This window comes from Elaeis guineensis, chromosome 2 (assembly GCF_000442705.2).
Source record: "Elaeis guineensis isolate ETL-2024a chromosome 2, EG11, whole genome shotgun sequence".
Taxonomy (NCBI): Eukaryota; Viridiplantae; Streptophyta; class Magnoliopsida; order Arecales; family Arecaceae; genus Elaeis; species Elaeis guineensis.
This window is the reverse complement of record NC_025994.2, coordinates 105,195,335-105,267,423: the sequence shown is the minus strand read 5'-3', so window position 1 is coordinate 105,267,423 and position 72,089 is coordinate 105,195,335. Positions and strand designations below refer to the sequence as shown.

The 72,089-nt window shown below is 36.5% G+C and overlaps 3 protein-coding genes across 7 annotated transcripts; 2 read left to right on the top strand and 1 right to left on the bottom strand.

The window, feature by feature from the left end:
- Positions 1-4,605: 4,605 nt before the first annotated feature.
- LOC105046020 (mitogen-activated protein kinase 3) lies at positions 4,606-10,872 on the bottom strand. Of its 3 annotated transcripts, none has more exons than XM_073252519.1 (3): positions 10,716-10,872; positions 9,379-9,806; positions 4,606-5,509 (listed from the first exon to the last, which is right to left on the bottom strand). In XM_073252519.1, the coding sequence occupies exons 2-3, from the start codon at positions 9,799-9,801 to the stop codon at positions 4,826-4,828; spliced, it is 1,107 nt and encodes a 368-aa protein (XP_073108620.1). In that variant the 5' UTR covers positions 9,802-9,806; positions 10,716-10,872; the 3' UTR covers positions 4,606-4,825. The 3 variants fall into 3 exon arrangements, with proteins under 3 accessions (XP_073108620.1, XP_073108619.1, XP_073108618.1); XM_073252518.1 differs by having other exon boundaries at positions 10,712-10,869; XM_073252517.1 differs by having other exon boundaries at positions 10,207-10,864.
- A 17,137-nt stretch (positions 10,873-28,009) lies between these two features.
- Positions 28,010-52,606, top strand: LOC105046011 (lysine--tRNA ligase, chloroplastic/mitochondrial). 2 transcript variants are annotated; one of them, XM_010924489.4, is made up of 15 exons: positions 28,043-28,189; positions 28,386-28,635; positions 29,662-29,874; positions 32,620-32,731; positions 33,100-33,208; positions 36,372-36,429; positions 37,523-37,591; positions 40,356-40,463; positions 43,048-43,140; positions 43,336-43,440; positions 46,144-46,350; positions 47,841-47,935; positions 49,916-50,006; positions 51,480-51,653; positions 52,319-52,606. In XM_010924489.4, the coding sequence occupies exons 2-15, from the start codon at positions 28,399-28,401 to the stop codon at positions 52,421-52,423; spliced, it is 1,776 nt and encodes a 591-aa protein (XP_010922791.1). In that variant the 5' UTR covers positions 28,043-28,189; positions 28,386-28,398; the 3' UTR covers positions 52,424-52,606. The 2 variants fall into 2 exon arrangements, with proteins under 2 accessions (XP_073108617.1, XP_010922791.1); XM_073252516.1 differs by having other exon boundaries at positions 28,010-28,635.
- A 6,096-nt stretch (positions 52,607-58,702) lies between these two features.
- On the top strand, positions 58,703-67,668 carry LOC105045999 (bifunctional nuclease 2). Of its 2 annotated transcripts, none has more exons than XM_073252514.1 (12): positions 58,703-58,807; positions 58,930-58,981; positions 61,702-62,018; positions 62,933-63,103; positions 63,196-63,245; positions 63,331-63,387; positions 63,690-63,755; positions 63,846-63,920; positions 66,232-66,350; positions 66,890-66,981; positions 67,291-67,349; positions 67,449-67,668. In XM_073252514.1, the coding sequence occupies exons 3-11, from the start codon at positions 61,712-61,714 to the stop codon at positions 67,344-67,346; spliced, it is 993 nt and encodes a 330-aa protein (XP_073108615.1). In that variant the 5' UTR covers positions 58,703-58,807; positions 58,930-58,981; positions 61,702-61,711; the 3' UTR covers positions 67,347-67,349; positions 67,449-67,668. The 2 variants fall into 2 exon arrangements, with proteins under 2 accessions (XP_073108615.1, XP_073108616.1); XM_073252515.1 differs by having other exon boundaries at positions 67,430-67,668.
- Positions 67,669-72,089: the final 4,421 nt, after the last annotated feature.

The following is a 72,089-nucleotide window of genomic DNA, read 5'->3' as shown; positions in this document are numbered from 1 at the left end:
TTCGTTAGAGGTCCGACAGCAGGTGGAGGCAGCGGTGGAGCAAGGGATGGCCGGCAGCAACGTTCGGCCGGCAAAAAATCAAGAAGAGATCGAAAAAATAGGGGATCGCTACTTTTTCTTTTGTTTTCCAGTCATTGACCGATCACCGGCGGCCAATACCTTCAGAAAAGAGAGATAAAGGGATGAGGATCCTATCCTAGGGATGAGACGCCGCAACCAACGGCGTCGGTGGTCGAAAAAGAAAGAAAAAGGTCCGGTCGAAACAGAGCAAAACAGGAGTTCACCTTGTTCATGGATTTTTCGGCGATTCCGACGGTAGGTGAGGGTCTAAAGCCATGGGGAGAAAGGAAAGAGGGAGAGGAAGAAAATTTGGAGCCTTACCTGAGCTCCAGTGGCCTCTTCGACCTTCGATTTTCAATGAACACGAGAAGAGGCTGCCGCAGCTTCCACGGAGGAAAGAGGAGGAATCGGGCTCAACGATCGCCGGTGGAGGCTCATGAGGGAGAGGGGAGTCTTATTTATAGAGGGCCCTAGAGTTTTAAGGATCGCAGAACTCTTCTCCGTCCGGAATTCATTGGAGAAGAAAACTCCCAGACTCCCATCGGGAGTCTTCTTTCCGTTCTGTTTTTTTTTTTTTTTTTGTATGAGCTGTGGGCTGATTCTGGGCCCAATTGGGCCGGGGTGTTACACATCTCAAACCATAGTTCATTGTTGATGCCAGTGATTACTTATTTATGGTCTGTCAAGTTGATGTGGTGACTATGAAAACATGGTTCAACATAAAATAATAATGCATTTCCTTGGCATTATTAACCACCTGTCATCCCTCATCAGCCTTGGACCACGGAAGGTGGAATAACAGGAACTAAAATATATTAAGGTCTCAACAATTAATTTCAGAAATAATTTGTGTTAAGAATATATAACCATGTTTCTTACACAACATTGACCATTTTGATTAAATATGTCAAAAGATTCACGCCTCCTGTCTATCTCAATCAATTCCTATTAAACCCAACGTCTCAATTATTATCCCTGTTATCTTCTCTCAAAAAATTATTATTTCTATTATGGCTGCTGCTCACCTTGCTTCTCATCAATTAGGGGACATAGTAAGTCAAACATCTAATGCTGGTTGTCAACTTAAAGATAAAAAGTCATTGTGGTGTTGCTGACCAAAGTATGATTTTGGTTTCCCTTTTTAGCTTTATCATGTTGATCATTTCATTGAGAAATCTATGACTCCAAGGACGCCTTATCACAACACTTTTATTAGTTCCCACCGCATGTTTATTTCATTAGATTTCATCATGCTTTTCCACTCCATGTAGGTGGTTGACACAGGCTTTATCTTTGCTTGTCTTCAATTAACGTTTTACATTGGGTCATCTGCACATAAAATTTTCTAGTATCCTAATCTGAAAAAAAAAATCTACACAGCATGGGGTAAATATAGTATGGACATCCCACCTATTATCTTTAATTCCCGTGCTTCATATCCAACATCCCGTGACTCTACAAACTCAGTTCGTTGGCACCCTCGAAGAATTTTAAGCTCCATTGTCGACTAGCATAGGCACAAGCATTCGCAAGAAAAACCATAAAAATGTTAACACGTGACACAAAAGGTAAGGCATCAAACTACAGCAGGTGGCTCATATGAAATAAGATGACATAGATTTATATCCCATAATTGAGAGGCCCAAGCTTCATATCATAGAGTTCTTGTAGTTGAATTCAAAACAAATTGTCTGCCTATTGTCCTTGTGGAATTGTTTGTTCCCGTGCTTTTTATTTGATTTTAAGTTAAAGATTCTCTACGTGCTCATTTTCACAACTATAACCGGAGTCCGAAGCTTAACCTCGAAAAGCTTAGGAGAATGAGAATTTAAGCTTTTCCTCCTTCCTCTCACCCATCATAAGCAAAATGCTGTGATAATCAAAATCAACTTAATTATCTTGCAGGAGAAATACTAACAACTCTGAGGTCGAGACCATGGGGAGACCCTTTGCTTCAGTTCACAACATTACTTCCCAATTCATACTCACATTTGAAAGGTACGATTTTGTGTTGATACATGCAATGCTAGAAAGCTATACCCCTGCCCCTCCTTATAGATACCCTTCTTGCAAAGTTCCTCCCTTATAAAGACTGCACAAAGGTCGTATCCATGACCATCAGCTTTAGAAACCACCACGCTCCCAACGCCATCTACATGTCTCACAATGCTTTATTGCCTTTCATGTGCCACGCAGTTGGAAAAGCCATGAAGCCATGCAAACTGCAAACCTTAGCTTTTATACCACCACCCTCCTGCCCCCCTCCTCCCAAAGCGGGGAAAAAGAGGACATCATGCACCAAGGTTTCCCCAGTTTCCCAGAACAGGAGGCACTGCGCGAAAAAGGATGTCTTCCACTGACTCTGTTAATGTACCAGTAAGCTCTAAAGTCATTTAATTCCATGCTGAAAATTACCTTCTTTTTCCAGGGAAATTTGAAGCTTCATGCCCAAGGTTTCTTTTTTGGTACAAGTAAAGAGGAGTCTTCAGACTAAACAAAGTAAAAAAACACTCATTCAATCCCACATCCAAGCCAGATACCCAAGGTTTCTTTAAGGATCTTTATGATCATATAATTCATAAAGGAATCACTGTTACACCACATGCACCATCTTTTCAGAAATCCTTGGGGTCAGCGCTGAAAAGATTCCACCTCCAAGCTCATGCTTTAACAAGATACTATTGAGAAAAAAATGTACACATTCCCATGCCTACTGTTGTTATGCATGCTTTAATGCATATTATAGTATTTCACATACGAAGCATGGAGAAGAAAATACAGGGCACCAGGGATCACTTTGTAAAAATCAGAATGATGAGGAGAAGGAATCGGGGAAGCTGACTTTAAGTGCAGTCCAAGGCAGATCTTGTCCCACAACTTTATTACCTCTGAAGCTTATCATGGCAATAAGATGTTGGAGTCATATGTAAGCTATAATTTCAACAATCATTATTTATAGTTTCTATATGAAAATGAAGTGCCAGATTCTGTTGGCGTCTGATTTTGATGGGTAAGTCGATGTTACAACCTTATGGTGGAGCACATATTTGCCTACAAACTTGAAAACAACCCTTTATAGCCTGTATTCTATGCGTTCTGTTTTATGCTATAATTTAATTTTATCTTCACAATTTTTTGCAGACCTTTTAGATTCCATTTGAAATGACATTTTATTAGAGATGAAACCAATTACCAAATATATACTCTCACTTTATCTACACTCTTTTCAGGTCCATGGAATTATAGATGATCACTCCTTTGTTGCATAAGCAACTTTTAGAAATTCAACCTGAGTTTCTTAGAAGGTGGTCTTCAAGAGTTGAGGTTGACAACCAACTGTAAAACCCTGCCAAATCAACCCATGGAGCCCGATCAAATTAGAGCTGTTGACAGCTAACCCCAATTTTGATGGAGAACATTTAGCAGGTAATGATGGTGATGATGACGTGTTTTGAGAATCCTATTTAAAGGATTACTAAACTGGAATGAGAAACAAAAAAAAACCTAACAAGGAGACCTAGATCTTCTCAAACTGTTTCAAAACATATTCCCGGGAACTCTAAATTTGAGTGGTGAAAAGTATTTAGAGATCACCAAAACATAGAATTCACATGTAGGGCAGAAAAGGACCCTAGATCAGCACCGATGTTTTAGTAAACGGACAGACCCATCTAGGCAACTACATTTATCTTTTGCTTCAAGTTTCAGAATGATAGTTGATATTGATTTAGGAATTAGTGTTGAATGTTACGAAGATGATACTTCCATTAACTTACTAAATCTTATCTAACATCTTATGTTTCATTCTCGGATCATATGTCCTTCTACACTTCTCTGTATTTTTATCTTTTTGGTAGTTATATCTGTATTTTTATTAGTTTCTAGAGTTTGTTATTTTCGGAACCCCTTGACTTCTTGCTGACCACCTAGGCACTGGCCTAGCGCCACAGCCGCCAAGCCATGCACCTGTCACCTACAGTATATTAATAACATCATAGATTTACAAGATCAATGGACTAATGGATCAATAATTTAAAGTTATAAAATCTTTGGCATCCAACTGATCACATAATATCACTTGATATAACTATTATAATTTCTTCCAACACTTTGTTCTCTACTGGAAGAAAATAGTGTAGATTACCCATGTCCAGTTCTGTTTCAGACGTTCCAGTTCATTACTAGTTTCAGGGCCCTTTGATTTTGAGGTAAATATCAACTTTCTGTATCTTACTATAAGTTAAACGACACTTTGCTCAGTCACCCTAATTTGCCATTTTATTGTAAACAATAAAATCATATGCAGTCACCAAATTATCATTTTTGTTGCTGTGTATAACCACGGTTATGCTTCCATGCCAAATATTTAAAGATAAGAATAATTGCTTTCTAACTCAAAGGATCATTTTATATAAGCAATAGATAGTGCAATTCAAAATTCTCAAAACCATGCATGAACCAACAAATGAAGTAGTATCTTAGCATTTCTGTACACTTTATTAAAAATTAAATTAAAAAAAACCTCAAAAATGAAAAACATAACCATAACTGAAAAGTGATTACTGTTGCATCATAATATTAGACATACAAACATCAAAATTATACAAGGGAAGTTTTGCACACCACACGACGCATGCATACATTACAAGCATATTAACAGACGAGAGACTGCCGAGCATATCTTATAATAGTAAAACAACAAAAACAAAATTGACATCCAGTCCAACCAAGCTTCTACTTTACGTCTGGAAACAAGCAAAGGTTCTTACGAGTTTGCTGAAGCAGCTTCTGGGTGGTAATGAAGCATCTCGTTCCACATCATCTCCCTGATCATGTCTTCTCCAAGATCTTCATCAATGTCGAGATCGATGGGGACTTGAGCTGGTGGATTGGTACTCGGATCATAAAGAGGAGACATGTATGGGTGTTCCAGTGCCTCAGTGACACTGATCCTTTTAGATGGATCAAAAACAAGCATCTTCTGCAGCAAGTCAATGGCCAATGGATCGGCATGGGGGTAAAGATTAGCAAGAGGAATACGAGGGGTGTATGGCAGGGACTTGATGTATCTGCATGCCTTTGGGTTATCAATGAAGCCAAGATCAGCATCCTTCATGGTGCCAAGAACATTAACAATGAGCTTGAGCTGGTTGAGGCACTCGGTGCCGGGGAAGATGGGCTTACGTCCAAGAAGCTCAGCAAAGATGCAACCCACAGACCATACATCTATGGAGGTGTCATAGTTATCACAGCAAAGGAGCAGCTCAGGGGCCCGATACCAGCGGGTAACAACATATTCGGTCATGAATTGGTTCTTCCCATTACTAGTGCGGGCCAAACCAAAATCACAAATCTTGAGGTCGCAATTTGCATTCACCAGTAGGTTCCCAGGCTTCAAGTCTCTGTGGAGTATGTTTGCTGAGTGAAGATACTTCAGTCCTCGAAGCAACTAAAATTGCAAAAAGGATTATATGTATAAGTCATTATTAAACTACAAGCATATGAACAAAGGGCAAAAGCTTCCCAAAGAGCTTCCTGAGATAATTAGCAAGCCAAAAGTTAAAATTCACTTTCTAAAATTGTACTTCTGTAACCATATTAATGGCTAATAAATTTTTGGAATAACGATGGCCAGCTGATGAAGATAGAATAAATGAACACCCATCATTACTGCATCAAGAAAAAAAAGAAAGAAAAGAAGACATTATAACATCAGCAAATTACTTACACTCTATCTTGTTTAGATCAACTTAAAATTTATCACAAAGGATAATGTAATTAGAAGAAACATTAAAGTAGACTCCTGCTGTGTTCTATGTGGAAATCAGAAGGAAACCACAGAGCAGCTCTTCTTTAAATGTCAATTCTTGAGACAACTTTGAAAGAATCTTTTTAGAGGCTGGGGAATCAGAAACAGAGCTCTACCTATCATTTTGTTATGGGCAGATCGGAAAGCGTGCGATGTTAAAGAGAAATCCACCGTGTGTAGGACATTCTGGTGGCTCCATTGTTTTGGAGTGTTTGACTAGAACAAAACTCAACGATATGCAATGACAAGGGGAAACAGGTGGAAGATATCAGCAAGGCATTATGGTTGCATGCCTCGGGAATGGATGTTAGTTTATCCAGCATGCAAACATCAAACTACTTACCTGTTGAGAGCAACCCCTGCTTTGGGCTTTATTCTCTGCCAATCCATCCCCCCCCCCCCCCCACAACAAACACAAAAAAACAACAGAAAAAAATGAAAAAAGCATTGATGCTCAGTCCTTTTTTTTTGACAAGAAAGGTGTGAAATTCAGTTCTAAATTTGTAGCTTATAAGCCTGCTTGGTGTTTGGTGTAAATAAGAACAAACCTATCAAAGGCACCACTAGCAATCCTCCTGAATTCCAAATAATTAGCTCTGTTCCATAAAAAGAAAAGTGTCTTGGTGATGTTGTTTTACCTACATCATCTGCATTTCCTCAAAAAATTTGTAATACATGATGGTCTACAATGAAACTGCAGAGAGTTAAAAATGCTAAGGTGGTATATGAGCAATCACTGAGGCCACTGCAGAGATGCAAGGAGTATTGAAGTATCAGATATTTTCTAACAGTATATTCTCTTAATTTCGACCCATTGCCTACTGCCATCTTGGATGACAGGAATCAAGAATTTTCTTATCCTTCATATTTCTAACTAATTCATATAATTGTCTTCGAACCATGTTGCATGCACATAGCAATTTTTTTAAGGTCTTAGTTGTAATTAACCTGTACTAAGTGGCATCTATTGTAAGTGTAACAGATTAAACCTTTATAAACACCATATGCATTTGACTTTGGGATTTATGCCCAAAACTTTCTCAATAACCAAAATCTTGAAACACAGCTCACAGAATTATGGTACTTGAGCTTCTGTTATATCTCTTGTGCATACCATTCTCTGATTTCATGCCACATTTATCTACGAGCAATGTTGAACTCATCATTACCACCATCAAATTCTTATAATTCATTCATATTCCTAGCTTTCATGCCCCAAACCATATAGCAGCAGCTCAATAGGTGTCTGCCAATGTAGAGGCATCTAGGTATTTCTGCATGGTAAGGGAATCACCTTAATAAACTAAATTTACAAGATGACCCAGCCAGCTGCATCAAAGTATACAATCTTCTTTGTCTTAGTGTCCTCACTCTTATTGGTCACACTTTATTCCTTGTTTCTTCCTTTCCATTATGCCGCTTTTTTTATTGTCCTGTTGTTTCAGTCTTACAGTTGTACGTTTTGGACATGCATGTCCTAGCTCTACATTTGCATATCATCAGTTCTGTTCTTTCAGTTGCATAGCTGCTCTTATCTTCTTCTCTCTTTGCTTATTTTCATACAAATAAGCAGAACAAGTAAAAGGATCTTGAAATTTTAAAGGAATGCAACCTTCATGTTGCATTGTCTCGACCATGGGTTGTCTGTGTGAATGTGATTTCTTCCTGAAACCCACATGAGCATAAAAATGAAGATATAATATTCTTCCTTAACATATACTTTTGTTGCTATAATCTGAACCAACATATTGGTGCAAATTTGTTCAGAATTGATCCATACAAAATACAGTTATTGCAGGGTATAAATTCTGAGCGGCAATTCAAAATTAAGTGCCAAAACAAAGAATATCATTCTTTAGCGGCATTGCCAACATTCATATGACATTGAAGAATCTAAAGCGGATAAACTGTTTTGATGCATTAAGTGTGTGCACCATTAGGACAAGATAAGATATATTTGAAACACCTTTACCACAGTCATGCCTGACATAGCCATGCCTGCATGATAAGGTGCTGGGGTAGAGTCCATACCACATAGCCCATTAGGGCGAGATAAGAATCATAGCTGTGCCTGACAGTATAATATCTAAATATTGTATGTAATGTGGTATGTAGTGTACCTGCCAGTGATCAGGACAGGCCCATACCTTTATAACATTGACTGGAACCGCTTTGATATGGTTATCGTGGAAAGGAATATTATAAAGCTTCAAACGCTAAAACAGCTAAACATATTCTACACAAAACTGGACAATAACTTCCTTAAAGGAAATTAAAATAGACCTAAAATGAAAACAAGCAAACGATAAAGAGTACCAGTAATATTAAGAAAACTAAGAGCAATCAAGCAAGAAGGAAGACGAAAGATAATAGGAAAAAGAGAAAGGAAGAATCATGTTTTTGGCCAGTGGGAACCAGTCCAAGTGTCCAACCACAAATTATTATTTTAACAACATCATTCAGCAGCCCAACCACAACACTAGATAGCCATAGTTCACCATTGATCGGTTCAAAGGCTCAAGAAAACCAAAAATATATGTTATGCCATAAGTAATGGATCTACAACTTGCTAATTGAGGCCCAGCTAATAATTACATTTCATAACAACATAATAATAGTAACAATTTGATGAAATGTGATCAAACAAATAATTCTTCTGCAACTATTTGCACATGACCAATGATAAATTATTAAATCTTATCATGCGACAAACAGATACTTGTAAGTTAGCACATAACATATGATTAACTGATCCTTTACAGAATTTATCATATAAATTAAACTACATCATATTGAAAATTAGAGTTTGAATGCGTTTCAAAATCTTATCCACATTGTTGAATACTACACCAGAACATTTGTCCAGTTCAGAATCCCAAATCCATGCCGATGCAATACTTTTATGATTACATTTCACCATGAATCCCAAATCCATGCTGATGCAATACTATCGTGATAACATTTCACCATGAATCCCAAATCCATGCCCATGCAATACTATTGTGATAACATTTCACTATGAAATAAAAGTCATGGAATAACAAGTTGAACATACAGATACTTCAACAGAGAGTTTCCGCCTTTTTCTCATTTTTATCCTCTTGCTTATCTTCTCCCTTACTTTTAGTTGCTCTGAACCTACAAATAGCCTCAAAAATCAGATTGTCTCCTCAGAGTTAAAATGAGTATTGTCCAACAAGTTGCATGAAACAAAGCTGGTTATAAGGTTTCTCATCTCGTGCCCTTGATATGGAAGCAAAGTGATAGGAAGCATCACAAGCAGTGATGCCCTAAAACTTTTAGTATATCCTTACACTGCGGTATTTTTTTGTTCTTCCAATCAATCACCGCTTTGCAGCTAGTCTCGACAGCTATAAAGTTTTAACCACATGGACGTTTATAGATAATTTCTCTCTTCCTTGGCAAGTACTTTCAAACATCATGATCTTAAGTTGGAATAATTATGTGGCAGTACGAAATTCTAGAAGGTCTATTTAGAGGATTCATACCTGAAAGAGAAAATATTGGCAATGGTCATTAGAAAGTGCTTGTGATGACTTGATAATCTGATGCAGATCAGTATCCATGAGTTCATAAACTAGGTATACATCCTTGAAGCTTTTCCTATTGGCTGGCATCATGATGTCCTTCAAAGCTATAACATTTTCATGGCGTAGATGCCGAAGGAGCTTCAGTTCACGCAATGTTCTAAGTGCATCCACACGATTATCAAAGGCATTGTTGATCTTCTTTATTGCAACTTTTTCATTTGTTTCTCGATTTATGGATGAGCATACAACACCATAAGCTCCTCTTCCGATGGGCTTGATAGGCACATACTTTGTATCAATCTCAAACAAGGTTTGCCACATGGAATAGTAGTGCTTCCCACTGTTTCCCATGCCATTTGGAGGATCAACCAATATAGCCATTTTCCCTGCAAAATGCGATTAAACACAACCAAATCAAGATTTGACCCATGGTAGTGTTGCTGCTAGGTCTAAAAAATGGACATTATGAATAGATTCACATTGCATAACAATCTCATTAACTCTACGTATGTTCCATCCAACCCCCGCACCCAAAATTCATAATACTGCAATGCCAGAGTGCCATCACCGCAAGTCACCACGTGAAGGAGCCAAGTGAACTCTTTCGAATCACAGCAGTTCAAACAAACTGCTAGCAACTAAAAACGGGAAATGGCAAGAAATTCTGATTTGTTCCTAACAATTGTGCTCTAAACCCGAAAAAATAAATTGAAATGAAATGAAATCACCGGAAAACAAATAACGTGGGGAAACAAAACAAGCTTTAGAAGCCGGAACTGTGCGCACCTAAAATTTCGAATATAAACTCGGGGACGCCCAACTTCTCCTCCTCCTGATTTCCGACAATTCCCCTCGTTCCAGGGAGATGGAACAGAATAACCCAATTATTCCAGAATCTTCCAGTAATTTCAGCTAGAAAATCTCAGATGTCCACTGTATCTCTTTCTAAACCAAGATTGGAAAGCTCCCAAGATTTCAAAACCATGAAACTCCTCCAAGATCTACAGCACCCAGGACCAAATACCCTGGATCTCTCCGAATCCTCCCCTTCTATTCCAATTCCCTTTCAAATCCCCCTTCTAATCACCTCCTTATCAACGAATCCCCGATAATCGCACCAAATCAACTAAATCCATACATCACTCGACGGGATCTTGCACAATCCTAGCCTAGATCTTCAATTCCCGATCTAATATCGTTCCCCTAATCCTTTGACTCCCCCCATAAATCTCCGAGAGAGAGAGAGAGAGAGAGAGAGAGAAGCGTGGCGCCAAAACGAAAAATAACCGACCGACTTGTGGTTATTCTCCGCGATCGGAAGATACGTGTCCGCTCCCCCCTTCGTCAAGCCGGCGGCCCATGATATTCACCGCCGACCGTCGAGCGTCCCGACGAGTCCATCCCTCCGAGGCCACACCCTTCCTTTCCAGCGGTCGTGATCTTTTAAACAAAGCCAATCAGGTGATTGCTATGCCGGATTTCTAATCCGACCGTTGGATCGATGTAGTTTCACTCTCAGACCGTGGACTGATTGGGCCAATTCCCAAATCATTGGGGGTATAAGATATGCCTCCGTATATACCGCCTTCAAAGGGCCCATCCTCACCGAGCAGAATGCAGCCTTGAGAACGAATTATTATTCGACACGTATTGTTTGGAATTTGTCTTATATCATGTGGATGGTGAAAGTGGAGTTTCTTTTCCACGAGTCCGTACCTTATCGTTGAAGAATCCTTGAATGGACCAACCGGAAAGCCACCGATCGGATAGATGGCCATTTTTTTTCCCAGTAGAAGTTAGGTAGCGTTTTCAATCGATGATACCATGGGTACCATGCGCTTCGATTGGGTTGGTTCGCGGTCTCCATCGCGCTTGTTGGATGTTCTTTCTTGGCCTAGGATTAATGAAAGGCCCAGGGCTCGCGGCTGACCTTTCTATGCAGCAGGGAAGCAAAAAAGGCTTACCATTTAACTGGGGATGTGAATGGATTGAATTAGGTTGAATTGCATCTAAATTCAATTTTAATCTAAAATATTTTAAATTTAAAAATTTAATTTTAAAATCGAACTAAATATTTCATTAGTCCTATCCAATCTGAACTGAAAAATTTGAATTAGATTGAACTGAATTTTTAAACTTTTGCATACATTAGACTTCAATTTAGATTTTAATTCAAAAACAAATTATATCAATTCGAAACATATACTACTTATAAGTACTCTATAATACCGTCCTGCATCTAACAATTAATATTATAATAATAATAGATAAAAAAATAAAAAATATAAATTTAAGTATTAAGGATCTCAACAAATCGTGCTATAATAACATTATGTCAAAAACACAAATTCTAGATTTTTAAGAAAAATTATATCGCCAAAATATAACAAGTTTCATAATATTTTAAAGAAACTAAACTTAAAATACACATATATATAAAATATAAAATCTAAAAGTCCAAACATAAATCCAAATTCAAGTCTAAAGTCCAAAATTTTTAAAAATTGACTCCAAATCCAAAAATCAAAGTCTAAAAATTCAATCAAATCCTCTAATTCGATTTGGATCAGTTTGAATTTTGGATTTTCTCTAATCCACTCGCACCCCTACATTTAACTAGTTTTAGGCCCATTAATGTTAACGAATTAATCACTTCGAGTTATCTAGTGTATAAGTATCTTTGAGTCATAAATTCATGTAAGGGGGTAAGATATTGAAACGCCAGAATTGAAACAGAGATGAAATATTCTCACCATCCCCTGATTTCTTGCATTACTGCAATCTTGCACTTTAGTCTTTTAAATATCAGAAGTGCAAGTCCGGAGGGAAGGTATATAAGCAATAGATAAGATAACTTCAGGACCTTCGAGGAACCGATGAGGCTATTAACGACCTCATTTGACAGTGATTATTAAGAGCATTCTTGTCTTGATGCCTTCATTTTGTTCTTAACGTTGATGTACAGAACTGGTATATAGGAAAGCACGACACATTTTTCATAATAATAAAAGACTACCAACAACGTAGATCGGGCAGTGCAAGCTCTGTATTCACATGTTATCTATTAAGCAGCCGATAGCACTTCTGTGTCTCATGCCAGCTGATACTCTCTGTAGCTAAGTTGATAGGGTTGCGAAAATGATTTGCTCAGGAGGTAATTATTTAGATCATTGCCCTATACCCTCAAAGGCCAAGGAACTCGAAAGTTAATAGGATCATGGATAAATTCAGCTTCGCCACTTGAAAGATTAAATAAATCATGTTCGGTATTTTCGTGTCAAAATTAAACAATGTTCATATAAAATCTCACCCAGTTACAAAAAGGGTATCGAGATTAATAATCTAAAACAATGATAAATTAGATGGATGGAAAATTAATTAGATTGATTAAGAGAAAATGTTGAGCGGATGTCTGGTCAGGACGTCATCTCTCAAGATCTTTTCGGTACTACGCAATACAGTAGGAAGAAAGAAAAAACAAAACAAAAATAATCAAAATATGTGAATTAGTCACAAAAGGGTTCGCTTTTATGGGACATGCAAACTTCACTATGAAAAAGTAATTTCACAAGAGGAGATCTCATCCTCAATCCTTGTACACCCAATTTCTCTCTCACAGAAAGTTCTCCCTCACAAAAGCTCTCTCTCTTGGAAGATCCCTCTGAACTCCTGAAACAATCGCTATCCGCTGTTCGGGAGCCTTGTTCCTTCTCTCACAGCATCACGCGTCTATCTTCCTCTTCCACGGGCGTTCACAGGTCTCCTGCGGTGAAAAACGAACCACCCACGGGTTCGTTCCCATGAGAACCAGGCCACCACAGCCCACTGTTGACCATTAGGCCTTTAAAGGCCTTAAAACCCTCTTAGAAACTGATTAGGACTCACAATCAAGGCAAAAAAAAAAATATTTCGGACCGTTGGATCAAGATCGCAAGCTACCCATATCCTCCGATCATACGCCGATCCACGAAACAGTTCCATGGACCATGCGAAATGTGTGAGAAATGCCCACGCGATCCACGTGTTGGGCCGTGGACCACCCGATCTCCAGTGGACCAGCGTATAGGCCCCAGGCACGGCACCTGGGCCTGGGCCGACCCGCGCGCGCTGGCCTGGACTGCGCTCGCACCAAGTGCCTGGGCCGGGCCGCGTGCGCACGTTTGGGCCGCGCCCACCGGCGTTCCTCCGTCGTCTCAGGTTGCATGCCGACTTCAAAAGCACGTATCTTCTCCGTTCGAGCTCCATTTAGGATATTTTTTATCTCGTTGGATTCCGTTTTTCATCGCGAATCTCGCTGTGGACTCAATATAGACCGAATCTTGAAGCATCAAATTCTAACAATCTCCATCTCGACTTGATATTCGGTCTCCTTCTAACTTCGAGAGCTTTTAGATCTCCTCACCTTCATGCCTTGGGACAATCACCTGATAATCATGGATGGACAAACATGGGAGTCGAGCTAGGCCGCTCGATCTCATCTCCGTCATATGCTGTGCTCTTCCTAACCTGAGACCTACTCGGGACATCATCCTGTATTAATAAGAATCTCACCTTGCGACGTCGCCTCTCATACTCCCGAGTCTCCTATCTCATGCCCGATCCACCTCCATCTGAAGCTCCACCTAGCTCTAGACTGCATCTGGCTCCTGAAGCTCCACCTCGCACTGGGCTTTCCATTAGGTAATAATGTCCTCTGCTCCTTTTTTTTATCTCCAGCACAATCCTATCACCGTGTAGCATCCTCAGGATTCCTCCACCATCTACCATCCTGTATATCTCTTGAATTCAATCTGCTAAGTGAGATAAGACTCCGCCTGAAATCAGATATATATCGGATCTCTCCCAATCTTCTCACTGCACCATCATGTATCCTCTAGCTGACTGTCCCGATGCTTCTGATCGCACAACTCGATCTATCCGGTAGATATACAGCGCCTTCACTGTTCTCCAGATAGTCAAATTGCTCCTCTCTGCAATATACATGATGGGTGCATGTAAAATCTAATATTCACTGCTGGAAAGAAGTAGATACCTCATCAGATATCTCCAGGACATCTCCATCTGAATCGCTGCCGGCCGTCACTACAGCAGTCACCGTCTGATTTTTGAGTTGTGGATAATCTCTGGCTAGATGTCCCAACTCCTCACACTGGTAACATCTGGCTTTGCTCAAGTCCCTCCTGGATTTGGACCGTCCTCGTCACGATCTCCTGTCGCACTATCTACTACCTCCTGCTCCTCCAGAAGCCACCAAAGCTGAGCTACCACCACCTGAGCTCGAAGCTGGGTTCTCCCTCTTGAAAACCTCATTCTGGAGTATCGCCACAGTGACCTCATCCATCTTGATGGTGCTCTTTCCCACTAGAAGAGCAGTCATCAAGGATTCATACGAAGGAGAAAGCGACGCTAGCAAAATCAGTGTCCTGATTTTCTCCTCAACATTCTCACCAATGCTGAGGAGGTTGATGAGGATCTTCTGAAAGGAGCTGAGATACTCCTGCACGCTCTGTCCCTTAGCCATCCGCAGCTGGTAAAACTGCCTCCAGAGAAAAAGAGTGTTGGTGAGAGACTTCGCCATGTACAACTCCTCGAGCTTCGACCACAACACCATCGGAGAAGTCTCGCTCAGCACATAGATCCCCACCTCATCCGCCAAGTACATGCGGATGGTACTCACTGTCTGTATCTATAGCCATTTTTAATCCTGTACCTCAATGGTGATCGGCTTCTCATCGCACAAGAGAGCATCGATCAACTTCTGTTGGATGAGCATGTTCTTCACCCTTGCCTATTGCACGTCCTTCACCCTTGTCTGCCACAAGAAGAAATTGCTCTTACCATCAAATTTGTTGATCTCCATCTTGATTGTTCCTATCTTCTCCATCTTCAGTCTTACTCACCACCGTTGCAATCTATGTCCTTGTACCCTTCGCTTTGATACCACTTGTTGAGTGGATGTCTGGTCAGGATATCACCTCCCAAAATCTTTTCGGTACGGTGCGATGCAGCAGGAAGAAAGAAGAAACAAAATGAAAATAATCAAAATACATAGATCAGCCATAAAAGGCTTGCCTCCACAGGGCATGCAGATTTCACTATGAAAAAAAATTTTACAATAGGAGATCTCACCCTCAACCTTCGTACATCCAATTTCTCTCTCACAAAAAGTTTGCCCTCACAAAAACTCTCTCTTGGAAGACCTTCTGAATCCCTGAAGTGACTACTGTCCGCTGTCCAAGAGCCTTCCTTTTTCTCTCACAGTATCATGCATCTATCTTCCTCTTCCACAAGCATTCACAGGTCTCCTGCGGCAAAAAATGAACCATCCACAGGTTCGTTCCCGTGAGAACCAGGCCACCACAGCCCACTATGGAGCATCAGGCCTATAAAGGCCTTAAAACCCTCTTAGAAATTGATTAGGACTCTTAATCAAGGCAAAAAAAAAATTATTTCGGACCGTTGGATCAAGACCGCAAGCTACCCACGCCCTTCGATCGCGTGCCAGTCCATAAAACTGTTTTGTGGACCGTGCGAAATGTGTTGGAAACGCCCACGCGGTCCATGCACTGGGTTGTAGACCACCTGGTCCACGATGGATCAGGGTACAGGCCTCAAGCGTGGTGCTTGGGCCTAGGCTGGCCCGCATGCATGGGCCTGGGCTGTGCTCGCATCGGGCGCCTGGGCCTGAGCCATGCCCCGCGCGCGTGCCTGGGTCGAGCCGCACACCCACGTCTAGGCCACGCGCCTTGCGCCGAGCCGTGCCCTGCTCGCTTGGCCCGCGCACTAGCCGCATCCCGCCACTTGTGGCCACGCCGCCGCCGCTCCATCGACCTACCGTCGGTCGCTGGTGGTCCTTCATCATCTCGAGATGCGTGTCAACTTCAAAAGTACATATCTTCTCCATTCGAGCTCTGTTTGGGGTGTTCTTGGTCTCGTTGGACGTCGTTTTTCATTGCAAACCTTACTGTGGACTCAATGTAGACCAAATCTCGAGACATCAAATCCTAACAATCTCCATCTTGACTCAATATTTGGCCTCCTCCTAACTTCGAGAGCTTCTAGATCTCCTTGCCTCTATGCCTTGGGACAATCACTTGCTGATCATGGATGGACAAACATGGGAGTCGAGCCAGGTCGCTCGATCCCATCTCCATCGTATGTTATGCTCCTCCTGACTTGAGATCTATTTGGGGCATCATCTTGCCGCAATAGAAATCTTACCTTACGACGTCGCCTCTCATACTCTCGAGTCTCCTGTCTCGTGTCCGATCCACCTCCATCTTGAGCTCCACCTCGCTCTGCACTCCACATGGCTCCTGAAGCTCCACCTCGCATTGGATCTTCATCAGATAATAATATCCTCTACTCTCCTTCTTCTCCTCCAGCAAAATCCTATCACCATATATCACCCTCAGGATTCCTCCATCAGCTACCGTCCTGTAGCCTCTCGAATCTAGTCTGCTAAGTGAGATAAGACTCCGTCTGAAATTGGATATGTATCGGACCTCTCCCAATCTTCTCACTGCACCGTCATGTGTCCTCCAACTGACTGTCTCGATGCTTCTGATCGCACAGCTCGATCCATCCGACTGATATACAGTGTCCTCACTATTTTTCAGGAAGTCAAACTGCTCTTCTCTGCAACATATATGATGGGTGCATACAGAATCTAATATCCACTATTGGAAAGAAGTAGATACCTCGTCAGATATCTTCAGGACATCTCCATCTGAATCGCTGTCGGTCGTCGCTACAGCAGCCACCGTCTGATTTTTGAGTTGAGAGCAATCTCTGGCTAGATGCCCCAATTCCTCACATCAGTAACACCTGACTTTGCTCAAGTCCCTTCTAGACTTGGACCGTCATCGTCGCGATCTCCTGTCACTCCGTCTACTGCCTCCTGCTTCTTCAGAAGCCACTAAAGCTGAGCCACCATCACCTGAGCTCGAAGCTGGGTTCTCCCTCTTATGAATCTCATTCTGGAGTAGCCACCAAAGCTGAGCTATCACCATCAAAAAATTTTAATTTTAATTTAAATAAAAATTACCATTTCAAATTACTATCCCCATTTCAAATTAATTTTTTTAAAAATAAATCTCAAAAAAAAATATCTCAAAAAAATAAAAAAATAAAAAAAATAAAAATTATAATTTTTTTTTTTAAAAAAAATTAATTTTAATTCAAATAAAAATTATCTTTTCAAATTACTATCTCCATATCAAATTAATTTTTTTAAAAAAATATCCTAAAAAAATATCATAGAAAATGATGTTTTCAAAAATGCTATCTCCAACAGCATTTTACTTGGTTAAGACCCCCCCAAAAAAAAGAGAAAAGCAGAACCAGAACTCACCTTGGCGGCGAGCTCCGGCGTTCCCTCTGGCGTCTTCCTTCTCCTCTCCGACGACACGGCAGCGAGCTCCGACGACGGTGAGCTCCCTCTTTTCTCTTTCCTCTTCTTCTCTCTCTCCCTCTTCTCTCCCCTCTTCTCTCCTTTTCCTTGGCCCGCCAGCGACAGCCGACCGACAACAGACCCACGTGCCCCCCATGTCGTTGGCCCACTGGTGGGCCAGTGGCAGCCGCCCCGCCCCTCCCCTTCCTTTGGTCAGCCGCCCCATCCCCTTGCTCGGTCGCCCCTCCCTGCGCCCTTCCCCCTTGCTCGGATGGCAGCGGCCTTGCAGCGGTCGACCGACAGCGTGTCGGCGGCTGCCCCCCGACGATGGCGCCGCGTGCCACCCCCTCCACATCCTTGGCCCGACGACGGTCAGGCGACGATCGCGCCATCCCCACCCCTCCTCATTGGCCCCCCCCTCGTCAGCAGACGGTGACCCTATGGCGGTCGACCAGCGATGGCCCTGCGGCGGCCCATCGGCAGCGGCCCTGCTGCGGTCGATCGACGACGGCCCCTCGACAACGGCCCCGCATGGCCCTGCAACAATCGGTCGGTGGCAGCCTTGCGTACCCCCCACATCCTTGGCTTGTTGGCAGCACCGCGATCGCCGTGCCCCCCACCCCCACTTTTCTTGGCCCGGCACGACCCTGTGGTGGCTGGTCGGCAATGGCCCTGCAGCGGCCGACCGACGGTGGCCCCGTGCGCCCCCCCACCTCTTGTTTAAATTTTTTTATTTTTTTTTTGTCTCATTATTTTTTATTTTCTATTTTTATCTCATTAGATTCAGATTTGATTTAAAATTTGATTCGATTCTAAATTAAGAATTTTAAAATATATTGCATTTCATAGAACCGTAGATCCGTCAGTTGACCAATGTAAGATATTTTACGGTATCCGTATAAAATATATATTTGATTATATATTTTTGTACGGATACCATAAAATATATATATTGATTAATTGATTATCCAATTTGGATAGTTTAAAAATTATATTTAATTATGTAGGTAATTACATTATTCGAATGATATACAAAAGGTTCGAGAGAAATTTCAGATAGTATTTTCTTTTAGTTCTCCTCATACATTTTCAGTCGTGTGGGGAGAACTAAGGAGAAATACTGTCGAAATTTTTTTCGATCCCTATTGCATATCATTTGATTAATATAATTAACCTATAGAATTAATGTAATTCTCGAATAGGATAGGACTTATTTGTTGATGATATGATGCATTTATCATGTAAATCCTTTGAAAAAATAAAATAATTACTAATACTAAATTTTTTAATTTTGATTTTGTCATAGATTTTTCTGAGAAAATGGCCAGTACTCGTGTTCATGTACTATTGTATTATGATGGCATGACACAGAATGATGAAACTGATGGCAGTACAGTCATCCTGTAAATCAGATGAATAGAGTATCTTCATCATTATCACGTCAAGAATTATTGGACCATTTATATAGCAGTATTCTTATAAACAAAGAAAAATATGAAATAAAATTAAAATGGAGATCTCCTAATCTGTCGGGACAGTTAATGTAGAGCAAGTATATCTTAGTTCTAATTGATGACGATAAAGATGTCGAAGAAATACTGACCTTTCCTTTGAAATATTTAGAATGTCGATTTTTAGAATTATATATTAAAAAAAAGATGTACCGAGCTTTGGATACTATAGTCGGTTTTTAACCCAAGCGGACAATACTGTTGGGGCTTCCTCACCTTTCGTAACTCCTATAGTGCAAACTGATAGTATTGAGACCATATTTGCAGAATAATATTCTACTACTGCCGGCTCTAGTTGTCCAATTATTCAAAGTCCTATGGTGACTTCTCCTGTGTCTTCTGCTATGGTGACTTCTTCTTTGGTAGAAATAGTAGTAAGTGCGGGAGACAACAGTCATATAGGAAACGATGACTGGATAGGCGGTGGAATAAATTCTGATAATCTAGGCTTTGAGTCAGATGAAAGCGGATATGAAGACTATTGGATGGATGAGGACAGTAGCAGTCATGATGATGATGGTGAAGATGAGGATGATGATGAAGATGTTCAGCCTAATATTATTATGGAAGAACCTCAACCTCATTTGCACGAACCTCCATAATTTTTTAATGATATAAATTTAGATGATGGTGGTTATGTTAGTGCTGGTCGAAGATTGAACTCTGACTATCAGTTTTAGGACTCCTCGATGACTGAATTTTCTAAAGGTCTAATGTTTGAAAGTAAAGATTATGTAAGGAAAGCTGTTGATCTTTATCACATTATAAAGCATCGGACATACAATATAGTTCAGTCGCACTCAAAGTTATGGTCCGTACGATGCACATCATCAAATAATATTCAAAATTATAAATGGAGGTTTCGTGTTGCATTGTTAAAAAAATATGGATATTTTCAAATCACAAGATATGAGGATCCTCACACTTATTTGTTTACGGGATTGAGTCGAGACCACAAATATGTCAGTGGAAGGATGATTGGTATACTAATCTGACATATTGTTAAGAAAGATCCCGGTATTAGAGTTGAAGCTATTGTGGCAACTGTTAATGATCAATTTCAATATACAGTGTCATACAAGAAAATATGGTGTGGAAAGCAGAAGACATTGATGGATATTTATGGAGAATAGGAGCCGTCTTATGCTAAATTATCCTATTATATGGATGCACTTCAACATGTAAATTTCGGTACAGTTGTTTCATAAAATTTTTTTCAAACTACGAATTCCAATGTCTGGATTTTAAATTATATTTTCTGAGCTTTCAAACCATCCATCCAGGATTTTAGGTACTGCCGTCCTGTAATCAGCATTGATGGCATGCACTTGTATGAAAAGTTTAAATGTAAGATGTTAATTGTAACAGAAATTAATGTAGAGAATGAGATATTTTCATTAGCATATGCAATTATGGATGAGGAGACGACTGCAAGTTAGAGTTAGTTTTTTTTCCAGCTCAGAACACATATCGTCAAAGATAAAAATAGAATATGCTTAATTTCGGACAGGTATCCAGGTATATTAAATGCCATCGTAGATGAATCTATTGGATGAAGTCCGTCACATTTCTATCATCGATATTGCTTAAGATATATCTGCAGTAATTTCAACACTTATTTTAAAAATATGCAGCTAAAAAGAGCAGTATGGCAAGCAAAAGCACTCATCAAATTCGCAAGTTCAACTTTATCATAAGTAGGATCAGAACAGTGAATGAAGAGGCTTGGAACTGATTTTTGAGTTAGAAAAGGAGAAGTGAACATTGGCACATGACGACGGCCTACGCTATGGTGTCTTAACTACAAATTTATCTAAGGTTTTTAACAATATTTTACGAGGAGCTAAAAATGTGCCAATTATAGCTTGTGTTCCAATGATATTTTACCGTCTTGTGAAATACTTTAATATGAGGCATGTCCAAGTCTTGAGATATATACAGGAGAATCCAAATAATCTTTTTACTTCTCATATTGTAATTAAGATTACTGAAGATCAAGTTAAAGCTAACCAGCACCGAGTAACAGCATTCAACCTTCAAATAGACATATATGAAGTGCTTACGAGGAGAGCAAGCACAGGGTTACGAGGTAGAAGAAATTTTCATACTGTTACTTTAACTGAAAAAAAATATTCTTGTAGAAAGTGGAGCATATACAAATATCCATGTTCATACGTTTTAGCTGTGTGCCAAGAAATTACCGTATATTTTAGTGGGTTTGTAGATGATGCATATACAATTACAGCATATATGAATGCTTGGAGTGACGAGTTTAATCTATTACCACATGAAGATTATTAGATGCATACACGTATATTTAAATGTATTCCTGATCATCATCGTTTGAGACCCAAACAGAAAGATAGACTAAAGTCAACAAGACTGTGAAATGAAATGGATGATAGGCAAACAAGAAGTAAGAATCACTGTGGTATTTGTAAGGAACAGGGTTATGATCGTCGCTGTTGTCTTAGGATACTTCAACACACTTCAATTTCAAGCAGTGGAAGAAATTAAAGGCTCTAAAGATATATTTTTAATATTATTTTATGTATTTATGTGGGATGTTGTTTTATGTATTTATGTGAGATTATATTTTCAATATTGTTTTCTATCCAAAGATGAACTGTATTGTGTATTTAAATTGTATTATATGATAATATTATATTTAAAATATATTTTTTATAAAATGAATGACTATCATATTTTTCATGCTCTAATACACTTGAGATAATATCATTATTTTAGATTCATTAGCGTATTATGGTTTACGATCCACGGTATCTAGGCCTTCGAGATATGAGTATTCTCACATTACAGGAGCACTATCGGTCACAGACTATTTTAGATGGCGGTGTAATCATTCTAATCTTACTCTTATTATTAATACTTTTTAAAATTATATACATCATCTAATTATTATATCTTATTACAGGAGCCCAGACACCTTAGACTACGACGATCCGATGCTGACTTCTGAAGGACAGAGCATATCCCACTTAGAGTGGTGGATTATTTGCGATATCTTGAATTCTATGGAGTGTATCGGATTGGTTGCATACAGATGAATGTTGGTCTTATTACTGCCTTGCTTGAGAGATGGCGTTCAGAGACACACACGTTTCATCTTTCATTCGGTGAGATGACCATCACGTTACAGGATGTCAGCATTCTTACCGGACTACCGATTGATGGTGATCTAGTTACCAGAGTTGATCCCACGCTTACCATTCTGGAGTGGCAGGTTTTATGCTTACGATTGCTAAGGTTTGAGCCCGACGTCCAGTTTTTCGATCATTCACAACTCAGGATAGAGTGTTTGGATGATCGTTATCGATATTTTCATATTGGGGATGATGCACCAGAGGAGATGATGCAGCAGTATGTCAGGGATCAGGTGTTACGGTTGCTAGGTAGTATTTTATTACCTGATATTTCATCGAACAAGATGAAGTTGATGTTTTTATCATTATTGGAGGATTTAGAATTCATTCGTAGGCTCAGTTGGGGCAGTGCAGTACTAGTTTGTCTGTACAGGACTATGTGTTGAGATTCTTATGCCGATCAGAACGAGATTGGTGGTTATCTTGTATTACTATAAGTATGTAAATTAAAAATTTATATTTTTAATATTTTTAAAAATTTAATATTATAGCTCTAATTTGATATATCAGGTATGATTTTTTTGAAATTTGTAGATTTGGGTATGGGAGAGGATGCCGACTATAAGTCCATTACGACGACAGTTACTCGAGATACCTCCAGAGCAGCATGACCCTGATATTCCATTCAGACTAGACGGACCATTGGGATATATGTATAAAAATATTACTTTATTTACTTAAAATTTAGTACTATTTTAAATCTAAAAAAATTTATTTAACATGAGTAGACTGTCAAGCAGATGAAATGTTGCATTCAACATTCATCATTTATCGATGAGAGTGGCACGGGTTTATAGGTGCTAGCTGGATACATTATTTGATATATATAGATGAGTAAATTTTATTTATTTACATATATCATTTTACAGTATTCATAATCTATTAAAATTTTAGCTTACTAATTTTTTTTATTTTAACTCTGTCAATTTGGGAGCCATATACACATGAGATATTGGCTATATTGCCGCAGATGTGTACAGTTGGACATGACATATTGATTGCTAGGATGCCACTTATTTATTTTGATGTGGTAGAGTGACATCTTCCTGATCATGTCCTACGGTAGTTTGGTCAGATTCAGGATATCCCAGAGCAGTTTGATACTAGCCAGAGACTTCATCGTATTGATCGATGAGGGAGAGCTCATATTGACTGACATATCGACATGCAGAGTATATCGATATTTGGGATGCACGTCGAGATCACATTGTTCATAGTGATCCCATTTTGAGAGGTCGTCCATATACCGAGGACTACATGGCTTGATTTTTTAGTATTACAGTGCGAGTTATTGGACAGCCTCGGTATGCAGTTCCAGAATACGAGGGCGAGAGTTCTGCTGTGCGTCTTTTGGTAAGATAACAAAAATTATATTTTATATCAATGTCTTTACTTCTAATAATTAAGATTGAAAAATAGTTTATGTTGTTTGTGTTATATTTTTATTTTATATTTTACAGTATATTGTTAATTTTATTTTTATTATGTAGACTGATTATATATCGGGTCTTGTGTTGGACGCTCGTCGTGCTTTATCTATGACTGATGAGGACGAACAGATTCGGATACTGCATGAGATAGAGAGAACAAGTTCGAAAATATTAGTGGTGATTGGTGTTGACCCAGATAGCTGTGCGCCTTGGTATAGAGCAGCCGATGCGCCAGATATGAGATATATGCCGTCACCATATGTTCCACATATGCTATCACCGCATATTTCGCAGATGTCATCACTACACGCTGCACAAATGTCACCACCTTTTGATCCACAGATGGCAGCGCCTTCTTCTTCCTACATCTCCCAGATGATATCATCGGGTACCAGTTGGCCATATGAGTATGACACTTTCTTTTCAGGTCCATCCGTATATCCAGATGAGAGAGTTGAAGGGGTCGCTCAGTCCGTAGATGATCCGACAGCACCAGTTATTTCTGAGCAGCATGACCAGCAGACCTTCACTGATATAGGGGAGGAGCCATCACAGTAGATACAGGAGTAGAAGCAACCGTTGAGGACCTTCCTGAGAAGGTCAAGCGACTACGGGCACCACGACGTCCTTGTGGGACTTAGTATTTTTTAGATTTATACTTAATATTTTTGAAACTTTTATTGTACTATTTTTTGTATACTTGATATTTTTATTCTATTTTATATTATTAATTATTAATTTTTTTTATATTATTTAATTTTAAGTGATCGGTTATTATGCTTTATGGACATGGATACACATAGTCTCATGTGTCTCGAAATATTAGGAGAGAAAAAGTTATGCTAAAAGGACTATAAAAATTATAACATAAATAATAATAATATGTCAGGTAATTTAATTATATTTTTTAAAATATTTAAAAATAAGCTAAATCAGATAAGTCAGTAGGGAACCAGCAAAGTTCAAATCGATTTTTTGATAAATGAGATGAATCAGACCGCACTGATACATCTCGATCTGGTACGGACACGAACAGCTACGTATGGTGCGGTATGGATCGATATAGATCGATAAGGCTTCGATACATTGTGGTGCTTTTACCAACCGTTCGGTGCAATGTAGTTTGGGCTGCTATAAGTCGGTACGGGGATGATACGGCTTGATTTTCTATTTTTCTCTTTTTTTTTAAATTTATTTGAATTAAAATTAAAATTTTTATTCCATTTTTTTTGAATTAAAATTTATTTTAATTAAATTAAAAATTTTTATTTTTTAAAAATTTAAAATTATAATTTTTATAATTTTTATTTTTTTATTTTTTTATTTTTAAAATTTAAAATTTATATTTTTTTATTTTTTTGATATTTAAACTTATTTTTAAAAACACCATTTCAAGTGATCAGATATTATGCTTTGTGGACATGGATACACATAGTCTCATATGTCTCAAAATTAAAATTTTATTTTTAAAATTTTTAAATTTAAATTTAAATTTTACTTTTTTTACTTTTTTTAATTTTTTTCTCTTTTTAATGGTGTTTTTTATTTTATTTATTTTTTTAAAATAATTTTTCTCTTTTTTGGGGTATTTTAGTAAAAAATTAATTTAAAATAGAGAAAATAATTTAAAATGATGATTTTTTAAAATTTAAATTTAAATTTATTTTTTTTATAATTTAAAATTGTAATTATAATTTTTTTCTATTTTTTTCTATTTTTATGGTGTTTTTTTTTTAATTTTTTATGTATTTTTTCTTTTTTTGGGATATTTTTTTAAAAAATAATTTGAAATGGGGAAAGTAATTTGAAATGATATTTTTTATTTAAATTAAAATTTAAATTTTTATTTAAATTTTTTTCTATTTTTTTATGGTGTATTTTATTTTATTATTTTTTTTGGAGGTATTTTTTTTGGGATATTTTTTTAAAAAATTAATTTGAAATGGGGATACTAATTTGAAATGGTGATTTTTATTTAAATTAAAATAATTTTTTAAAATTTAACATTATAATTTTTATTTTTTTGTCATTTTTTTCTTTTTTTATGATATTTTTAATTTTTTTTATTTTTTTGAGGTATTTTTTTGCTTTTTTTGGTATATTTTTTAAAAAAATAATTTGAAATAGAGATTGTAATTGGAAATGATGATTTTTATTTGAATTAAAATTAAAATTTTTATTTTTTTAAAATTTAAAATTATAGTTTTTATTTTTTTTCATTTTTTTTCTTTTTTATGATGTTTTTTATTTTTTAGATTTTTTTAAAATATTTTTTTAAAAAATAATTTGAAATGGGGATACTAATTTGAAATGATGATTTTTATTTGAATCAAAATCAAAATTTTTATTTTTTTTAAAATTTAAAATTATAATTTTTTTTAAAAAAATAAATAATTAAAATCATCATTTGAAATGGTATTTTTGAAAATGTCATTTCAAAAACACTGTTTGAAATGGTATTTTCAAAAACACCGTATCAAATGACGACTTTAATTTTTTTTTTAGATCGTCCACATGGAGTAGAGGGGATGGTGACATGAATACTATAAAATATTATTTTAAATAATATTTTATAAATTTATATTATTTTTATAAATAAATAAAAAAATATATTATTTTAATAAATATATATTTTTTAAAATTACTTAGGTAATAAACTCAGGCTCATCCTCTTCTTTTCATCCGCGCCCTCAAAGGCTGACTCCAACCACAGAGAACCCACCATCAGAGCACGCACACAGTACCTTTGAATGACGAACATTTAACACTTATATAATGCCCACTGGTTAATCTATTTCACATATAATAAAAGAACCAAAACTAAAATGATTAATGATACCTCAAGATAATTTTGGGAAGCACCGACCATGATAATTTTGGCAAGTTGTGAATTGCGGAGGATTGTTATTAGATCTAGGAAAATGGTGTAGTCTAACTCCAAAACTATCAGGAGGATTAAATTGTGGAGAATAATAATGGCTTGGGCTAATAGTCACAGGGAGACAGAATTTAGTCATAAGACAATCATTGAATTTGTAAATTCAAATAGTGGTGATTTAACTTTGCACTTGTTGATGATAGTGAAATCAAGAGAAATTGGCTGAACAATAATGAAAGAGAATAAGGGACAAGTCTCCAATATTTGAGACTTGCAATTCTCAATGATGATTTGTTTTAAGGATGGTTAGTGGAAGGACTTATTTATATACACAGGCACGCACGCACATATGGGTAGCAATACATCGCTTGACCCACCAATCCAACTTGCAAGTGACCCAATATAAACAGGGTTGAGTTTGCTATCAATGTGTTCAGGTTGCAGACAGATCAATTCACATCGGCATGTTAATGAAATGGACCGAGTTTAGGGGTACTCCTAAGTTGTTTAATTTGTTATGGCTTGTTTAATTAATTGATAAGATTATAACTTGACCTATTTAAAATTTATTCAACATGATCGATCTTTTCAAATTATGATTAACATATTTAAGACCCATTTATCTTGTCATCACTGAGTTGATCCAATCCGATTTATCATGGATTATGTAGGTCAAGTCAAATTAATTATTTAATAACTGAACTAGATAGGGTTTGATTTCAGAGACCGAAGCTATTTAACAAATAGGCTGTATTTGAGCTGCCTTTTTTTTTTTTTTCGTAAAAGGCTATTAGGTTTTTTTTAATAAGTGGAACAATTTTGAGATATTTTTCTGGATTCAATTACTGGATGATGCATCACAATGATCTGGACAGTACCTCAATACTTATGGTACAGGTGGGCTTCCCTCTTATTTCATGTCAAAGATAAAAATGCTTAAGTTCCGATAGAGTATTTTGGAAAAGTAAAAAAAAAAAAAAAAAGCAATTAACATGAAATTATTAAAAATTCAGGGGCTGATACGAAAAAATTATTTACTACTTGGACAAGGTCCAATGGACCACCAAATCCCACGGTGCATAACACGTCACATTACCCCTTGTATTTCACCAATTCCCGATTGGCGTTATCCACCGTGCATATGCTCCGAGATTTGGCCTGGTCCACTCGGGCCTGGTTCATCAGAAGAAAAAGACACCAGTAAGCTGCTAAATATCTCCTTGCCATATCCCAGCTCAAGACTCAAGAATCCCTCTCCCTTCCGGTTCCCTCCGCCGGCCTCTCTTTCTCCCGGCTCCGCCGCCAAATCCCCGGTACCCCGCTCCGCCACCCCACATCTCTTCTGTCCTCTTCGCCAGACCGGACGGCACGCCGCCTCGCACCACGCGCGTCAGGTTCGCCCCTTTCTCCTCCTCCTTCCCTCCCTCGCCACCGCCCTTCTGCGCCCCACCCCAAGCCGCCGCATTGCCATCGCTCACCACCCTACTCTTCTTCCTCCTCCTCCTCCTTTTCTCCCCTCCCCTCCCCTCTTCCCCACCGTCTATCTCTAACCATTCTTTCTTCTCTCACCTGCCTTGATCTCGTTGGAAGGCCAAGAACAAGAATGCTTGCCTTGAGGGTATGGAAGTCTTCGTCGCACCTCATCACTCTCGTCTCCAGGGCCGTTCCCGTCAACATCAGGACAAAAACTAGGGCCAGAGTCAGGTGCTGCTCTTCGCCCTCATCCACCGCCGCTGCCACGTCCTCCCCCATCGTCACTCCCGGGACCTCCGACCGCCGCCGCAGAAGTTCCTCTTCCACCTCCGACAGAGACTCCATTCGCGCCATCCGTCTTAAAAAGGCAACTTTCCTCCTTTCGAACTCACCTTATTCTTTAGTCTCCAAAACATCAAGAAAAGATGTACTTCTTTTGGTATTCCTTCAAGAAAATGAACTCAAGTTGAAAACCATAGATTCAAGGTTTTCTTACCTGTATGTATCGTTGCTAGCATCGGCTGATTAATTGATTCGTTTCTATCAGTATATTAGTTTAGAAAGTTATTCTCCGTGGCATTCAGAAATTCACAAGTTCGAATTTATTGCTTATTATTTATCCTCGTCAAAATGGGAGGGGAGCATGAGATAGTGGAGACGGCATAGCGAGGGATGATTGATAGGGTGGAAACAGTTATTAGACTAATAGGACTGAATTGTTCATGGGTCAAGTTCTGAATATTGCATAAGGTTCACATTCAAATTCCAATCGATGGGATCAGTTTGGATCTCTCAATCGACTTACCTCAACAACTAGTCCGTTTTTATAAGGTCAGTTCCTACATGTTTAAGGGAAATTAATTCGATGCAAGTATTCAGGATTCATCAAGCAGTCATGCCAGGCTTTAATGTTATACATGATAGTAAGATATATCGTAGTATTCTTAAGTTTTATGGCTGCTAAATTTCGATCTTTTCTTAATTCTAGCTTCTGAGAGGTTAAATATCTTTAAACATGTAGCTATTTGTATATTTTCTTGGTCCAGTACTTTGTGATTGGTGAAAGGACTACATGGTGGACCTTGCATCTTATTTTAATAATCTGTTTTATTGCAACCTTGAGGACTTTCTTCAACTTTCTTTATGTCCTTAGTTCTAGGAAGCTGAAACTCCTTAATATCGTGTCCAGTTTTCTTTTCTTTCTGTGTTGTATTATAGTTGAGAAAATGGTTAGCTCTATTAGTATACATCTTATTTCATGGCAATTTCATTGACTCAATCGACCTTTCAGAAATATAACTGAATATACAAAACATATGTCTGTTATTATATTGTAGCTGATTTTTTTTTTCTCCTTTTCTGTGCTTAACCCTAAATATTGCTTCGTGGTTAGGTGGAAGAGTTGAGGAGCAGGGGTTATGAACCTTATGCATATATGTGGAACAGAAGTCACACTGCTAGCCAGCTTCAGGAAATTTATAGCAATTTGGCAAATGGTGAAGAATGTAAGGAAGTCTCTGTATCTATTGGAGGAAGAATTGTTGCTCGCAGAGCATTTGGTAAACTTGCCTTCTTGACTATAAGAGATGATTCAGGGATGATCCAGGTTTGCCTACTTCTACTATACCTATCTTCTTTCTGAAGCTATAAAATAACACTTTCAAACTCCTATCTTCTTTTATAGTTGCACCATATAGCCAACCGAGTAATTTAGATGCCAACTTTTATTAAATCATGATTCAGGAAAGGGGCAGAAAAGGATTAGCTCCATTATGCCCTAGGCATTAAAGCAATAAATAGAATACTTGAATTTTATATTTTCCTAAACATTTATATAGTTGGTGCTGAATAAATTTATTTACTATTTGACTTGCTATAAATTGAGAATAAAGTGCCAGCATGGATGATACCACATTCTATGATACATACCCTGTTGGCAGGTTATAGGCTCTATTTAGAGTTTTGTAGGTACTGCTGTATCATACATGGTAGCCATATTGATGCAGTTGCTTGGAACATGGTTACATGCCATCATGTTATGATATGAATTATTATGGCCTGTACAATGGCACATACCTTTGCATTTAGCCAATAACCCATTACTGTTTGATATTTTCCAGTCCATACTTGCACTTAGTGCTGGATAAATGGGATGCCTTGGTAAAGTATGTATTTATGTTAATATTATATATTAATCATATTCCACATCTGCTAGTTAATTACTTAAAAAATGCCAAATATTCTTCCTGCAGCAATGTCGAACTTCTATAATTTTGAATACTTCATATGTACTTCTTTGACAATTTGTATTCTCTGCCTCACCTTGAACCCATTAAGTTAGGTCCATGTAGCATCTTAAATTTAGGGCTGCAAGGAGAATAAATATGCGCTGAAATAAATTTCAGATATAGATTGATCTGAATATATATCTTTCTCACATCTACAGCAAAGAAGAGGAGGCAAGGTCTCCAAAATGGAGAAGTACTTCATTTAATGAGTAGGAATTAAAGAGTAGAGGTAGAGAGGAAAGAAAGAAATCACAGAACATGGAATGCTTTACCGGGTTGAACCGTCCGATACATCTTGTACCATACGGGACCAGTTCAGTGTGTCGTACTGTACCGACATTCGATATGCCATCTCGCACTGTATCAAACTATGTACTGACACTGTAATAGGATGCTACAGGTATGGGTCCGGTACTAAGACGGCGAATCTTGTGACAAAAGGTAAGATCGCCAAAAAAGGACTACTACATTCAAAATAATCTATATATATAATTCATGAGTTCTCATGATGCATATTTATAGACTCAAACAACCATAAAACAATATGTCCTATGAAAGGACCTAACTCACCTATATTGAACCTAAGTCCATGACTAAAACAATTTGACTCAAAAAGGACTCCTTATCTAAATTAATAATATAAAAGCTATTCATTTTCTTAACAAAAGATGACTAAAGTTTTTCCATCTATAGTACATTCAGAATTCCCTAGGATCCCATATGAAAGGCCATAAAAATTTTTCCATTGACAATCTCAATGAAGTTAAATCTTTTCTAACCCATCCTAAACCCAAAGTAGGACCTTTAGATGATAATCCTGCTCATATCAGGACCCAAAAGCCTCTAGGAAAATGACCCTAAAGTTTTTCTTCAATAAAAGACATCTAAGACAATAAAACTAGCAATTTAACTGAAAATAATATTCAAAATCAAAATAACCAAAATTTGACCAAATATGGACCTAAGCTACATTATATGTGCATCTTTCTTGTTGACTAGCTCTCAAGCTGCTATTGACTATCCACCATCTAAATTCAGGTCTGGGTGGTGTATCTAGCTTGAAAATGGAAATGGTCCTTTCTAAATCATTCAAAAATAATCATAACTCCTCTTAAATCATAGTCATTATAGTTTTATCTTGCAATAACTATTGGTGAAATCTAACTGGCGAGTGAAACTAATATTGCAGTTCATTTTTATTTCCTTCATTTGAGAGAATTAAAAGCTAGCATGGGTTTCAGTGGGAAGATGGAGTGAAATTAATGTATATTCCCCTTCGCCCTCTTCAAAATCAGGTGGTTCTTCTGTAGCAAAGGCAGACATAAGGATTGTGAAGATTCCATCATGTGCATCTCTTGCATTGATTTGGTCATATTTTGAAATTCTACATTGTCCTATGATGGGTTTTTGAAGGGAACTTGTTACTGTGCTAGTATACCTCATCATACACTCCCAAGGATGTGAGGTTGTTAAAGCACAAGAAAAGAAAGGTGAGAAAGGAAAAAGAATAAGAAAATATATCGTTTTATCAGCTCCTTTTACACTCCATCATTATAATACCAAGGTTTTAAGTACTGTCCAATGTTGATTGGAATGACAACTGTTCGTACTGGATACGATAAAGTATGCATAGGATCATGGTATGCCTCTATATAGATAAATGGTATGGGTGCTGTGCCGACTCGTACATTGTGGTGGTTTAGGGAGTGCCATGTTGATATTGGTAGGGGGTATGGTATCGAGACTTAAAACTAATATTTACTACTTGAAAATAGGATAATATGTTTGATTTTTTTTCTTCACTTTGTGGCTTTTGTGTCTAGTTACATTTGATTTGTAAATTTGTACTCCTAATCTTATGCCATTGTTTTGATTTACTTGCATGATTTCTTCCTTCCACTTTAAACTTGCTTCGCCTTTGATTTCTCCTATCCAGAGCTTTCCCAAAAGCATTTAGCACTCGCAGAAGCTTCAGTGCTATCCATATTTCCTAGATCTCATTTTATTAAGCAATTGTATATGCATGTGTGTCGGTTTCTCTAATGTTTTCACTTCATTTGCAGCTTTACTGCGAGAAAGAAAGCCTGACAGAGGATCAATTCGAGCAGTTGAAGACATTCGTTGACATTGGCGATATTTTGGGTGCAAGTGGTTCCATAAAGAGGACAGAGAAAGGTCGGCAGTGGAGCAAATCCCTTTGTATCTTATCAATTGCTTTGTTTGCTTTTGGCATTCAAAATTTTCTCTGGATCTTTTGCTTCATGTTTACACTGATACAATCTTGTGCTTCTCATCATAAAAAATCTAGTCTTATGTTTTCAAATTGGCGTGTTGCCAAGGCATGGAAATTTGCTGGCTAAATTTTGAAGTATAAGTTTGGGTCTGTTGGCCAATTTTTGGAGTTGTAGCTAATACAGTACATATGTTATCTAGGACCATAAACATATCTGCTTTTCCAAAGAATTATTGCTGGTTGAGATTACCATATAGGTATTTTTGCTGCTTGAACATTCATATTAGTTAATCACCTTATTTTTTTCCAGGGGAGCTGTCTGTTTACGTGAAGTATTTTGAAATCCTTACAAAATCTTTGCTCCCACTACCAGATAAATATCATGGCTTAACTGATATCGATAAGCGGTATCGTCAGAGGTTAGTTTCTCTTCACTGGCTCATACATCTTTTCCTTGGATTTAATTTTTAATAGAACAATGATTAAATGTTTAATATTATTATAATAAGTAATCAATATTTTTGCCTTAAATTTTAAATAATCTTCATATATCTATATAGGATTTCAATTCCATTACTTTTTATGGAGTTTCATTATATCTTTGCTGGTTTTATTCAACAAGTTGATATATTCATATGTAGTTTGACACCAATATACTCTTTTTATATACTATGCTTTGAGTCTTTTAGTTTTAAATTTAGAATCTTTGCACATGATTTTTATATGATATGATGTTATCTGGGAGTAGCTTAATTTTGAAACCATCAGCTTTAGGGATGTGTCTATAATGATGCATTGTATGTTTGCCTTTATTAGTTTTTTTGTGTATTTTCTTGTTTAAACATTTGCCATCTTATTTTATTTGTGGGTTGAAAAGCAACCTCGAAGAAGCCTGTTGCAAGTGTGTAAGTTGACAAAAGAAAACCTTTTTTCTGTGATGATCTTTATTTGTGGCCAATAGAGATTTAACTATCTCCACATAGGTACCTCACCAACTAGTGTTATATGCATCAAGATTATTAGACAAGAAATATCTTGAAATAGTTTATGATACATGAGCTGTATTTTTCTCCACTGAAATACCTTCTTTAGTGGGGCTTCAAAATTTCCTCATATTAATCAAGAACATGGCACTATTGCTTGCAACGTTAGTTGTCATGTCCAAATATTCCGTTCCTCCTTTCTACTTTGACTTGGTTGGGGTAAAGATTCAAAATGGACCAACTACCTCTAGTTCAATGAGAGTATTAACATTGGAAATAGAGGAAGAAAGGGTAGGGCTTTTAGGTCATAGGCAATATAAGATACCAAAATGGTGTGGGTACTGGTACCAGAACCATAAACGTAAATTATGACAAACAAAGTTAAAAGGCCCTGTAAACAATCATAAAAGCAACAAACAACAATTAAAAACAAAAAGAATGGCATCCAATGAGTCACTGAGACTCCTATATATCCCAGGTGCTGGGATGGCACCTTCCTTAATCTCAGTAGCATCTCTACTGGGCCTCGGGCTGATACATGGCTTGGGTTCGGGATTTAAAACCTTAAAGATAATAAAGAGTTGTTCCAAGACATATCCTTCACCACTCTATATACATACATGCGTACAACATGCATACATACATATACATGCATACTTATATGCATAAATGTATGGGTACATGTATATATACGTAGACACACAAACAAAGACATATATACACACTCACATGAGATGTATCTACTCTAGATTAACACAGTTCCTGGTTTACCAAAAAGGAAACACTTCTGTTGTGTGGCATATTTACATATAATCTAAGTGTTTTAGAAGGCCACCTAACCATACTGTAGATATTGAGGATGAAAAGGGAGACACTTGAGTGCATAAGTTGTTTTGGTTCCATGTAATTTGACCAGGCATGGTCTAACATGCTGTTATGAGGCAAAAGCATTTTCAAGATTAAGCTGCATGCAGGAAAACATTGTAACCTTATGATACCTTGGAACTGGTCTCCAGAGATCTGGTGGAGAAGCTGATTGCCGAGCCTTAAATAAGGTGCAGAATTAATGCAGCTTAATTGCTGAGATGGGAAGCTCATTGCTAAGCAATGGTTGCTTTATTTCTTTCTCTCTTTTGTTCAGTTATGAGAAAGATCTACATGATGTTTTTCCTATCACTTCTCACATTCTTTTGGTTTTGCTGTGATTTTTCGATCGAAGCATGAAAGAATGTGAGGCTATGTGAATTTGAAAATGACGTGCAGGAGATGAACTTGTTGCTCTGTCTAAGAAAAAACAGTTACTTAATTGGCAGTTATTTCTTGCACGTATAAGAAAAGCAGGTTCATAAACATCCCCAAGCCACTGCATAGGACAAGAAGAGGGCTTGGAGCTAGCTGCCTATGAGACAGAGACATCAAGATGGTTAAGAAACTAGTTGTTGCTTTATGAGATGAATTAAACATTTTGAGGCCTTGATGCATGAATGCTTGCATGGAAACTAGCTTATAGAGTTTTATGATTCCTTCCTTTCTTCATCATCTAGTAGCATATTGGATCTAAGGTCCCATTTCTCCTTCTCCTCCTTTTGTTTTTAAAGGTTTTGGCAGTAGTGTCTGTTTGGGTCTGTATTTAGTTGGATTATGATTTATTCCAGTTCACTTAAAGTAGAATATTTTTCACTCAGATTTGGGGGTACAAACTCTATATAAGGTTCTGAGCAGAGCTTGGGCTGATAACAGGAGATAATTGGTTAAAACATTAGATATAGGTATTATTTTCCAGTTGAATTGGATTCATTTGTTATCAAGAGGAAGCTGTTGGATCCATCTTAGCCTTTCATAGGCATGATCTCAGGTGTATATAAGACGATATGGGTGAACTGCTTGACTAACTCTCTACTGCACTTGACTTTCATGCCATACAAACAGTTATGGTTTGAATAGCTTCTTTCTGTGAGGAATAGAGCAGCAAATCTGTGCCTCTTTCCCATCTTCCTCCTATGTTAACACCAAATCTGAAGTTTTCTATTTTCCCCTTCTTTTTCATCTTTATATAATTATTTTATCAATTATTTTGACTCATTACTCAAATACACATTTTGTTTTCCATATTGAAATACCGAGCACTACAGTTGCTATTTTAATGTTCCTTCAAGATTTGAGAGATGGAAACATTACATTGTGTTGGATCTACAAAGAAAGGTTATACTGTATTCTTAAGTGGAAAAATTGTCAAGGAGAATTGAATCAGGGGTTAAATAAAGCCTAAATTTGAAAATATCGGCTTATTGTAAAATGTGCATAATATGCTATGTGTTTGACACTTCAGTCAATGTAAGATCTTTAGTAGCAGGGAGGCTATACTTGGATGCTCATGCATGATTGCCTGCTATTAAAATGCAAGGCCTATTGATACATTTGCAATATTTTTGGTCTCCCCCCTTTTTATTTTTGATTGGGCACCAGTTAGAGAAGATGATTGCTGAACCAGAAGTCATGTCTATGATAAATTTAAAACATGTCTTAGCTAACTGTACTTGGTTTTGCAGTTGGTTTCCTATAAAATGCTCTCTAATCTTAGTTTTATCTTTATGCTCAGGTATGTTGACATGATTGCAAATCCTGAGGTTGCTGATGTATTTCGAATAAGAGCAAAGGTGGTAAATCATATATTATTTTGTTTTCTAAGACACTTTGATATTTTTAATTTTGTGTGGTAAACATAATTGAACAATTGAACTCTAATATTGCTTTATGCTTTTGAAGTTGCTATTCATTTCCTTGTTATTGTCCTTACAAGATATCAATATATGGCACATAAAATATTATCCTTCAGTACTAGCATATTATGGGGCATACTACATTATCCTTCTATCTTCTTGTACCACAAAGGATTTGGTTAATACAAGTGATGACTAAGAGAGGGAAAAAATGGTGCAGACTCATGTCGCATCAGACTGCAGAAATAAATGGCTAAAATAACTTTCATTTAATTTTTTTTTTACATTTCAAAATGGGAAAAAAAAAGAATAATTAGATGTGAAAAATGGAGAAAATAGAGAATGAGAGAGAAGAACAGAGGCTGGAGAGAACTACAGATAGAGAAGATAGAAGAGCCACAACGCTCAATAGAGAGGGCAAGAACTTAAATTAGCCATCCAAAAAACTAATTTCCCCATCTTCTCTCCATCTTTGTAATTCTTTGTTGTTTGCATGCTGTATCATGATTCAAGTTATGCTAATTATTTATGTTAATATTTAGTTACTTTGTTCTTTGAACTGGTCAACATTGAAGTTCCCCTTTACTGCCTCAAATATGGTCGGTCCTGCTAGTCTTTGATATTTGCTATTGTAATTTCATTTCTCTGGATATTGTAGTGGACCCCATCATGCTTTTATGGCTTTTCCATCTGTGTTTTGACTTATTGTTGCTTCTGGGTGATTTCTAATCAGCTTTTTTTTTGGAGCAACAGTTATGTTTTTTGCACCACTTGATATGCTCCAAACTCCTTTAAGATCCTATACTCCTCTGCAGTCTGCTTTCTGATCCTTTATTATCTTATCCAGTTACCGTTACTTGGAACTGCTTAATTTTTCATATATATTTCTGCAGGAAAGATCACAACTTCTCAAACTCTTGTTCTTATATATTTATGCCACATTAATGCCAAACAGTTTCCCTTCTTTATGTTGTTTAGTCTATTTCTTTTATTGCATATTGGTGTTTATACATTTCTTAAGTTAATGTAGATTGTCTCTGAGATCCGCAAGACAATGGAATCTTTGGGCTTTATTGAAGTTGAGACTCCGGTTTTACAGGTTTGCCTATTGCGGTTTTATTGCTTGGTTCAGTATGCTTAGTGTTTCTTGGACACATGTAGCATCTCTTATTCCGGGTACATGCATGATCAGTCTTTTCACCAATTCTTCCAACTGTAAGCAGAGATAAAGCGTGTTTAACTGTTATTTTGATTTGATCTGCTGATGGGACCAATATTTTTAAATGAGACCGCATTAGCTCTTATCAAGTCTGATATAATTTACAAGGAACACTCAGTGAATGCAAAAAAAAAAAAGCACGCCAGAAGAAGAAACAAAAAAAAGGAGGAATATAATTAGCAAAATAGAAGAGAAAGATTAATAGAGGTTCTTGGCATAATTCTTCTTCTTCTCGTCCTCTTTTTTTTTTTTTGTGGCTGACCCACATAAACATCCCTCTTTTTGGCTAGCCCACAAAGTCATCCCAATGAAGCAATCAAGGTGCAAAGTATGTTCTTAATTCTCTTTTAAAAAATTGGACAGAGAAACCCCTCTCCTCTTCTTTTCCTTTCCTTTTTGTTCGTCACCAACCCAACAAAAACATTCTGGTAATCAAGGTGCAGAGTGTGTTCCCTTTAAAGAAATGGATAGAGAAAAAGAAGAAGACTGCATCCCAAGGTTCGCAGAATAGGTACTAGAACTTGTGCTAGTTGGCGACCAGCACGGTACGCTATGGATCTGTACCTTACGGTGCCAGGGGCATTTCAGCCTCTTTATTTTTTTTTTAAAATTTTCAGATTTTAAACAGAAGTTGGCAAAGGATGTGTTGATTTTAATTCAACATTCAAAATTAATAAAAAAAATTGTTCGAAACCACTCTCCCTGTTCCGAAATGAAGAGTGGCAGAGAGGGGGAGAGGGGGAAGGAGAGAAAGGAAGAGACGATAGGAAGGAAGGGAGAGAGAGGGAGGGGGGAGGGGAGAGAGAGGAAAAGGAGAAAGAGAGGGCTGGAAGGTCCTCATCGTCGGGGTGGGGGTGTTGAAACTCTAACCCTAACCCTAACCCTAACCCTAACCCCATGTGAGAGAGAGGGAGAAGGGGGGAGGAGGATGTGTACCTTTGATGCCTCTTGCCATCAAGGTTTGAGCACGGGGAGGCAAAGGTCTCAAGCACGACCATAGTTGGAAAAGATTTTTTTTTTCTTTTTTTTAATTTGGATTGGTGATGTTATATTGAACCAAATGTATGGTTCAGAGTTCAAACTTTGCTGGTAGCCAATTGGTCCAGTTCGGCACACACCAGATTGGCCGGTTCGGTGTGATTCAGCCTTCCTAGCTGCATCTTTTTTGAAAAATTAAAGAAAAAGTAGAGGAATGAAGAAAATATTTGCATAATTGAAAGGCAAGGGCAGACAAGGAGGAAATATGTAGTTTGTTTTCCCTTCCTATATAATTCAAGTCTAAAAGGAAAGAAAAAGGAAATTGCTTGGGAGAGGTATTTGAAGAGTACTTAACTGTGGATAATGCCTTGGCTAGTTTCTTATTGTTGATGATTCTGTCCTGCATGTTTCTACCTGTTCTTTTCCTACATACTTTTTACTGATGATTGAAAGAAGTGAAAAAAAACAAACAAGAATATGCACTTCGTAGGATGTTATTGATGTAAGATATGAGAAATTAATATGACTGAACCAATGTGCAACTTGGTTAACATAATCAAATTTTGATGGTTAAATTTTAAAATTCATAATAGTACGCACTTGCCATAAGATTGGAAACATCATCACATAGATTTATCTTATTGGGCATTTGTATAGATTCGGTGTTAAGGGCTTGCAAACTGATCTTGAGTGCCGGCCTTGATTTTTATTGGTTAGGTGGCTCAAATGTGTCTAGAATGGGGACCTGATCTAGGCAAATAGACATATCGCATGTATGCAGCGAGCTTCTCGGATCATCGCAACATTATACTCCTGGCTGTAATCTTTCTAGCTGTCAAGACCTTGATGAGTATTAACAACCCAGAGAGACAAAAAAAATAAATAATTACAATCCTATGATGTAGTTTTCTGAGACAAAATTATTGCATCCATGCAAGGACGATCACATAAATTTCCCAAAATTGTTATTGGGAATTACATTGGCGTGGAAATACATTTTCCATCTCTGATGTTAGACCTTCATATTTGCTTATAGTCCTATATATATGTTTATGTGCTTTTCATAGACTGCCTGAAGTAACTATGAGCCTTTTTTTGTTTTAATATTCACATCTATCCTTATTGATTTCACATGCTAATTTTATATATTGGTGATCGGTTCTTGATTTATGACTTAGTTATGCTAGTCCGACACGCTAACAGAAAAAGTCGCAGGACATTGGAAAATGGATCCTATCTTATATGATTATAGTCACTTCCTTTATTTGCTTTTATCAAGCTGTTCTATATGTAATGCTGTTAGTGTTCTTTAGTTCTTTTTTGTCTTAAATTCTACTTGTGCTTGATTGCCTTGTTCTAATATTGAATTGCAAAAATTAGGGAACTGCAGTCAAGCTTGCTCTCCAGTTATTACTTTTAGTAGTTTGATGCCCTTCAGCATCATGTGTACAGTGAAAACTTTTTATAAATATACTAAGCAATGATAATACAGTGTCCTTCACCATCATCCTTTTGTTATCCTAAATTTCTATTCCATCAACAGCCATATGCATGCAACTGGTGTCCTAGAGTTCTGAGACATCAATCTTACATGGATGTTGCATCTGTTACTTTCTGTTATTGATAGTTGGTGACCATCATGTAAGAGTTTTAATTGGTGAATCAGGGAGCAGCTGGAGGTGCAGATGCTAGGCCATTTGTTACTTACCATAATTCACTTGGAAGAGATCTTTATTTAAGAATTGCAACAGAGCTTCACTTGAAGAGAATGCTGGTGAGGTTGGAGTATCATTTATATTTTAACTATTGCTTTTATAATGTTAAAGCAATGCATCTTTTAACACCTTCTGAATCATCTTTTCTATAATTGCTCGTCAGGATGTGTTTAAATGAGTGATTGTAATCATTATTAGCTTTAGAATAAGATGCCCATTTAAAATGAATTGTCTAACTGACATTTAGCAAAACAGAGATGGCAGCTAAGCTGTGCACTTATCACTTTGGATGGTTCCATGAAATAATGCTTTCCCTTCGTTTCTATCAAGTGATAAATTCACTATCAACAGGAGCTCATCAATTTGTTTCACAGCTCCTTTTTTTCCATGAATGCTTTTCACTTCCAGATGAATAAATTAAAAATGAAGCATTTTCATTTTGTAGGGAGTATTTAGTTTTCTGAATGTCAGGCATAGAATTTATCACACATACTTGTTCAGCTTGCTCTGTACATGTCTTGTGCATTAAGATTTAACAATGGTCCTATACATGAAATGTGCAGCATGGCATCATACTCATTGTATTTGAATGTGTTGTAACCATATATTTTTTTGTTTTAATTTCACAAAATTTGTAAATGAATGGATACTGAATTGGTTGGGGTAACAGTTAGGTGAAAATCTTAAAAATTGATAGAAAGTGAGAAATGACCTCATCATACTTTCAAGATGTACCGGACAACATTGAAAAGCAACATGACTTAATAAGTGATATACGTGCTGATAGTGCTTTAGTTGATATTTTGTATCTTTATTGATTTATTAGTTCAGCAATGAATAGATTTAGCAACGTATAGGTGCAGCATCCAGCAATAATTGGATCAGCCATGAGAATTTTTCAAGTCATTAGTGATGCTGATGTAGATGGTACTCTTGTGTTGAAGAGGTATAATGATTCAGAATGGAAATATTTGTCAATAAATTATCAACAATGTACAGAGCTTTTATATGTTCCTATTATTCATGTAGTCTCATATTGGTGTGAATGTGACACTTGGGAACAGTTTAATTATAGTTGGATTGAAGAAAATAGTTATTGTGCAACAATGGCCATGGCGCGATTGTCAACCAAATAGTCTGTAAGCTCCCTTTGGATAGGTTTCCGCCAGTTTGTCTAGCATATCTCAGCCTTGCATGTTGCAATTCTTAAGATAAGCTTCTTGGAGATTGAACAAACATAATAATGTGTCTCCTTTGAGTTCGAAGAGAGAGTAAGATGGACTATGAATTGTACAAAATTGTCAAAACTCTTGATATGCTGAACAGCTAAAATGAATTCCAAGCTCCAAGTTGAGGGATGACAAATGATTGAGGAGAGTGGTAACTGGATCAGTAGTCATTAAGAGACAACAAAAAGAGCAGATAAATGTGGATGTGGAAAACCCAATACGGAAAGTATGCACAAGAAATTGGGAATCCACATGTATGCTAGTTGTGAAACAAATGGAAAGGGGATTAGACCAATTCAAATCAGACCTAACTAGCTGTGCAAAATTAAGGGATCCCATCATGGTGGATCATAAATCTGAAACACACACACACACACACATAATACCCAAGTCCTTAACATGAGAAATGCTTAGTTGGTTTACAGTGTAACTGGACAATGAGACATACAGTCATTTGAATATGTGTCTCTTTTCACTAGAAAAGAGGGAGGAGCTAGTAATTCAGCTGGAAAACCTCCTTTTTGTAATTTGACAACACACAGTTATGCTTGAATCTTGTCAAAATTTTTATCTAAAATTTAAGTACCAGACCGTACCAGTTCATTGTTGTTGGAGCAAAATGGACCCATATGTGCTTTCTTAGTGGCACAAAAAAAGGTGTAAGCTGCTGTGCTGCCACCAACTACTCTTCCATGTGCCAATATAGTACAATATGTTTGGTACCATACTTGATTTGCCCCACTTATGGATACCTGTATCGGGATTTTGTACCTTGATCATTATAATATTGTTGGGTTATGCAAGTGATGGGGCCCCGAATGACAGGATTTGATGGGCATGTCAAATAGGTATATGAGATGCATAAGATTATATGAGGGTATGGTACCATAGAAAGACACAATATACTTCTTGGTGCTAGCATAGCAAAATATAGATGAAATACCACACATTGACGGGATACTGGTATGATGGGTGTATCGGTACCAGATTACCAGTATCTTACTTGTACCGTGGGTACAGACTGTACACACCGGTAATTAAATTCTTAATTATGTAAACTCCATTAGCAGTTAACTGATGTGCTGTTCGATGCTTGTGACTCAATCTGGGGAGCTTATATGGAAAGTTCAAATAGGCACTTCTATTACTTGGTTAACAGAAATTGCATTCAAATGTGCATGTTGGTCACTATATGCATAACAAAATGGAGGTGTAATCACTGATATGTATTTAAAATATGATATTGTGATGTACAGGCCATATATAAAATCCTATCATTTTCATTCATTTTAGTCTCTGCAAGAGTTCGTCAGATCACCAGTTGTTTTTGTTTGTCTTGACTATATTATTTTTCTGATGTTTTTTGAAATTAATGCTTTGTTTAAAGAATTTCCTCTTTTGCTCTAAATGGCAGGTTGGTGGCCTTGAGAAGGTATTTGAGATAGGGAGAATATTCCGAAATGAGGGCATTTCGACTCGTCATAATCCTGAATTTACGACAATTGAGGTCACATTTAATTTCATTCTAATTCCTTCGTTGTGATTGCCCCAGATGTTTAGTGCATGTAAAATTCCATTGCAAATCATAAGCAGCCTTTGATGATCTCTTTCTCAAGCTTGCTATTTCATCACTATATTCTTTTCTAAGAGTTAGTTTTCACAAGGAAACACTGATTCATATTGGTCCTATCTTGGCATTTAGATGTATGAAGCATATTCAGACTATCAGAGCATGATGAACATGGCAGAGGAAATAGTTACTCGATGTGCTCTGGTTGTTCATGGAAAGCTTAACATCGATTATCAGGTATAGTATAATTGTTGTCACCATTCCAGTCATAGTCTACTCACAACAACCTTGTTTTCTTTTAAATCGAAAAATAGGAGCTGGAAATTTATTGCTCTTAGTTCATCATGCTTCGGCATGCACTTGATCTCATGCATTCTGCTTTAACATTGCATCACTTCCATTGCATCATTTTTTGTTAATATCCTATTTAATTACATGAAGACAGCATTACATGATAGCTATCTGAATTTTTTGATGTTATATTAGCTTTGTTGTGGAGAAATCATCTGTGAAGCAAGTCTCTGCTTAGATGAGATCATGAGTTCACCAACCATCAAACATGTGAGAATATAATATCTTGATAAGAATTTTTAATTACAAATATCAGAATATTGATTTTATAATTCTTGAGTACAGGAGATTAAAACCCACTCTCCTGGTATGGAAACAACTCTTGGTAAATGGTTCTCTTAAAAAGCAATTTATTGTAAGGATGTGCTTACATAGCAGCATCAGCCTGCAGAGCAGGTCTGCAGAGGATTTCTGAGGGAAGTTATGGGGCACACCAAGAAGCAAGGTTTAACTATTGATTTTGGCACCCATACCAGCATCGAACTGGTAGAGGCCATATCAACTGTGCCATGATACATCCCTTGGTGCCAACACTCAGTAGGGGGGACATACGAGGTATCAGCTCTCTATTGTTTAGTGCAGTATTGCCTGGTACATATCGATATCGTTTGGTAGTCAAATATTTGCTGAGAAGTTTATTGCCACTAAGGGCTTTTTTGGGGAATCCAGTAGGATTGGGCTGAATTTCTTGCTGGATTTGTGGATTGGGCCATCCATTTGGGGTCTGTGTGGATAATCTTGTACAATCCAACAAGATTCACAAGAACATAGGCCAGGCTAGACCTTATTCACAGGACTCAAAGGAAATTCTCTAGAGTGGACCGGCCCAAATCCTGCTGGTAGAATAAAGACCTTAACAGGTCTTCTTCTTCTTCTTCTTTTCATTCTTTAGGAATGGATTAGGAGAGGTCTTGTTGATGTGGGCAGGGCTGGGCCACATACTCTATAATTACTAGAAATTACGTTTCCAATCCTAAGGATCCAATAGGATTATCCAAACAGGTCCTAAGGATTAAACCAATAGAGTTTCCTCTGACGTAGAGTAACTTGTGTAGAAATTATGGGTCAACTATAAATCTACATGGTACATGTGGGAGTTCATGTTTTTTAAAGTCAACTTCAGGTATATTGCTATGGAAGCATAATATGACTATACCTTATTCTAAGAAATCTCGAAGATTCAATTGTAGGGTTGTGAATTTGATCGCTGGTACCGCTTTGCACCAATTCTTCAATCTTTGTAGGTTGCAACTAATAAGATGATGACTCTAGGATGATGAATGCGTCCATCATGAAATATGAAAATTACCTGTACAGACCTATATTGTCCCGTACCTTACAATATTGGTAAGGTACTGGTATGGCATCAAAGTTTGGTTTGGCATATGAGCCGAACCAGTCAGCGCAGATTAGAACCAAGTGGAGTTGCTCCGTACCATCTAGTTTTGGGTGGTGCCACGGCTGTGAGTGAGAAAAGTGTTGGGAGCATGTGTGTGCACAGGGTACATGCCAGTACTGTACTGACTATACCTTGCCATATCAGTACGGTAAGCATAAGTATTTTTGATAACAAGAACTAGTCTGTTGCTATTATATGCAGTTTTTATATCATGTATTTATAATACGTGATTACATGCAATGATTTCTCTTATTAGAACTTTTTTTTCTTTTAAGATATGCTTGTTCCATTTGCTTCTCTGATGCCAAAGATTTGAGAGTAAGAATTGTTTACTAAAATTCCGAGGGTATATGTAGGAGAGTCTGTTTCACATCTAGATGAGCAATGTGCTACTCAATATATTATTTTTGTTGTCTTTTAGTCATATTTCTCATAATAAATGAAACCGTAAAAAAATTTAATTATAAATTTAGATAGTTACATCTTCAGCATTCCAGTTACAGATAATGATCATTTGGTTATCTCTTATTTTTTAATTACCTGGTTATATTAAAAGACCATTACCTGGTTATGGTCCCAGCAACCCAGGGTCCTGGGAGGGGCAAACTGGGACAGATCTAACCTTTGTTTTTGCTTTTGTTTTTTGGTTTTTTTTTTTGCACGAAGCCTTTACAATTGCACTAAGCAATGGCCCCTATGTTACATAAGTCTCTGAAACTTTTTGATGTGACCGAGATTAAATCATTCCTAAATTTTTCCGCTGAGGATTATGTTAAGAACAATAAAGATCCTGCGAAAATAATTTGTCTGCATTATGACAAACTTAAAGGGAGGACTTTCTTCATGGTTGATGGTAATATTGTGATTTGGAAAATTTATGGCTGGGGGTAGCAACATAATCAGAAGAGCAACATTTCTCTTTCCTTGCTTCCAGTCTTGGATCTGTAACATATATAACTTGTCTGTTGCATCAGAATATCAGATATTGTGCTAAGAAGAATCTGTGCTGTTATATTTCCAGTTTAAATCATAAATGTGTTAGTGTCATTAATGCTGGTGTAATTGGTTTTGGACTACTTAACCACTTGTACTTTAGTGTTATAAATTTATTCTCTATTTCTGTTTTTTATTTCACATGATATTGAGAAGTACTTTGCATGTAATCCCAGTGATTATGTAATATTCCACAGGGGACTGAAATATCTCTCCAAAGACCATGGAGGAAGGAAACCATGCATAATCTTGTTAAAGAAGCCACTGGTGTTGACTTTAGTGAGTTTGGGAATAATGTTGAAGATGCCAAAGAAGTTGCAAAAGGGATACTGGGTATTGGATCAGAAGACAAAGATAATAATTTAGTTCAGACATGCCCATCTGTGGGACATGTTCTTAATGAGGTAAATCAAATCTTTGTACGTGTTGAAACTTGAAACTGTTTATCCTTAGTTGGTGGTTTTTTTTTTTGTTATTACTATTGATTATAATGTATTATACTATTACAATGTATGCGTGCCTTCTAGGGAATGATTAAGAGCTTTGAAAACATCATATTGGTAATCAACTAAACAATCTATACATTCTCAAGAAGTTCTTAATTTTTCAATGATGCTCCAAACATCTCTCTTACCGAACATGCCATTAATGTAATTGCTTTAACAATCAAAGTCACAAGGTCAGACAGGGGAGTATTTTGCTTACTGAATCGAGTTGTTTAGGAATACATTGGAGTTTGCTTTTCCAATGGAGAGTTTGCAAAAAATTTGGGGATTCATCAATAATTCAGATAAAATTTACGATGCTGGTAGTAGTTTTACTTGACACATACGTGGACATAATTTTTTTTTTAAAAATTTAATTCATTTGTTTTCTATGGGCAGCTAAAAAATTTTGCCATAAGCATGTTGATGTTTTCCCAGGCCTAGTATCTGATTATGTGGATGTTTTGCTGATACCAATTGTGTAATTGTATTTTCACTTTTGCGGGCATTTCATGAATCCTAATCTGATTCGTGCGTCACTTTTATTACATTCTTGACTTATCATGGCTTCATTCAACTTACTACACTTCCACTTCCAGCAGAATGATTGCTCTGGGCTCATGATCCATTAATAGTTTTAAGTCATCCATTACTACTTAGGTCCTCACATGGATTTTGGTAAAACTATGTTCAAGTAGCCTAGCGTTAGCCAAGGACAAGTAATGATTATGATCAGCTGCTTGGTTTCTTGCCACAGTTTTGATACAGCAACAGTTGTATCAAGACCACAAAAAAATGACTATGACCAGTTTTCCTCCAGGTCCAACTCTCTGATGGAAGAAGTCTCCCAGCAAACCATGGGCGGAGTCAAGAAAGTTATCATAATCTGTACTATTTTTTTACATAAAGAAGAAGAGGGGAATATGTTATCCCTCCTAAGAATCTCCAAAGGCAAAATGGTGTTCTCATTTTGAATAGCAATTTACCTGATAACTTCCTAATGATAATTCTGAATGCAGTCTTCTTCTTCTTTTTGAAACCATCTGAAATACCTATAGTTTATATTTTGCAAAGAAGCTGATATGTAGAGGCTCTTGGGGATTGGTCAGTTGTGTATGACATATATTTGAGGTCATCATCATGTTATGGTGAATTCTTCTGCATTGTTGTAGTCTAAATGTTAATATTTCAAATACACAACTCTAATACATAACCTTGATATATCTTCAGAAGACTATGATGCTGATTTTGTCACATGTAACTAAAATAAGGCACGTAATTTCTTTATGCTAACATGTGAAAATTACTTGGAGAGATTTTTAGCAGCTTATTTCTTGATTATTTCTTCAAGCTATGCTAGTTCATTTTGGTATGGAATCTGAACATGGAAAAATATACTATCAATTCAGGTTTTTGAGACCATTGTTGAGCCAACCCTTATACAACCAACATTCGTTCTGGACTATCCAGTTGAGATATCTCCGTTGGCCAAACCACACCGAAGGTAATTGCTCCATAGCAGTTTAGTTATGCTTTATTGCAGTATCATAGATTACCTTTAGTGTTATTGAAAAGGACTCTTTTGGTCCTCATTATTTTATTTAAGAATTAAGTGAACATTCATTTCAGTTATCTAACTTCTTTTTCTTCAGGATATAGCCAGTGCTTTCCTTCATGGCTGGAGTAACAATGTACAATGATTTCTTGAAAATAACAAGATAACACTTATTTCCTATTAATTATCTAGAAGTCTTTTCCATAACTTTGGAGTCAACATTGTGATCCTGTATTGTTACTAATATCTTTTACTAGCCTATATTCATCTTTTTATGAGCACTAGGAAACATGGAAAAAACCATTAATTTTTTTTAAAGAATTTCAGTTATTGTTCAGTTAATCTTCTTTTTGAGAGCCTGATCTAGGGCTATTAACCCACCAAAAGATTAATTTTTACCTATAAAAAAAATAAATCTGGATCCTCTCAAGTTCACTTGTGAACTTGACAGTGAAGCTGGGCGATCATGGCCGTCCATGTTTTGCATGATGGGTATGATGCATCAGGCCCCTTGCTACACATGGGACAGCAGCCCATCTATTATCAACTTGAGAGTCTAGCTGCGCAATCATGGCTGTCCATGTTTTGCATGATGGGTATGATGCATCGGGCCCCTTGCTATACATGGGACAGCAGCCTATGCAATACATGGGCCTTGTTGCATCACAGCTGTTGTGCAAAACACAGACAGGCGTAATTACCCAGCTTCAATTCAAGTTCATGAGTAAACTTGTGAGGATCTGAACTCAGAGAATAGCCAGGTAACTGGCAGTTTTGCCACTCTTTTTAGAAAAATGGTGGTGCTCTGGTCTGAGGCAAAGTGAAGCAGGGCTTCTTTGTATCACTGAAAACTCCACTTTGTTGGGGTTGTTGTTGTTGTTGTTTTGCTATTAGCACGTCTTTATGTTTCATAAAATTCCAGTAATAGTATCAACCTGCTAGTCAATGGTTGGAGAAAAAAAGGTGGAATGTCAATCCCACTATTGTTGCATGGGGCTGTTTGGAGCCCTGTAGTTGAAGCTCCACTTCAACTTTAAGTAATCTTGCAACTTAAATTCTAGTAGTTGACTTACAAGGAAGCTCTCTTCTTGGAGTTATCTTGCAAGCAGATGCCAAGTTGGAGCACTCGACGTACTTGGAGATATTGTGTCATGGGCAAAGAGGTCAGTGCTGAAGCCACTGTTGTAGAGGGACCAAGACCTGGGTGCCCATGTGTAGGGAGTGGGAGATGGTGCAGGCCTTGAGGTGGTGGAGAAGGTGAAGGAGAGGGGAGGGGCAGGATGGGGGTTAGAGGTTGCGCGATGGTGGCACAGAGGTGGAGGGGGCGGGCGGCAATGGAGGAGGAGGCGGTGGAGCAAAGGAGAATGGAATGGAAGCGAGAAAATCCTTCTAAAAAAAAAAAAATTATGATTCCTACATGAATGACCACAACTCATTCTATGGCCATTTTGATTGCGCGTCGATCTATCACGAGATGGTTTTGAGTTGCAGACTCATGAGCAACTCAACTTATTGTGTAACTCGAGTTGCAAGCATCCCAACATGTGGGCTGGCCTGCACATGCAACTTGAGCTACATAAGGCTCCATTTATAGGATCCAAATAGCCCCTATATCTTTCTGCTACTGCATATGAGTTTATATTTTGGGAATTTCTAAGACCATCAAATTTTTGATTCATTTGTCTTGTTTTTGAACGAGAAAACAACTGCAACGTTCATTTCTTTGAAGTGGACAATAGCATTATAATAGGCATCATTAGTTAAACATAGAACCTCTCTGAAATTCCTTTTAGTGATGCTCCATATGTTGCTGGTGTCATCTTCATACTTGATTATTAATCTTATGATTTGCAACTTAATTACTGTGCCTACTTTTATATTTTTTTCTCTTAACACTGCATGCTGGCTTTTGTTGTGCCCTCATTGCAGATATGCAGGTTTGACTGAGAGGTTTGAACTCTTTATTTGTGGCCGTGAGATTGCCAATGCATTCTCTGAACTTACTGATCCAATGGATCAGGTATTCTATATATTATTTATTTATTGCGGTCTGAGATATTTTATATGAATTTCTTTCTAAGTACTGCATGCATGGTGGCAATGTCAGTTTGGTATCTTTTTCATCTGTTATGGTATTTTGGGCCAGATATCAGGAGACCTCATGGTGCTTATGGTTTTATACTTATTTGAATGCCCAGCAGAATCAGTTATTGAGGGTGAGACTGGGCGTGCTGGCAGGGTTGCTCTATTTTAACCCTGTAGGTCACAGGTTCGAAATATGGAAACAGTCTTGCTGCATGCGGGGGTAAAGCTGTGTACATGAACATCTGACTCTCTCCAGACACCGTAATGGCAGGAGTCTTATGCATTGGGCCACCTCTTTTTATCGGAATCAGTTATTGCCTAGCTTCTTGCCTACTCCGTTAATGACCATTGGTACAGCATAACTAAAACTGGTCATGCAAGTTAAACGTCTTGCGTGAGTTCATTGGTCATCAGATCTGGGACTTTGGTCTGATTTCCTTGTTTGCCAATCATATATAGTTTGACATTAAGTGAACAGGTATCGAGTGATTAAGTATTGACAGTGTACTTTTGAAATTAGTTTTTCTGGATGTTTTTCACCTTTGCCAGAAAATGAGATTGATGCTATCCCTTTCCTGGTGCGCTGAAGTTTAGCATGAAGGCCCACTCCTGGTACTTATTTGACATTTGGAATTAGCTGACCAACAGTGTCATATCCATCTGTGTCGAAAAAAATCCAGCCAGTGCAAAAATCAGTTCTGGTACAGCCGTGTTACATGTGCCCAAAGCTTAAACTGAACGTCCTCATAATGGGTTGCTCTGTTATACCTGAATTCTGATTTCTTTTTCCTCAGTAAAAATAAAGATGCCTTCATTTTTTATGATAACCAATGAAATCAAACTATGCTCACCAAAGTTGTATCGGTCAACTTTCTGTTTGCATATCATATTTTTATCTGCATGAAGTAGAGTTCAATGCAATTTAATCTCTGCTGGACATTTTTTGGCTTTTTTGCATGTTTATTAAATGAGAACATTTATAACTAAAATTACCTGCTATCAAAAACTAGCTTGTATGTTTTCATTTGATCATGTCATTTACTTGATATAGGGATTTATCTAATGCCCGCACACCTATGATTGGTTAAGGCATGCTGATTGAGTTGACTGCATTTTTAGAACCAAGAAAAGTTATCAGTACTGTAGAGTTAGAAATTTGATCTGACATTCTTCTTTCAGCATAAGATATCCAATCACAACTGTTTTTCCATAATAGCCAGCTTGCAAATGCCAAAACAGATTTCTTTAAATCTTTATCTAAAACTTCACCTATTCTTTCTCCCCTTAATAGCCTTATTGGAGCGGCCTGTGTCATTTCTTGGATTGCAATTTCAAGATATCTCCCCATTTTGGTTGTTTTGTTGCCAGCCTTAATTGACCCTTTTTTTTTTTTGCTTTTCTGTGACAGAGGAATCGCTTTGAAGAGCAAATTAAACAGCATAATAAAAAGCGAGCAGCACTTGTTACAGGCTCAAAATCTGCTGAAGGGAAAACAGAGGTTGATGATTGCTCCTATGAAGTGTCTTTGGATGAGGACTTCCTGACTTGTCTAGAGTATGGCATGCCCCCTGCTTCAGGAATGGTATGATCATACAACTGATTAATTTTGCATCTGCACCAAGGTCATGTTCTGGATATTTCTTTTCAAAATTAAACATAAACGGAAACATACAAGTGTCTTTTTTATGCATGTGCATTACACAATTGAATTTGCGAATCTCATGTTAACCTATTATTAAGTAATGCTAACCTACTATTAACTAGTTTTAAAAGGACTCATAATATTTGGTGCATACCATTCAGAAAACAGTTTTAAATGTCAAATGCTGTTGAAGTTCCATTCACATGTTTTGCGCCTGACAAGTTGTTTATGACATTATCCTTCTGCATCCAGGATCGATGCTTTTATCTCAAAGGTTGGATTTCACCGAGCATACAAACCGAAACCTAGTAAAGAAATCTGTTTTAGAACTTATTTGAAGAATATTGACATGTGTATAGGTCTCGGTTTGATATGTCATGAGCTGTTAAATTACCAAATCTTGACTACTTCTAAGTGGGTCCTTGTGATGGTATTTCAGTATGCCAAATTTTCTCTTATTGAGCGCATCAATCATCATTAAAATTAATGTGCTCACATTTTATCAGATAATGGTTGAGAATTTCTGCAACGCATTATAGATAATTATTTATCTTGGTATGCCATATATGAGATAGTGATTGATTATTTTCACTGTCACTTGTCAGGGACTTGGAATTGATAGGTTAGTGATGCTTCTGACGAACTCTGCTAGTATACGGGATGTTATCGCATTCCCTATCCTTAAGATTCAACAACAGGTATCATCTTAATATATATATATATATATATATATATATATATATATATAAATATAATACAAGAATTTTTTGGAGATGTAACTTGCGTGTTGATGAGGGCTCTGTTTTCCAAGCCATTAGCTTTGAAGTTCAGCTCGTTGTAAGTTCATTGTCGACCTCATTGTTATATAATTCTTCTTTGTGATTCTTGTTTTATTGGGAAATATTTTTCCATGCGAGTGCAAAACTCCAGGGATGCTTTCCCTATTTTGTAATATCAAGAAACGTTTTAGTCCATATACATAGGGAGCAAAAGAAGCAAATAAAGATGCATAATGTTTCTTAGGAAAAAAATACATGATATATTTTTTGCGGTCAGCATCTTTTTACGTGAGATCAATGGTTTAAAAATCAGACTAGAACTTCTGGTTAAGCTGGTCGAAGCATCAATTATCATCCGGTCAAGCTTCCTGTCCGGATATAACTTTAAATCTGACTTGCCGTAAAAATCGGTCGCTCCTGGCGCCCCGCCCTCTGAACAAAATCATGTAGGATAGGCACCATAGTGGATCATGTGGGATGAGGTTTTTTGTGTTTTTGTTGTTGTTGTTGTTATTGTTAATAATAATGTTAAGTTTGTTTTTTATTCTTTCTTACAAAGGGAATCTGAAAGTCAAATGAAGATAGAATTCTGCTCAAGAAGTTTGTCGACCCTATAAATTTAAAAAATAAAGAAAATTAAGTTAAAAAATAAAAAAAAAAATTCATACATCAAGAAGAAATATTTATGGAGAGAGATCATTTGTATCCTTTCTTTTTTCTCAAATTTTTTTCGTCTTTGAATCTTTTTTTTCCATCATGATTATGAAAATATTATTTTTTCAATAATAAATTGATCGATACATATCTGCGAATTTGGATATATTAAAGTAGCTTATAGTATATATTACTAAGTCATTTATTATGTATTATTTAGTTATGTATTATTATTGATGATTGTCATGTTCTGTATATTATATATTAATTTATCTAGAAGTGTGTATTAGAATGTTGGATAAATTTTTTTTTTAGGTATATATCGACGGGTTATATATTGTATTTTGATGAACATCATATTTGAAAAATAATATATCGATTTATCTGTAGGTATGTATTGGGTTTTTGATGGTCGCATATTAAAAAAAATTATAGTATATATCAGTAAGCTATTAAGTATCTATTACTTGGCTATGTATTATGTATTATTGAGTATCATATTCTAGAAACTGTGTATTGATGTATCTAGAGATGTCTATTGGAATTAAGGCGGTAAATGGATCGGATTGACCTGTTATCCAAATCGATCTGATCTGTTTAGATTCGATTTGATATGTTTTAAAGGACTTGCGGAGTCAGATCGGATTTTAATATTTGATCTGTTTAATTTTTTTGGTCGGGTCTAGATTTATTGAATTCAGATCCGATCCGATTTGAATTCGATATTGAATTTATCATCTAAAATATAGAGCAAATAGAGTAGAATTAGAATTTCAAATACTCTGATAGCATTATTATTTGTTATAAAAGTTTGCTTAATTTGATTATGAGATTTTAAAAAATTATATTTATATTTAAATTATTTATCTTTGCCAACTGATAGTATATATTGTGTTTATTTTGTATATCAATCTATTTGTTTATTATGATTTATGTATTTGGATTACGGAACAAACATGATACTAAAAGCGGAAAGAATATATCAGTTGTCAAAAAAAGATAAAAATGTTATAGAAAATTGAAAATGATATTTTTATTGATTTTTGTATTTATTTTTCTCTCTCTGGATTATAGTTATATTGTAGATCCTGGTACCAATGTATCAAAGTCATTAAAACATTTAATTGCATCAGTTCATTTGTGGAATTTTATGCTAAATTTTTTTTACATAATTATTGAGCTCTAATAGTTAAAAATTATGGATTGCAAAATATTTTTTTTTTAATCATAACTTCTTATATGTGGGCCTATCAGATGTATCGGATATAAATCGGATCCGAATTTTTTAGATTAGGATTGGGTTATATATGGATCCAATCAGATCCAAATAATCTAATGGGGCAAAATTTTTGACCATGGATCTAATTCAATCCGATCTGTTCTTCTATTAGGTTAGGTGTGGATCTAACATTAAGATCCAATCAAGAAATCGGATCGGATCGGGATCACTCGTGATCTGATCTAATTCATTTGCACCCCCAATTGGAACATCAGATGAATATCTTGCTAGATGATATCAATTGATCATATACTATATATTCGTGAATATCGTGTTCAAAAATTATGTATCAATTTATCTTTAGATATATATTGGATTGCTAATGGGTATGTATCAAAAAAAGTTTATTGTATGTATCGATAAGCTATGAAGTGTGTATCATTTGATAATATATTGTATATTAGTGAGTGCCGTATTTTAAAAAATATATATCGATTTATTTAGAGGTATATATTAGAATGTCAGATGAATATTTTTCTAAATATGATTGATTATATATTATGTACCAGTGAAGTTTAGAAAACTATTTATCGATTTATCTGTATATATATATTCGGTTGTTGGTAGATGTGTATTTAAAAAATTTATAATATGTATTAGTAAGCCATCAAATATGTGTCATTTGATCGTTTATTGAATTTTGGTGAGTACGATGTTTTAGCAATGTATCGATTTATTTAAAGATGCATATTGGGACATCCGATAAATACTTTTGCTATGTATATATTAGTTGGCTATATATTGTGTGTTAATGACCACTATATTCGGAAAACTATATATAGCTCGTAGGTGTGTATTGGATTTGATTATTAGAAAAAAAATCGGTGCTTTCACATTCGTAGAAAAAGAGAAGAACTTGGGAATAAGAAAGACTTGAGGAAGAAGAAAGGGTATAGAGGGTTTCTTTTTGCAGAAGTTTAATCTTGATGCATGAAGTTTTTTTTTTATTATTTTAATTTATGAGATTGATGAACTCTATTAGCAAGAGGAGCTCTATTCTTATTTGACTTTTTTAAGATGAAAGAAGGAGAAAATGTGACATAAAAAAAGCCCTGCCTCGTATGATCCACTATGATGCCCGCTCTATATGATTTTTGTTCCCGTCCCTGCCCACACCCCCTCCCCTCTGTCTCTTGCAGGATTCCTCCATTGATAGGCCAGGCAGCACCTCTTTTCTCAAACCTCAATTTCTCTCACCCTCTTAGCCCTCAAGTCATGTTAGGATTTGTTGATGGTAAGCACCATACAGGAAAGCCCCACGTTCATCTCTCAAGGCCCACATTCATCTCTCTTTCCTCCCATCCACTTCTCTCTTTGATCCTTCGTGGGCCAATTTCGTGGAAGGTTTTACCTACAAAATTAGTATATTAGAGGATTTTGGTGAAAAATAGGGTAATTAGAAATCTTTTAGGTCTTCAAGTTGGATTAGAAAAGGATTGACAGTATGTTGAATTTATTAATAATATGATACCACTTATTTTATTTATAAGTTATATTTTATTTCATTATGTATTTTGTAAGTGATGAGATCCTGAAAATAACATGCATGATGCAGTGTTCTATGATTATAATAATTTGTTGTATATAGATAATTTATTACATAATATTATCTAGAATATATTTATCATGTCATATGATGTCGCTGTCTGATTCTAATTGATCCAATAGTTGAACTGGTGATATGTCATCTGCTCATTTTTCTAGTTTGATGAATGGGTCGGTTTTCAAAAGTGTTTGAGAGGTGCTGTGGACTGATCTTCACGGACTTCAAAATATTTTTTAATCTTTTTGGATGTGTTTATGATAAAATGGTGCGAGTCAACCATCTTGGCAAAAGAACAAGAACAAAAGAAATGCTGGGAATAGCACTTCCATCTGATTCACATGGCCTCCATATGTTCTCAAAGCTTTCCCTTTTCGGGTCGACCAGCCGGCCAAGTCAAATGGGCTTTCTCCACACTATGTTTCTATGAGTGGCCCAATCCGGTAGCGCACTTGGGTGACAAACATGGTACCTGTGCACGTGCGCACGACTGATTGATAGCTCCATATAAAATTTGATGGTCCGTGATTAAAGAAATTTGAAATATCAAGCTTTAAAGGTTGAGATTTTTTAGGCTCATCATTTTTTTTTTTGGTGTCAAATAGCAAAAAGCAACCGAAAAACTATATATATATATATATATATATATATATATATATATATATTCGAGAAAATTAAATCATGTAGCATTTGATGTAGTCTTCATTGTACTAATTGAAAGTAGCAATTAAATGCATGCTATATTAGAATATTTATTCTCAAAAATTTTTCATGGGTTCGTCTTGGATTGCTGATGAGATAAAACAGTGTCTTAATTGGTTTTTGTATCCCTTAGCCAAGAGATAGCCTTGATATTGGATGTTAAAAACCTCTCTGTTGTATGTCTAAATTTTTTTTTTATTTTACTATTTAAAAGTGGCATAATTTAGAATTCTTCTTAAATGTTTAAACCATTCTACACTTTTAACAAAAATTATCCTAGTGTTGCTAAGAACTATAATGAAGAAAATTTTCTAATATTGGAATTTTTATGATTCTATGCATAATAATAATCTCACTTTCTACAAAATTTACAGTCATAGCAATTTGTCCATTAGGATTTCATAGCAAAAATTAAACTTATGAAAAGTAATTCTTGAGTAATCTGATAAGGACATATAAGAACCTACTCCATATATTCTTATAAAAAATTTACATTCTATGTTTTAAAAAAAATATATTTTATATCTAAAATTTTTATTAGTTGTCAAATGCATTTATAGGCTGGCAAGATTTTGACCTAGTTTTTAAAGGATTGGCAATCTTTCAAACTCAAATGGAGAGCAATGCTGCCAACATCTCGAAAAGATTAAATTGTAAGCATTATATGTCACACATAGGTCGTAGTTTAAGATGTTGCTAGCACCGATTATTATTTATTCTTAAGAGAAAAAAAAATGATAAATTCTAATGGAAGAATTAATAAATCTGAGGCAATAATTGCTTGCCAACCCATTCTAGAATGGAAGACTAACTTAGCGGTCATTGCATCGACCACCATACTTTGTGGGGCCCCCATGGGAACTAAAATTCCATCTGGAAGCCGGTTCACTGTAGTGCCATGGGACGACCCAATGAGATATTTTTTTTTAATGGATAGAAACGAATGGAACTTTTGAAATGATAAAAGGATAAAACAAAGCCTTATCCGGCTTTTTCCTAGATACACGTGTCACCACCTCTATAGTCCCAGGTATTAATTTCTAATTCCAACTAGTTTGTTAACTGGCAGCCAACTTGCAACCGCGGCCTACGCGCCTAAGCCGGAAACTACCGGCCGTTACCGGTTCCGAAGCCGAAAAATCTCTCCTCCTGACCGAAATGCCCTCGCAAGATTTTTCCTAGTACCCCTTGCTATAAAACTAGGTAGAAGTGCAAGCCTTTTTTTTTTCTTTTAAAGAAAAAATGAGTCAATTCCCAGTGACACATCTAAACCTTAGCTTTTGAAGGTAAATTAACTATTTTATACATTACTTGTGTTAGTTTATGTTAGTAGTTCTAATCTCTTAAAATTCCTTCACTCTTATTGTATTGTTAAAACAAAACTTCATGCTGTGGTACAAGGAACTTTTTCTCACAACATGTTCAAAAAAAAATTTGTGGTTTAGTTTATAAAAATTATTATCAAACACAGGCTATAGTTGATCATTAAAATATTATTTGTGAAATCAAAATTTGCGTCATCAGATATGTTTTTTCAGATCATAAAATCGCCCCTTATCCAAACAAACGTTGATTACTTCCAAGGCTCGTTAATCAAGTGCCCTCCCCTTTCAGACCCAATCCCTTCCCTTGCGCTGAGCCACATTGTGCTGCGTGCGTGTGAAAGAATCGCGTGCTCGGAGGTAGTTTCGTCTTTTGGCGACCGCTGGATTGATGCGCCGGCGCCCAAATGACGGAAGGAGGGAACGCAAACGTGGTGGAGGTTATAATTTCTCAACAACGGAAGGGCACGAATCGTAAAGCTAAAGCACGAAACTACCCTTTATCTACTTTCCCTGCCATGCGGAGGCATTCAAGGATGGGAAAAAGACGAGGGGCATATGAGTAATTTTACAGTGACGCCTCAATCCTCATCCACCTCACCGCTTCGATATCGTCCCATAAGACTCCCTCCCTGTTCAAATACCACCTCTGTCCCTTGGACTCCAAGCTTCACCTTGAGGCCCACTCCCCCCCCCCCCTCCCCCCTCACCACAAACTCTCTCTCTCTCTCTCCCTCCCTCCCTCCCTCCCCCCCCCCATTTGATCGTTGTTACTTCTTCCATTATCTTTATGCGAGCAGATCATTGAGGCTGCGGTAAGATTTGTTCGCAGGAGTCGAGGAGCTTGGGGCTTCTTTGTACAAGATTTAGGTTTTTTTTGTTTTTGTTGAATGATAATTGTGGAGGATTAATATTGGTGGTATTGATCGTTGTTCAGGAAATTCCCTTATCTGGTTGTTCGAGTGGAAGAAGCTTGTATAGGCCTGCAGGTAAAGTGGATTCCTTATATTTTCAGTGCATCCAATTAATGTTGTGTAAAAATATTTGGTTTTGAGGCGATCTAAGGTATTGTGCTGGAGGGGGGATTCAGATCTCTGTGAAATTTGAGAATCTCTTTCGTATCTGGAGTTGCTTGTTGGATTGCGATGTCTCCAATTGGAGTTACTATCAAGATGTTAATTTTTATGATATAATATTTATAGATTTACGAATATAGATGGTGTACATATGAAATTATGCAATTTTGGTTATTTTGGGAAATCTTAGAGAGGTAAAGAGTGCAGCTTTGGATCTGAAGCAGTTATAATATTTTGACATGTTCCCAAACTTATATGCTATATGATGTTTCAGCCTTAGTGATTTGGTTAAAAATTGGACACCAGAACAACCAAGAGCGCCTTCTTTTTTGGGACAAAACGATAAACTATTGCAATATTAAGGAAAAACAGTAGCTTCAAGTAGCTATTTCCTCAGAATCCCTCCCAAGATGATAAGGTGAATGAAATTGTTTGAAAAGGAAAAGATTTGAAGGATAAATAAAAAATGGAGGGGGTGGGGATGGGGAGACTATCCAGTTCATAAGAAGCTGCAGTTGATGCATGAGAAGAATAATCCTTTCAGGCCATGTGAAGATTATGATTGGATCTGTAAGTCTGGAAAGCCAATTAAGCCATGTTCTCTTTTTGCCTGTTGCATCATCTGGAAGACCGTATGTGCCATCCTTTTTTAACAGAATTTGACAAGACATGCATGATAACAGCTTAGATTTCATGCTTATCATAAATGGTCAAGTATTTGGTGGACATGTGTTAAATGACCGTCAGTGACAGTGAGTAAAGAATCCAATGCATGATTGGCTCTTTCAGTGATCATGTTGGTTGAAATTTGTGTGTTCTATGTATAACTTTGGAGCTGGTTTAGGACAAAGTGGTTGAAAAATCTATAAATGATATTTTTCAGATGATCGCATCAAAAAGAATCAAGAAAATAATTCCAGATTGAAATATGGAATTTTAAAGAAAGTAATAAAATGTCTATAAGGAATATAATTTAGTGTTATTTACACTATTTATATCATGACTTCGTTATTAAGTCCGAGTCATTATAAATATGCTAAAGCACATATGTCGGCCAATAGTAGCCAGTGAACAACTTCGTTCTCTAAAATTATGGGCAGTTGGAAACTACACCGATAAATTTATAAATGTTAATATCCAGATCTTGTATTTGCTTTGTGCTTTTTGGTCAGAACCTATGATGGCATACATATCGCATGGAGACATGGATAGCAGTTGCCAATGGTGAAATTCCAAAATGGCAAAATCTAGACATGGATACTTGTTGACATCATGCAAGTATCCCAGTGTTACCATATAACATGGATACATGTATGTGTGACATTACAAGATAAATAGGTATATACCAAGTCAACAAAAGTATCTCAAGTGTTGTAGATAAAAGCAGACTGCTTTTGGTCGGACAAACTGTGTATCCTCTTTAGGCTCTTGTTTTGATGAAGATGATTTTTCTCTGATTGAATATCGCAATTTCATGATCATGAATAATCTAAAATCAATTTAAGTCCAGATCGTAGTTCAAAATTTGTATCCTTTTGTGGAGCCATTGGATGCCAGAACTTTGGCTCTCAGTGCGTTGATTGCCTCCAAGTAGTGGAAAATTATTAGTCTCTATTGCTCAGCAGTAAGAACCTTCTACCGGAGGTAATGAACCCACTCCAGAAATTCTATGGAATCTCGGAGCTGCACATGCTTCAAAGTGGTTCCTTCAAGAGATCTTAAAATGTTCACTTTCCCTTACCTGCACCGACTCCTGCTCCAATGCCCACTCTGATTGGCAACTAAAATCTCGTGCTAGACAAACTTTTAACTTTTCATTTCCTTCTATGATATCTGACTCACTTTTAGTGTTTCTTCATCCAGTGCATGTTAGGTTGCTATATGTTGGAAATGACACATGGTTGCTCTTGTGCTGAATGCACTTGATTACAAGATAAACAGGGGGCTCCTATGCAAAGAGCCACGTATCGGCATAGCCCCCCTTGAGACATGGCATTCAGTTCAGCCTATATATACTATGACCCACTCCATCTCGAGGCAATTTAGCATGTTGCTTGTCATAAGGTTCTGTCTTAAATAGGTAACAAAAATAGGAATAGTAATTTCCATGTTACATAAGTTGAATCATGTAGATGTTGTTGTATTTTGCATATTGTGTACATTGGACTAGAAGTTTTATAATCGTATACAGTGTTGCTGAATGTAATTGAGCAATTGTTTCTTGGAGATCTCACTTCAGTTCTTCAACTATATTATCAATACCAGCTATATATTTGTACCCTCAGGAATATATTTTGGCATATATATTAAATAATGTGTGGCAGGATGATGAGAACAGATAACTATTTCACTGTATCACAATGCTACAAACACTATATGTTTCTATCTTAATTGTTTTGTGGACTTTCTGTTTATCCTAGTGATGCTTATTTTTATGCTAGAGCTAAGACTGAGGAAAAATTATCGGATGCTATTATTCTCATCTAGTCTTTCTTTATTCTATTAAAGTTAAAATAATTGACTATTATTCTTATTTATCTGTAATCATTATTCTACAATCATCAGATTTGCATCCTTTTTTTATCTTGTGGTTTCTTGAGACGTGCTTATGTTTCTCTGTTGTTCTGTACAAGAGGAAGTAAGATGGCAGTTATAGAGGGACCAATTATTTGCCGTCCTGCTGTCCAACATGCTAAGCAAGCAAGAGTTTCTGCTCCTATAATTAATACTTCATTAATAAAGACTAGTCATCTTAGAAGTGGATTCTGGGGGTCTAAAGCTAGATGCAGAAGTATAACAAGAGTTGGAACTCTTTCTGTTCAACCTTGTGAAAGGAAATGCTGGCCTGTTCGTTGTAGTTTCAGTTCATCTTCTGATGGTAATGGCAGCATGGCTGGGAACTTCAGTGAAAATGATGAAGAATATGTAAATTCCAGTGTGATTGAAGCAGGTATTCTGTTTGAATCATCTCTTTTCTTTGTTTTTCTTGAGAGGAAGGGGGCATTGTTTTAATATGCTTTATTTTCAGGCCCTTCGATTTTCCCTTCTCGTTTCTTTGTGTTTAAGGATGCTGGATGTGGACTTGAACTTCCAATTTTAAATTTTGTCTGCTAGGTAGAAGTTTCTTCTCTAGTCACTTAGAAATTCGGCAGTAGGAGGGTAAGAGTCTTCTCTGATATGGACTGCAGGACATTTTTTCTGGTGTTGCTTTTGGATCCTCCTCCTGTTAAGAACAGAAATTGGCTTGCAGTCTAAAGCATTCCTAGGTTGCCATCGGTGAGATGGAACAAGCAAAAGTTGTTGCAGAACCAACACATTGAGTTGAAAGTTCACATTTTCGATTGATCAACATGCTCCACAGTGGAACTGTCATAGTGGCAGTGTTTTTTCTTGCAATTGTGATCGGTTCTTTCCTAGCTTGATATGTGGAAGAAAACCATGCTATAGACCATCTTTCTCATCAGACCATCAGTTGGTCACATAGTGGTTCTGAGTTAATCTGCAGGACCATCCCTTTGGCAGTTTTCTTCCCATATTTTGTGGAAATTAGATTGGAATTTGAAATTACAACTTCATTGTTTCTAATATTTGCCATTTGTCAACTGTCTGAGTTGTAAGGCCAAGACGGTCTCCCAGTAGGTCCAGCATCACCTAGTTTACATAATTGGTCGCAGTCAAAGTGTCATAATGCATATAAAAGTCTGGCATGTACAGTTGCTAAGCACTTATAGTCTCAAAATGTAATCCATAGAGTGCAACACCTTTTTCTGCTTCTGGCGATATTTACAAGTAGTTGAGACATTGAGCTGCTTCTGTTGCTTATGGATTTCAAGTCCTAGCTGCAGTAATTTGTCTTTCGTGCAGTTGAGGTCAGAAGTGGATCAGATGGTTTCATGATAAAGATGCGTGATGGTACACATTTGAGATGTGTTCACAATAATCCTCAAGGAGGAAGCCTGCCGGACTATGCTCCTCATCCAGCCATCGTACTAAAGATGGAAGATGGAAGTGATCTTCTTCTTCCTATTATTGTCTGTATGTATACTTTTGCCTTGGGTTAGGATATTTTGTTGAGAGCAAATCTTTTATTCCAACAAATGATCTTCAATTCTCCTTTTCCTTTACAGTGGAGATGCCAAGTGTGTTGTTAATGGCTGCAGTTCGGAATGTTCATATTGTAAGGCTCCTTTATTCTCATATGTGAAGTATCATGCTAAGTTTTTTTTATTTGGATGATTACTAATATTTTATGCGTCTCTCAGGCTAGGCCAACTATATATCAAGTAGTGAAAGAGATGATTGAAAAGATGGGATATGAGGTAAGTTAAATAGATCAATCCTGTATACAGAATGCCCTATTTTGTTCTGTTGCATGCCCCCATTTAGGTTGAATACCTTTATTTCTCTGTGTTAGATTTATGTAAGTTCATCAGTCAATTGTCCTGATGCTCACTGGGTTTGTTAGTAACACTGACTATGACATGTGTGAGTGGCCTACTGAGTGATTAAGATGGCAGTGATGGAATGTTAACTCTTTGCTATTGAAATTTGATCTTTTTTTCTTTTTTGCTTTTTGTTTTAGAACCACTTACAGATATCAAACAAGTATCTTATATTTCAGGTACAACTTGTTCGAGTCACCAAAAGAGTGAACGAGGCCTACTTTGCTCAGTTGTTCCTTGCAAAGGCAAATCCTGATCTTTTCAAATTGCCTTTTGTTAATGTTAGCCGTATCCTCGTGAATGTAAATCCTGAACTACATCATGTCCTCATGCAGGTGGGGAATGAAAAAGAGAGCATCAGCTTTGATCTTCGACCTTCAGATGCCATTAACATGGCTGTGCGGTGCAAGGTACGCTCGGTTAGCTGAATTAACACTACCTTTCGGCATATGTAGTTCCAGTGTCTAGCACTAACATGATTATTTAGAAACCATTTTGATTAGTAATTATATATCTGCTGCCATGCTAAATGTGACTTGGTAGGTGGTTTTCAATGGTTTTTTTGCAATCACCTTAATGGGACAGACATTAATTTTAACAGAAGCAACACTTTATTATTGGAATCACTGCAGTGGTTTCTCCTAGAAATTAGATCACTTCATGTTACAGTCTTGGTTTCATTTAATTTTACTTAATATTTTTCCGGAATGAAGCTTTACATAATGATTGTTTCTTCCAACCATCCACCGTGCCCCCCCCCAACCCCACCCCCCAAACACAAAAAAAAAAAAAAAAAAAAAAATCTCTTTGTGATCTTCAGAGCAAGTTTTAGGAGAAAAAGCTAGACTGCACTTAATGCTTGTATAAACAAATATGTTATTACAGTTACAACTTACAAGCTTAACTAAAATATAATTGGAATGACATTATTTTAGCACATCCACCTTCACTATGAGGGCCTCACAATTTTTTTCTTCTTTCTTATTGTAGTTTTGCTTCTTTAATATTGAATGTCATCTTTTATTCATTTATGCATGGGCCTCCCAGTACTGTTTGCGAAATTATAAGCCTAAAGTTGCAGTTTTCTTATTGTAGTTAAGCTTTTCTAACAGTATAGGTCATTGTAGAATCACCTTTTTCATAATACTTGCTCTTGCTATTTTCTCAATAATTCTTCAGATGGTTCGGCAAGTTTTCTTTTTCCAATATTCATGCATGGACTATCATTTAAGTTATCCTTGTGACATAATACTATCTTTATTAAACCATATCAGTTTGCTGTGCAACTATTATATCAGCATCTAATATCAGTGTGAAAGAAGTTGGGGATTGAAGTTATAGAAAATAATATGAGGAGCTTATTTTAGTTGGAAACTCTAGTGTAGATGATGAAAATATAGGATATGGCTTCAGGACATGTAATAAACAATAATGTTAAAAGATATTTTTGCATGTGTTGGAGCTCCCTTTGATAATTTGTTCTTTTATTGTCATAGGTAGTCTATGGTCATACTTTGGGAGAAAGCACATGGAATTCAAAAGAAAATTGAAAATTTTTACTTAGTTCTTTTGGGCCTATTGTATTCATGCTTACTAATAATGTTAATACACTTCTTTTTGTTCACAAATATCTTGACAAAGCAGAGTAAGAACTTTATTGTTTTCAGAGCTATTTTTATCTGTTTTCATTCCTTGTGAAATTTAAAGACACTCTTGATTGATTCCAACTTGGCATTTCATCAAGCATTTTACTTTCAGACCTTCAAAATCGCAACTTGTTTTGTGGTCCTAAATTGCTAAGAGTTGCTAGATGTTAAACAAGGCTATTACAAATGTGGGCTAAGTACTACCTAGAGGTGTTTTATTGGCTGGTAATTTTGCTGGTCTTATGGTCTTGATTGAACATGTCTTTACTTCCTGCACCTTATAAAAGGATGATCCACATAAAAGTAAAAGAATGAGATGCAAGTGTAATTAGCAGTGCAGTCTAGTGCAAGAAGTACTTGTGAAGGTTGCTGTAATGATAGTTAGGAAGTTTTTGATTTAACACTGTGAGGGTTTTATATGGAGGACAGCTGTGATTTCTTTTTTAGCTATCTGCAGGAGCTATTTTTCTTGATAATAATGAACCAAGCACTACTTTAAGTTGGCAGAACCTCCTTATTGAACTGATTTTAGAAGTTCTTGTCCACTGGATTTATGGAAGGGATGAAAGAGGCCTCTGAAACTCTTAAAAATGGTTGTTTTAAGGAAAAGATGGCTTGGAATGTTATCAAAAGCATGTGTGCGAGGGACCATTCTGGTGGTTTGACATCCATAAGCACAGTTGTTATTCCTTTTTATTGTTACTTGTAGGGATTATTGGGAGGTTGCTTCTGCTTTAATTCAGGAAACTTCAAACGTCATAGACTCTTTCTTCTTCTATATTTATTTCAATCCCTTTTCTGATTTCCTTTTTGAACGAGATTCAAGAACTGTATTGGTTGGAAAATGCTCTTAGAAAAAGTCAGATAATATTTCAAAATCCAGATCTCTTCCTAAAACAGATTGTGCTATATCTTTGAAAGCAGCAGATCTTTGCAAGACATGATCAAATTTCACCACAGATTTTAGTACCGCTCTTTTGTTTTAAATCAGGTCAAAGTTGACATCTGTTTGTAGCTCTGATAGGTGTTGACCACTACTTGTTTTTGCCTCTGTTTTGTGTTTTTGATCCAAAAGGTGCCTATACAAGTCAATAGACATCTTGCATACAGTGATGGGATGCGAGTGATGGAACCGCCTAAGTTGGCAGTGCAGGCTTCTCAGTCGGATGGAATGTTATTCACAGAACTGGACAGGTAACCTTACGAATGTTTTCCATGCATTTTGTTTACTATTTTTTTGCTGAAACAGGTGCTTCAAAGTTGAAATGAATAAACGTTCAAGAGATTTTCATCTTTTTCGTCTCGTGTTAGTTGAGATGAATTGTCCCAATTTATTCTGTTCAAGGAAAGAATTGTTTGGATGAAGTGCAAGTGTCGATCAACATCAAGTTTAGTAAAGACTAAAGACTACATGTTTTCTGAGTTGTTTAACATTTATCAACTGAAAAACCACAATGGAGTTTTACATCCACCCCCCACCCCCACCCCCTCTCCCTTCTCTATCTCTATCTAGCTATCTACTTATCAGTTTTGAGATATTTTATGGAGAATTGGGTGTCGTCATCTGTTTGAGGTTTACTTGATATCATCTGCTGTCGTAACAGTGATTTCTTGTGCCTTACATGGACCTTATTATTTATAAAAGACTAAAGTACTTCATTTTTTAGTTGGTCAGAAATGTGGTGTAAATTTGTAGTGCTTTAATGTTACTCTGACTGAAGTAATTTTAACAGGCCTGATGGTCACCCTTGCTTGGAAACCAAGGAGTTCGGTTTGGTCCGTAACATGCTGATTGCTGCCGTTGAGGAAAGATACAAAGACGCTGGTAAGATATCATGCTCGTACCTGCTGCTTGCATTTGTTTTGCTCTGAAGACACCAAATCTCTCTCTCTCTCTCTCTCTCTCTCTCTCTCTCTCTCTGTGTGTGTGTGTATTTTAAAGCATAAACAGGATAGTTTCTGTAAGTTTTTGGATCATGCTGGCGGTGGGTGCCTTTTCTTTTCTAAGGAGATTGTTCCCCAAAAGCTAAACTAATCAATGGACTTCTTTGGAAATATGAATCCAATTGATTTGCACTTTGGCAACGTTTTGTGGCAATTTGATGCGATTACAGGTCTTGTTATTTTGTTTCAGCTCGATGGAGGGACAAGCTTTTTCAGCTGCGGTCCAAGAGAAAGAACCGGACGTGACAGGTTTCCGATCCATTCCCTGCGAACCTTATCTGTTTTATGGTACTGTCTGAAACTAGAAATCTCGAGACTTCTCACCGCAGACTGCTTTCTTTGCTGCAGTGTCCCCGGCTGCACACGAAGCCTGCGTTTGGAAGCAAGCAAGTGCAAACCTCACATCCATGGTATATCATGCATCTAGTACTTAGCCGCCACGCTTGTGTATGCATGTATAGTTGCTTATGCCATGGTGGCATATAAGATGGCATGTGGCAATATGTAAATATTGAACTATAGAACATATCCTCAGATTATAGACTCGTTTATCTACTCGGTTTTTTAATTTGCTCTTGCTTGTTTTCTTTTTTTGATGGTTGGAGGCTAGGAAAGCAACCATCTGTTCTTTATCGATAAGAGTAATATATACAGCGATGGTTACCAAGGGTCTATAAAAGTAGTTACGTTATACCTTGAAGATCAAAGAAAACAATTGAAAATCAATCCCTCCTGGAAGGCTTTTCATCTATTGAAACATTTGGACAATTTTGTAAGTCTATTCCGGATCTTTGAGAATTTTGTGGTCATTTTGATTGAAATTGCAGAGGATGGATATAAAAGAGGAAAAAAAATGTGAAGTTTTTATAGCAACTGCAACAATGGAGGCACATTTGAGATTGCCTCTCTCCAATGAGTTACGGCACCAACTAGCATTAATACACTCTTCTGGGATATTTTGGAAAAAAATTTTCTTTCTATATTTTAGATATAGATTTTCAAATGAGTTGTGTGACTGTATGACCCTAAGCAAATGATATATGGAGTTTCAGATGCGTAGCTTTTGCTTGTTTTCAAGTGCTAGGGTTCAAGTGCTCAGGATGCATTATTTCGAGCCCGTATGTTTTGGGGACTTATGCGGTCAGTCCAAATTTAGTACGCTATTGTATAAATGTTCAAAATCTATGATATATATATTGTTTTTTTACTGACTCGAACCATTCAATTTTATACAGGGGTGAAGGGCCTTTCTGCATCATGTGTATTATAATCGTGTCCTTGTTTAATGTTGCGAATGGGTCTCATCAATCTCTGACGTGAGATGGTTCTATCGGTGAGACCTGGCCTAACCCGTTTCGGGAAATTCCTGGAGTCTGGACCCTGGTTCAGGTTTGGGTTTTGTAATTTCCAACCTGACTTGGCCTGTAGGTTCTACTTTGGGTGCCAAACAATTCGAACCAGGATTTGTGTTGGGCCTGGGTCATGCAGTCTGGCGGAAACAATTCTAGGCTGTATTTGGGTTTGGTCTTTAATGCCTATCAAGTTAATAAGAATTTTCAGGGGTCCGGTCATATCGGATTTGTTAATTTGTTGCTTGTAGGTTGGGTCAGGCTCGGGTCAGACTTGTTTGCGTCCAACCCCGTGCATGTGTATACGGATTTCGATTTTGGAATGCCGTAAATGAATCCAGAGATCCTTGTTCCTCTACATTGGTCAATTAGTTTTGCGCACAACGCTGATATTTAAATAACAACTTTGCTAGGCGGTTATTCCTAACTAATGCAGCGTGTCAAAAGTCTCGGTTTGCAATTTCCATCCGTACTCGGCGGAGTTTGGGTTTTGTAAGCGGGAAATTCTTTGAACACCGTGGGTGGCGCAGAATGTACACACTGTCCGTGGTGATTGACCTCACATATAAAGCTGGAGCATGATGTGTGAAAAAAAAAATTTTTTTCAGCCCCGTGCGAGAGTCAATCATCATGAACGGTGCGCGTGGTTCTGCATCACTCGTGATGCATAAAAGATTTCTCTTTGTAAGTATCAAACCCACATTGGCCTATCAGTTTGGATATTTCTAAGCTGACTTGCCCTCAAGTTACTGACACAGGTTACAGGACAAGCTCATGCCAATCCCCACCTAATTTATTGAACAAAAATCACATGGGGCGGGCATCATAGAAGAAAATACAGAGCGGATTATATTAAAGAGAAAAAAAATAATATATATTAAATAAATTAATAATCAAGCAAGTCAATATATATATCTTTGTAAATTAATATACAGTTTGTAAAATATAAAATTTATTCCATGACTAGATGGTATACATTTAGCAAATTAGTTATCTAGTAACTTAATACATATATTCAAATAAATTAATATATAATTTTTGATACATCAAGTTTATCGATACATATTATATGGCCCGATGATATATATTTATCGATTTCCTAGTAGTGACCTAATTATACTTCTGGATAAAATGTATGTTTTGAAAACTGTATATCGATTCACCTAGATATATGTGCTGGATCATTATTGGATGTCTATCAAATAAGCTTGCAGCATGTATTAGGAAGTTAACAACTATGTATTATATGGTCATATATTATATATTGATAAATATGATATTTTACAAACTATATATCAATTTATTTGAATGTATTTATTGGATTACTTTCTTAATTATATATTATCTGACAGTGTATTGCATATTAATAAATATTATATTTTAAAAATTATATATCAATTTATCTAGATATACTGACTGACTAAATGACTAGTTTGTTTGGTAGGTGTTATCTAGTTGTGTAGTATGTGTCAGTAAAATATATAATTTGAAAATAAAGAAGAAAAGAATGTCATGTATGATTTTTTATTTTTTTTTTTAAATTATGAGACTGATGCATCTATTAATAAAAATATCTGGTTTTTAGATTTTTGCTTTAAGATATGCAACAAAAGCAACGTGGCAAGAAAATCTGCTTCATATTTCGTCCTATCTTGTTCACTTCATATGATTTTTGTTCAGCCTGTCTATATAAATGTCAGTAAACCGAGTGTCAGCATGTTAGGTTAGGTTATTAAATGTTTGATAAAAAATTCATGTTAGGCACAGTTATTCAATAAAAAAGACAACGATCTGTCTTTTTCTACAAATTTCTTAATTTTTCTGACGACTCTCGTACTCGTCATATTTGATCGCTTGCCATGTTTTTGTCATTCCAACCTATTTAGGAGGACAAACGTGCCATACAATGTTTTGCACCTGTCCCCCCTGGAGATTGCATGGAAGATGGCAGGTCAAAAAAAAAAACAAGTTGCTCGGCATGTGATTGTTCGGACTGATATATATTATTTTCTTAACCCCAACAAGCGCAAGGCAACCTATAGACAAGTCAACGATCGATTTCAATAGATTTGCTTTCCAGATTTTCTGTAATAGTATGATTCCCCGTTTTTTCTTGTGTGTCCCAAAAAAAAAAAAAAAAAGGAAAAAAAGAAAAGAAAAGAAAAGAAAAGAGGTGTGGTTCCACTTTTGTGACTATGCTGAGACTATAGAAAGTGTTTCGGGAATGGACATGAGTCATGCACTAAGGAGGGGTGCCAAATAAGGGCATAATTCCTCTTGCCATTATTATTTTTATATTATTTCATTTCATAATTGCTAAAGTAGCTAGTCCAATAACTTTTTTTTTTTTTTTTGGTTAAAGAAATCAAGTTGAACAACATAAAAAAAATAAAAAGAATCAAGCCGAAGGCTGGAAGTGGGCGAATCTATTTTTGTTATAAGAAATAATACTCAAAATTGTTCATCCCATTATAACAAGATAACAATGTTATTGAAACGACTAATTAGAAACTTGTTTTCAATACGACTCTTATAGAGTAACTTAACTGAGCTTTGGGGTGAGATTAGCGTTCAGGCAAATGTTTATGAATGTGGGCTTGCGGGTGTTTGGGCAACATGGGCTAGACTGATAAGGATTTAATTGTCCATTCATAGCTTTAATTTGTTCGTCCATTAAACTGATCAGATCTCTGTACTAACTAAATAGCTTCATGTTGGTTGATGATCCATGAAGATGAAGATGTCAAGTACTGTTATCCAGTCCTCCACACACCAAAAGCATATTAGAGTATCCGACAAAGTTGGGTATAAGATGGATTTAAGAAACGATGGATGAGGAAAAGAAAAGATAGAAATAATTTTTTTCACTATTTGATATAGAACCAATGAAAAAAAAAAAAGCACATCATGTTTGTATGGCATTTTTATAGAATTTCTATTTTATAAAAGGTTTTATTATTTTAATTTATAACACTTATTTATATTTAAAAAGTAGAGTAATATAAAAACTTACAATCTTTATAATTTATAGTTATATAAAAATATATAGATATTTAATTTAATTTAACTTAATAGATAATTTAATAAATTGATTATATATGAATAAATTTATTTATATATTAATTATAAAATAACTTATTAATTTCTAGTTTAATTTAAATATTTATTTAATTTTATGCAAATAGTTAACTAAAATATAGTGAATATAATTAAAAAAGATAATTCTAATTATTTACTTATAATTATAAAAATTATTTGTTAAAATTAAAATAATTATTAATAAAACTTAATAGTATAAGATAAATAGTACAGATAAAATAAAAAATATATAAATAAAAAGAATGAAAAAATGAATAAGTATTAGGATTTTGTTAAAGACTTAACAAGGAATAATTTTGGCAACAAAGAAACCTACCCTCGCATGCTCCATCCATCATTTTTTGTGCAAATTAATGGACTTGGGTGGATAGTAATCTTTCCTTTATATTTATCCTTCCTAAGATTTTTTTGAATCACAAGGTGAATGAGGGTCATCCATCCTTCCTCTCGTGACTCCAATCAAACATAGAGTAAATGAACAGTTTTCAAATATAATTAAGCTCTCACAATCTAAATTATTTATCTTTTTTTTTTTTGTATA

Excerpts from the sequence above, each read along its gene's own strand:
- LOC105046020 (XM_073252519.1), bottom strand. The coding sequence starts at position 9,801 with ATGGCTATATTGGTTGATCCTCCAAATGGCATGGGAAACAGTGGGAAG. Across the intron at positions 5,510-9,378 it reads GCCAATATTTTCTCTTTCAG|TTGCTTCGAGGACTGAAGTA; the intron begins GTATGAATCCTC and ends TTGCAATTTTAG.
- LOC105046011 (XM_073252516.1), top strand. The coding sequence starts at position 28,399 with ATGCTTGCCTTGAGGGTATGGAAGTCTTCGTCGCACCTCATCACTCTC. Across the intron at positions 37,592-40,355 it reads TTGAGACTCCGGTTTTACAG|GGAGCAGCTGGAGGTGCAGA; the intron begins GTTTGCCTATTG and ends TTGGTGAATCAG. Across the intron at positions 51,654-52,318 it reads TGCCCCCTGCTTCAGGAATG|GGACTTGGAATTGATAGGTT; the intron begins GTATGATCATAC and ends GTCACTTGTCAG.
- LOC105045999 (XM_073252514.1), top strand. The coding sequence starts at position 61,712 with ATGGCAGTTATAGAGGGACCAATTATTTGCCGTCCTGCTGTCCAACAT. Across the intron at positions 62,019-62,932 it reads TTCCAGTGTGATTGAAGCAG|TTGAGGTCAGAAGTGGATCA; the intron begins GTATTCTGTTTG and ends TCTTTCGTGCAG. Across the intron at positions 66,982-67,290 it reads GGAAAGATACAAAGACGCTG|CTCGATGGAGGGACAAGCTT; the intron begins GTAAGATATCAT and ends ATTTTGTTTCAG.